Source organism: Epinephelus fuscoguttatus, linkage group LG1 (assembly GCF_011397635.1).
Source record: "Epinephelus fuscoguttatus linkage group LG1, E.fuscoguttatus.final_Chr_v1".
In the NCBI taxonomy this organism is placed as follows: domain Eukaryota; kingdom Metazoa; phylum Chordata; class Actinopteri; order Perciformes; family Serranidae; genus Epinephelus; species Epinephelus fuscoguttatus.
The window spans coordinates 39,818,841-39,890,929 of record NC_064752.1 but is presented as its reverse complement, the minus strand read 5'-3'; the positions used below and the strand labels follow the sequence as shown (position 1 = coordinate 39,890,929).

The 72,089-nt window shown below is 41.0% G+C and overlaps 1 protein-coding gene across 1 annotated transcript; it reads right to left on the bottom strand.

The window, feature by feature from the left end:
- Positions 1-14,409: 14,409 nt before the first annotated feature.
- On the bottom strand, positions 14,410-64,684 carry klhdc8a (kelch domain containing 8A). Its single transcript, XM_049580008.1, has 9 exons — positions 64,304-64,684; positions 60,831-60,892; positions 33,728-34,160; positions 32,888-33,098; positions 30,229-30,393; positions 29,864-30,082; positions 19,614-19,715; positions 19,068-19,216; positions 14,410-15,680 (listed from the first exon to the last, which is right to left on the bottom strand). Exons 3-9 carry the CDS (start codon positions 33,890-33,892, stop codon positions 15,627-15,629), a joined length of 1,065 nt encoding a protein of 354 aa, XP_049435965.1. The 5' UTR covers positions 33,893-34,160; positions 60,831-60,892; positions 64,304-64,684; the 3' UTR covers positions 14,410-15,626.
- Between the last annotated feature and the right edge of the window lie 7,405 nt (positions 64,685-72,089).

Genomic DNA, 72,089 nt, shown 5'->3' with positions numbered 1-72,089 from the left:
TGACGTTTCGTCATGGACTTTCCACGTCCACATACGACGTGCAAGGGACATCTCATCAAGTTCTGCCTGTTACATGCATTGTCTTCTTTGAAACAACACTTCTGTTTTCACAGGAAATTTAACATTTACATACAGTCTCTTTCAAAATAAATGCACTACGTTGGTACAACACCTCAAATTGAAGTTTTTTTCCTTCAACAACAAACACACATGGTTGGATTTGGAAAAAAAGAATAGGGTTTGGCTTAGAATCTCACGGGACATGAACACTGCTCTCTTGGCTGAAAGTCGGTGTTTGTTCTCTTTATCAGTAATATGGCCAGCTGATAACTGATCTCATTAGTGCTGCCATGTAAATAGTGGTCAGTGTTTGTCAGACTACTGCAAAGGAAAGCTTCTCATTGTATTCCAGCTCTGTGCGCCTCTCAAACTGTGCATTTGCAGCAGATATCAACCCAGTCAACCCAGGAGGCTTTGATGCCAATTTCCATAGAAGCCAAACAGTGTAATGACATCCATTACCTGATATATTTTTTGGACTATCAAAACCTCAGAATGATTTGTTGCAGAATTTGAATTTGATCCATTTGGTCCAACAACATTTGGAAAGTCTAGAAGAGCTGCATGATTATATGCATGATATCCCCTCTCAAGTAGAGAGCTAAACTGGAAGTAGCTGACTCTAGTCGCTAGTGCGTCTGCACTATGGGCCACACAATGCAGAAGCTGTGCTGGCTATCCAGGTAGTTTTTTATGCTACAGTTGAACTTTTTTGGCTTTATGTGCCACAGAGCAAATTTCATTGGAATGAAAGGATCCCGTTCTCTTCAGACATCCATGGAACAATCCAACAAATTCCCAATTTCTGTGTGTAAAGGAAGTATGGAGTCACAGCATTTCCTTTTTGTTGAAGTCCATATGGCTGATCAGACAGCAATTATCCAGTGAGAGGGTATGATGTAACATCTTAAATCCCAAAGTTATAGAGTAAGCTGCAGAGTCAGAGACAGTACATGAGATAGCGGGACTCTACTCATTTGGCAACAGGTCAGTGTAACTCTGAAGATGAATAATCTTTCCTTTAGGTTAAGAAATCTACCTGACGACAGCAGTGGATGGATGTTTGCTTAAAGTGGAAAAAAGAAAATGTGCCACTGACTGCCAGTGAGAGCAGGAATAGCTAACTGAATGAAGACCTGTGAACCTTTCCTGAGGTCTGGTTACGTCTGGACGTACAGTGTAGTATGGGGGCCTTCTGGTGGTTAATGATCCTCCAGCCTCCTTTTCCAAACCAGGAAGTGAGGTGAGAACGGAAGACAAAACAGCGCAGGGCCCCAGCAACGCCTCGCCAGAGTGGCTGTCCCTGGCAACGCCGAGGCGGTCTGTGCCAGTTTTGGGCCACTTCTGTCCCGGGGCTTCTTTGAGCCCAGAAGAATGTCAGGGGGAGATTTGGAAACCTTCCCTCAGCTCAGGATGAATGGCTGTCCACCGAACACACTCCCCCGCTCTCCAGCCTCCCTCCCCTACACACAGAGGAGAAGCAGAAAACAGCGACAAGCCTGAGTTTGAGTGTTCACTTCTATCCTTATTCTCCAGAGAGTCGTTACATCCCACAGTGAGAGGGCTGTCATTATCTGATCACATGTGGAGACAAAGTGAAATCACAAAAAGGAAGTCAGACAGAGCAAGAAACACAAACATTCACACAATCAAACAAACCCCCAAAAGTTAGCTAAACTAATTTGGAAGAAAACAATTAAAGCAAACTGTAAAAATATCATCTATAAATCACAGAGGGACCGTTATGATCTGCTAGCTAAGAGTAATGTGCCTGAGGTGCGTAGCAAAGCTAGCATTAGCAGGCCAATCTGCTAATTTCAGTGTTGTCTGGGTACATTTTAGTATTAATTATTCTTTTTAGCATTGTGTCTGAGCTGTGCCCCTTCTGTTTGTGAAAATTTATGAAAACAGAACTGTAATATGGAAAGTGGAAAGTATTTAATTAATGGTTTTCAAAATCTGATTAAGCAGAAGTTGTATAGGCTACATGAATACTCATAACTAGTCCATACCCATACCCATCCATACTGGTAGCTTTGTCACCTTCTACCTATGCCAATCCTCAATGCCAATGTGCAGCTTCACATAGATTGACCACGTCAGTGAGTAGAAAAACGTGGGAGAGACAGAATGACTGACTGACAGAATGACACACTGACAGTTTCCGTGATTATGTTCAGCATACCATACCATGACTTAGTCATACCAAAAATTAGAAAAAAAAAAAACCAAAACATTGGGCCACAGGGGGAGCCACAGCGATTGGTCGCATTTTAGCCATTTCTAAGCATTTTTCTGTTGTTATAGCGCCACCCAGTTGCCAATTAGAGTTAAATTTCTCCAGTCACCTTGAGGCGTCCTGTTCTACATATCTACCAAGTTTAGTAAAAATCGATATGCCAGTTAGGCCTCATAAGAAATTAGCTCTCTAGCGCCCCCATTTTGTTTGATGGGGTCAATAATGGAGGGGTCCCCTCAGATTATGTGTGGTCATATGCCTACAAAGTTGTGTGGTGATGGGTGAAACCCTTGAGATGTTATACACCTTTATGTGATGAGCCACGCCCTCCGCAATATTCATTGCCTTATAGAAGCTCAGTTTTAGTAAGTTTTCCAACTTTTGCCAAGAGGGAACTTTAGATATTGGTCCCTAGATTATGTTCACCGAGTTTCATGCAGATTGGTCAAACTTCCTAGGAAGAGATCGATTTTAAGTGTTTTTCCAAAAATTCAAAATGGCGGAAAATCTATATAACCGAAAGCTATGGGTTCTTGAGGCAAATGTGTTCCTCATGAGGAGAGGCATCTCTGTGCAAAGTTTCATGTATCTACAACATATGGGGCATGAGATATGCCCATTCAAAGTTTGCAATTTCAATCGGTTGCTATTGTGCCCCCCTTTGGCCAACTGATGTAATATTGCTTCATTCACATCCTCCCATGACCCTCTACCACTGTGCCAAATTTCACATGGATTGACCATGTCAGTGAGGAGAAAAACGTGGAACAGACACACAGATAGACACACAGAGTTTTCGTCATTATATAGTAAGATATAGTAAGACGGATGTAATATAATACAGTTTGGAGAGACACTGGCTCACTACAAGTCCTTATTTGGTTTATTTTTGTAATTATAATTTAAATGTTATAGCAATAAAATATTGCTTCAACAGTGCTGTATGTAAGCTAACTCTGCAGAAAGATAGTTAATTGATGAGTCTCATTTTCAGGACATCACAAGACCTTGGGTCTGTAACCAAACCATCAACCCAAAGTGTTGGTATTTGATGACCTGGGAATGAGACTCAACTATCAGTTATCTTCCAGAGTTACATACAGCACTTTGAACTAAACACAACTTTTTGATAAACAAACATTTTAATCTTTACAAGCGAACAACACTCTGCACTCTCAGTATGGAATGCAATCGTCAGAAGTAAAAGGCTAATGTTAAGCTATAAACCAACTACACTACAGCTGCATGGACCTAATGTCACAACCACAACGAGGCTATTTGGTATAATGACGTTCTGTGGTCTCATTTAGCCACCTGTTAGCAACAGCCTTTTTAAAGATACATAACAGCTTCAGAATTTCAGAGAGGGGTATTTTCTGACATAACATAAAGTTTCTAAAGCTTGTGTTAACCACAGACCTTATTTCAGGCATCTAACCAAAAACCTACTGACTTTGAGACAAGGGAACCTTAAGTGCTAAAATGCTAACTCATTTCCTGGAATAAGGACTCATTCCTGCAGCACTCTCTAGAGATAAAAAAAGACCAGCAATAAGGAAAAAGTTCATTTTTCACATTCATTCATTCATTTTCTGTAACCGTTTATTCTGTTAGGGGTCGCGGGGGGGCTGGAGCCTATTCCAGGTGTCATTGGGCAAGAGGTGGAGTACACCCTGGCCAGGTTGCCATACCATCACAGGGCTGACACATAGAGACAGACAACCATTCACACTCACATTCACACCTACGAACAATTTAGAGTCACCAATGAACCTGCATGTCTTTGGACTGTGGGAGGAAGCAAGAGTACCCGGAGAAAACCCACGCTGACACAGGAAGAACATGCAAACATGCAAAGTCATTTTTACAGTCAGAGCTTTTTACCTTTCCCATAGAGCTTTAGGCCTATTGTTTTTTGTCTTGCCATTTCCTTACTGTAGTCTAGTTGTCCTGCGAGGGTGCTGAAAGGTTTAGTGTACCATGCCTTTGTCTGTCTCTGGCATGTGACCCTCACCATGCAGATCATGGGAGACTCCAATCAGACTGAGATGAGAGGGATATTTCATAGCTATGCTAACTTGTGTTCTTAGAGTACTTGCCTACTGGAGCAGAACATGAGCAGTAAAGAAGCTCTTAATACAGAATGTCAAATGTAAAAACAAAACATTTTAAGGGAAATAAATTACTTTGAGTGAGCCAACCTGCCACCAAATTATGACATTGTATACATCATGGGTATTCATGCAACATACCTTCTAGTTAATTCGATTTTAAATACCCCATTTAAGGATCCCTTCAATATGATTCCACTTTCTGTATTCTTTATTTGTGCATTACATTTTGGGATCACAGAGTGCAGATGAAAAGTGACCCGGGCCCTTGTAATGAATGTGACCTTCCAAGGTATGTTGTACTTGCTGCCACCAAAAACAGCATACAGTCAATGTTTCAGGCTTCAAACAGGGAAGAAGCAGTGTGATGATTAAAGAAGTTACTTATTCAGACAGAAACTCTGCAACGTCCAGACCCTGCTAGGCGTTAGAGAATAACAAACAGTCTTATCGATTAACTGCCCTGTCCTTGTATGTGCACTAGTAGGAGTGTTTGTGTGCGTTTGTGTATACGTGCGTACGTGTTATGTGTGTGTGTGTGTGTGTGTGTGTGTGTGTGTGTGTGTGTGAGAGTTTGGGTGGGTGAAGAGTAACCTCCTACAGGCAGCACATGGCTCACCCATTAAACAAAACGGACATCATCCTAACATAATAGAGAGATGGAAAATTGGAAAATGGAGTAAAAATAGTTTGTTGCAGAGAGGAGGCCTTATATTAAAGGACCATTACAGGGTTTTTTCAAGTTTTAGTCTATCGCTACAAATGTTGTACACTTTTCACTACTGTTGCCCTTCTGCCAAAGTCTGCTGCAGTGTTTAGATTTTTATTTTGTACCTTTGAGGATACAACTGGTTTTCATGTATAAGATTACGGTAACAAAATCTATGTGCAAGGACTTCATTGAATGTAGCTTGGTTTATGAAGGTTGGCATGTCGATTTCTGTAGAATATTAAAAATGGTTGCCTGTAATGGAGGAGAGACAAAAAACAACTTGAGACAAAATGGCTGCTGGTAATGTAAATACTGTATGCAAAAGCATTATGATGTTCCTTTATTAACATCAGTAACTGGAGGCTGAAGAATGGGTGGAGGAAAACGTAAACTGCTGCTGGGAATGGGTGTGCACATCCAAGTGATGACTCTTTATTTATTTTGGTACACGTGTGTGTTTTCCTTTAAACTCATCCTTTCTTTTTAAGCAAGACACTGTTTGGAGTCAGACTCGTCAGTCCTGTATGAGAAATTCATTTCATTACTAAACTCTTCATACCCTAAGGGTGGTTATTAACTAAGTATATTTACTCAACTTTATCATACTCATACTTGATTTAAGTATTTCATGCTAGCCTACATCCGTGACGTAAAACAAACGTAGGCAAGGGGTGAAAATGGGAAGGCCAATGGCTCATTCCCTTCTTCCCCACCCCCCTACTTCTGCCCCTCTTAGAAAATTGACCAAAAAGTATCCCCCTTGTCAATCTAGAATCTGTGTGTGCAGGCATGGATGTAATGCTGTCATGTTGTTGATCAGAATCAATTGCTGGGCAGTGCTGCTGTGTGTTAACTATGTTCAGCAAACCAACCAGCAAGAAGCAGAAAACCTTGCAAAGTTTCTTGCAAATAAACCGTGTTAGTGGAGTAATGCTGTTGCATGTAGATAATGTTAGCTAAATGATGACTAATTAATAGATGCCAATATAGCAAGTTAAGCTAGTTAACAAGAACACCAATGTTATTGTTACCTATGTTAAATACCTTGCTAGCTAGTTTCATGCTAGGAATAAACCCACTCCTCCTTAATTTCTGCGCAGAACTTGTGCTCACTATGGCTTTGCACATATTTTTTTAGTCTTTATTGCCACAATATAAAAAGCAGGGTCAGGGAGGAGACAGTGGACCAGAGGCCAGCAAGGATGATCATGGGTCTTCACAGGTGAGGAGAGATTATAACTGGTTGAGAGAAAATATCTATAGCATAAAAGTGACTTTGAGGTTAATTCCACAGCTATGTCACCACTACCATTCCTAATTCTATTTATGAATTTTGCTTTGCACATTTATTATCTATATTATTGCAATAGATAGAAGAGGGACAGGGAGAAACCAGGCAGGTATCAGGACAGGGACCTGACAGCAGCACCAATTATCAGCTCAAGGCTTCACAGGTAAGGAGAAATTATAACTGGCTAAGGAAATGTCTATAGGATAAGAGTGACCCTAAGATTAATTTTCACAGCTATTTCAGAACTACTCTTATTTATACTCTAAAATGTTTTTTGTCTGTATTGCAATAGCAATACTACTGCATTATTTGTGTTTTAAAGGCAGCAGGTATAGGTCATGCCATTTTTCTTTATCTTGATTAATTTTGCACATCTTTGCTGTCATATTTGATGATGTGTGCATACAAAAAAAATCAAAGCTACATGGCATCCCTCTTGTTAAAAATTAAGATACTAACAGTTACTACATATTATTAACATACTAATACTAAATGTTTTGTAAAAGTAATTCATAAAAATTTTCCTAAAGCAAAAAATATGTAAACCCTATGCTCAGTTCATCCAGAGATACAACTGTATTTGTCCACACACACACACACACACACACACACACACACACACACACACACACACACACACACACACACACACACACACAAAGACTCATGAGGTCATGATATTGTTGCAGTAATAATGAAGAGTTTTTTGTATAGAACCTCTCAGTTTACTCAAACAAGCTTTTCAAAATCAAGACTGGAGCCAGGGTTAAGCAACTATCCTAACTATGTCAGCCAGCTCCCCCAAAACTCTTGAAGTGGGCCCAAACATGCTACATCTTATTTGTTCATCAGAATCTGGGGTTTCATGTGGGGGTTATGTGCCAGACTGTATACTATTTTTCTTAGCAGGGCGAGGTCACTTTCAAGAGTCTTCACTGGTTGACCAGCAACCTTATAGTGACAATAAGACCCAAGGAATTGGAACTGTGAGAAGTCTATGGACTGAATCACAATGCCTATTTACAATAACTTCCATGTTGAAAATCCCCATGTCACGTAAAGGGAAATGGCACTGAGCAAACACTGCTTCAGTTAGTTAGATTTTAGCCACCTAAAAAAAAAGACCCCCGTAAAAACATTAATATCCCTTTAAGTGTAGGCTATATTTGGAATATTGTCACCGCTTTGCCTTATACACAAACTGATCAAGGCAGCGGTAGACCAGCATCTCCCGTGTTGAATATTTATTCTTTTAGGTGGCTAAAAACAAATCAGCTGAGTCAGCATTTGGTCAGCACCGTTTAATTGTATGTACATCACATCGGGGTTTTCTGTAAATTATTATAAACAAACACTGTGCTTCAGTCTATTAAGGTTACTATTCTGCAGTCATTGACATGTATACATCATTAAAAAGATATGACATGATAATCTGTGATTGTTAGAGGTGTTGTCCTCTGCGGGCGGAGCCAGGCTCTGTTTCCATCTGTTTCTATTCTTATTACCAAGCTAAGCTAACTGGCTGCTGGCTGTAGCTTCATACTACGCACGCAGACAGAGTGGTATCAATTATCTCATCTAACTCTTAGCAAGAGTATATTTCCCAAAATGTCAATCTGCTGCTTTAATATGTTAGTATTTATAATGTCATACACTCATGTGGGTGGGCCATATCTATGCATAAGACTTTCACTTTTGATGCTTCTTAAAACACTTTGCAGATAAAACTTCTTTTACTTTGGTAAGATTTTAAATGCAAGCCTTTTATTTGAGATGAAGTATTTTATTGCTGCTTTTACTTGAGTTAATTTATGATCACCCTCACCAATATCATATGTACATATGGGACTTGTTTGCTTATGCTGTGCAGCTCCATATGGGCAAGATGTCCTCTACCTGTATGTGTGACAGTTGAGACAGAATCACTGACGTTATGGGCCATACACATTCAAACCTGTGTAGTTTTAAAGGTGTGCAACATAAAGGTTAGATACCAGCATTCACCATGTACTTTGACCAGACTATACCTTACTTGCCCTTACAGCCACCACCATGAACCCGTCCACTACCACCCCCCCACCCCACACACACACATGCACAGTGGACTTTCTTGTGGACTTTTTTTTTTTTTTTGAATGTGCAAATACACTTGTCCCCACATTATGTAACACGTTTGGAAACCTTGTGTTCAGATCAAATATCCCACAACCATGGGATGACACCTGTGTGCTCTGTCAAACTCTCAGTAATGCAAACAGGTGTGTAAAAGATACTCAGAGCTGATAGACTGAGGTATGTGGAGGTGGAAGTGTCCAAGAAAACACAAACCTGTAACATAACAAAAAGCCAGTATTGTCTGCAGGATAACTGACACAAAAGAAACAACTTATTTGAAAGTGAACAGTGAAAGTCAATCTCTTGACTGATTACCTCAATTTCCTCATTGTCCTTTACTGTGTGTCAGGTGCAATGAAGACAGCACTGTGACAAATAGGGACAATATGATTACAAGCCTTCTTATTGAAATGATATGTTGCCTCTCTTTTCAGATTACAATTCATCCTTGATACAAAGACACATAAAAGATGAATTTGTTTTCTTTGTGTAAATGTGAATGTCACGCACTGTACAGTTTATTTCCTCTTACCTGAATGGTTAAGTGGGAGTTACCAGTTCAGGCTAATAACTGACCCCCTCTGTGTGTCTCTGCTGCTTTGCCAGGGCAATTAGTTTGACCGCGTTAATGTGGAAAAAACACAGCGAGGAATACAGCGGCCATAGAGAGCGGTCACAAACACGCAGCCAGCCCCACTTGAATGCAATCAACCCCCCGTTTTAGACTGGATGATGTTTAAAATGGCTGTGTGTGTGTGTGTGTGTGTGTGTGTGTGTGTGTGTGTGTGTGTGTGTGTGTGTGTGTGTGCGTGCGTGTGTGTGTGTGTGTGTGTGTGTGTGTGTGAGTGTTTTGCAGTGAGTCATTTGTGGAGCAAAGTTTGATCCTTAGTGGGCAGCAATAAAAGCATCACAGAGGAAATCGGTGTGGATGTAGAGTAGGCAGTGAATAAGCATTACATCAGGAGCTTACGTACCATCACTAAACCCTGCTGTAACACTGTGAGCGCGGTGGTTATTGCTGTATAACATTATTGTGTATCAATCATTGCTGATTGCCAAGGACCCTTTCCCAATGACTTGCAGCTTTTAAGCATCCCCAGATACTATATCTATATCTATCTATCTATCTATATATATATATATATATCACTGAAATAGGCATGACACAGCAAAATTCAAAATAATTTACAGTTCAGGTTGTGAGCCCAGCAGGCAGTGAAAACACACCTCACTACAATGTTGTGATAGAGTAAAAATATTTTCAGTAAATGGTAGAGGTGGAAATTACAAATCACTTTGCCAATTCAAATCATTTTAATCGGTTTGCATCACCATGCAAATCAACATTGCATCTGTCCTGTGCTGTCTCTGTCTCAAGTTCAGTAGTTAGTTCAGTGTAGTGCAATCCAAGTTCACATCTGTACAAGACAAGACCTTGAAAAGGTCAATAGCTAATGACATCATGGTTGTATCTATGGTATTTGTGGCCTAGTTTCACACTGTGTGTCACGTCTGAGCTGACAGATTTATGTAAACTACTTGACATTTGCAGTAAATAAAGCAACTTGCTGGAAAGCAGTAAAATTACTGTTAAGAGATGATTTTGTGTAAAGATACCCAACATTTTTTATTGTGAGACTCACACTGATAGACATCTTTCAGCTCTAGATAGTTAGCTGCCTAGCTTGCTCACATGCCTTATGAAATTCCAGTAGGTAATGGCAGCTACATTAAGGGCACAGACAAAGAAACAAGTAGCATTACCATGAAATAAATATGCCAACATATTTAGAGTTCATGCTGTTTGCTGACAGGTGCCCCCTCATTCTGGATACTTTAATGTCAAGATGTATGAAAATCAGTGAGTAGGCAAAAAAGCTGCATTTTCACTGCATGGTCCCAACACAGCTCGACTGGACTCACCTGGCTTAGAACTGTTCTCATTTGGTTTCCCATTGGCAAAAGTTGTGGCTAGTGCCTCCCATACAGAAATGTAACATATGCACATATACTGAATTATATACAGCTAGAGATAGAGAGTGAGTGAGCATGCAAGGAGTGAATGGCAGGTGGGGGAAGCAAAATTACAGCCTAAGCTTGAAAAGTATTGCCTTCATAACTGTACTTTTGCTAAAGCTTCTTATGAGTCACATTTGACATTTATGTCTGGCCCATAGAAACATGTATGTTTATGTATGTATATTACATTTATTGCCCATATGCGACGTACATAATCATCTATACATATAACATATATGTATTTACATAAAAGTGTTATATGTAAACTGCACATAAATATACATACATGTACATAGCATCGTGTGCATATATAGATTAAATATATGTTACTTATTTAGCCTATGTACATCTTACTTATTCTTCATCTCAACCAGGATTTGACCCTGTCATTGTCAGAAAAACTGATGTTCTTACTTCCTAAGATATCCAGCTGCTGTGTATATGATTGGCAAACAAAAAATATGTTTTATCTATATTTAACAGGAATAAACATCTGTGTTACAGATATGATTCTTTACTGTAATACAGGTTACAATGCAATATATCTTGCAAGTACACATGGCATGCTTTAAGCCTGAAATGTTCCTCTGAGAGTGCTGAACCATAAATGAAATCCCCAACGTGTACTTTTTTATGTATTCACCTATCATAGACCTAAAAATTCGTCTCTGTAAATTATTTGTTTGCATATATAATAAATGCTTATATTGAAGCCACCATATACCATACCATACATAAGCGGACAGGATTTTTGAATATATATTTTTGTTTTAAACTTGTATTCACAAATAAATATACAGTATATTGTCAACATATCTGGTCACAACACATACTACTTTATAAAAACTGATCATATAGATATTTTTAATACATTTACATACATGATCTATGCTTATATTGTAGACATATATGTTATGAACATAAATATCCATCCCAAAGCATATATGCTAATATCATATAGTCTATGTAAATGTAAAAGATAGACATATTTTAAAAATCAATAAGAAAAACATATAGAACACAGAATTTTTGTATATATATATGTTGTTTTCATAAATTTGCAAATATAAATTAAATATATATCGTTTATATATATAGAAGCAACATATAATAATGTGTAGAATTTCATCATATAGATAAATGTAAGATATGCAAAAAAATCCTCTGCACACTGACTGATTTTTTTTGCATATCTTATGACTCATGTTCCTGCTGCCTACCAGCACCTGACGATCTGTGGCTGTGCAAGGAGATTTCATAGATAAATGTAAATTAAATGTCTGTTTATATACAAATTTTACTATAGGTATTTAATATATGTTATAAACGTATGTCTTCATATATCTAGAGGATGTATGTATGTAATATTAATATGGAGGTAATAAATATGACAACATCAGTCTTGATATGGCAGCATATATGTAATATATTGCATTTCCATATGAAGTTTAAGTACTGGAGATGGCTGACTGGTCAAGATAACTGTCACTAGATCAATAGAGGACATCCTGCACAAACCTGCCACATTTAAATAGCCAACCTACCGTCAATAGCAACTACATTTTTTAAAATTCACTCAACACCGATTTCGTAAAAACAGTCCGCCAAACCACTCAACTGACAAAGTGCAGACGTTTCTCTGTTTGCTTGTTGATGAAAGGATCCAGTGTTATGATGCCATGCCAGTTTCAGTCATATAAGAGTCCCACCTACATTTACCTGGTACTACCTGCATTGGAAAACCACATAGAGAAAATTACTGGTGCTAAAAGTGGGTCGAGTAATGTCGAGTTGAGACAAACCATGGAGTGGAAAAAGAAACTGTGGCAGTATATGATTTTATATGAATTATTTATCAGTGGCAGGCTCATTAAAAAAGAGACCACACATCTGTGATTTGTTTTTCTCTGAAATACAAGTGATGCATTTTGCATCCAAAGCCATCAGTCTGCTCCTCAGTCAGCTGTCACCAAGTCACACACTGAAACACATGACAAACTGCTCACCAAAGTATTGAACAAAGAGCCTGTAACAAGGCTGTTTGTGACGCTGCACGAAGGCTGTAACCCCACTCTATCTCAACATGTACCAGCATTGCCTGTGTTTTTAGTATTTCACCATTAGTTATGTGATTAAAAGCTTTTTAACTGCTAGAGAAAACCTTGGACCTGTCTTCTTTTTTGAACCTGTGATATTCATTTAACAGCCATAAACACACAACATAAGTGTGAGCTGTTAGTGTGCAAAACTTTCCACTACCTACAATCCAGGTGTCTGACCACATCACTACATAGTAATAGCTAATCCATCCATCCACCCATTCTCCATTTTCATCTGCTTATCTGCGGCCAGGTCACCGGAGCAGCAGATCAAGCAAAGCACCCCAGACATCCCTCTCCCCAGCAACGCTTTCCAGCTCCTCCTGGGGGACTTCAAGGTGTTCCCTGGCCAGATGAGATATGTAATCCCTCCAGAGTGTTCTCGGTCTGCCGCCAGTGTTACGTGCCCGGAACACCTCTAGGCTCTAGGCGCCCAGGAGGCATCCTGATCAGAAGCCTGAACCACCTCAAATGACCCCTTTCGATGCGAAGGAGCAGCGGCTCTACTCCGAGGAAACTCATTTCGGCCACTTGCGATCTCATTCTTTTGGTCACTACCCAGAGCTCATGACCATAGGTAAGAGCTGTGACGTAGATGGACCAGAGTCGAAAGCTTTGCCTTCCGGCTCAGCTCCCTCTTCATCACAATGATCTGGCGCAGCGCCTGCATCATTGCAGATTGCCGATCCATCTCACGCTTCATTCTATCCTCACTCGTGAACAAGACCCCGAGATACTTGAACTTCCTCTGCTGAGGCAGTAACTCTCTCCCATGGCAGAGAACCATGATCTCAGATTTGGAGATGCTGACTCTGATCCCGACCACTTAACATTCAACAGCAAACCACCCCAGTGCATGCTGGAGGTCATGGTGTGATGACGCCAACAGAAACACATCATCTGCAAGAAGCAGTGAGATTCTGAGGTCCCCAAAACGGACCCCTTCTTCCCCCTGGCTTCACCTTGTGATCCTGACCATGAAAATCACAAACAGGATCGGTGACAAGGGACAACCTTGGTGGAGGCCAGCACCCACCGAGTATGTGGAGGCAGCTCTCACTTTGGTCATACAGGGACGGGATGGGTCATAGCAGTGAGCCTGGTACCCCGTAATCGTGTAGTACCCCCCACAAGGCTCCCCAAGGGGCACATTCGTAAGCCTTCTCCAAGTCAAGAAAGCATATGTAAACTGGATGGGCAAACTCCCAAGACCCCTCCAGCAGCCTCGTATGGGGAAAGAGCTGGTCCACTATTCCAAGGCCAGGAAGGAATCCACATTGCACAAAAATAACTCTAGTGATGTAAACTGTCTACTGGTAATCTTCTGTCATCATTAGAGCCACTTACTGTATATGAACAAAAGTAAAATATTCAGTGAATGATTATTAATACTTTTTCTCCGTTTTCCCCCATCTCAGTATTGTAATGTACATAATGTACATTCTAAGTTCATGACTTTTTAGACGTAGCTTAAAGTGTCATTTCTATTGAAAAACAATAAAGAAAATGACAACATACCTGTGTATGTACTATGATGATATTTATACTGTTTCAGTCTGGAGAACCAAAGACAGTGGCTGTGTCTGAAATCACTCACTACTCACTGTATAGTTTTCTACATAGAACTCCCTAAATAGTGAGTGGGGGGAGTGAATGAGTGAATGATTTGGGACACAGACAATGTCATGAGTCAGTGAAGGCCTCTTGTGCTGTGTGGATCCATGTGTGTAATCGCTGCCATCTAGTGGAGAAACAAGTGCAGTACAAACTACAGATTTCATTTATTCCACTGAAAGTGACTACTCATATCCTCAATATTACACGACATGATTGGCTGTAAGGCGGATCAGAAATTGATCATGCTGTAGGATGAAATAAAATCACAATGAACACAATGAAATATTACACAGCTTAGTCACCTGTTACACAACAGCCTGAGCCAAAGGGACACAAGTTTGGCTTTGACTACAATGACAACACACGGTAATACCTCTGAAGTCACAAAAACAAATCTGTAACATCACAGCCTGTGTGAGGTGTTAACTGATGATTATTACAGCACAGCACGTGTTGCACTAATGAAACACTGAGTAAAGAAAACTTGTATTGCTGCAGGAATAAAATGTGTACAATTGATCTAATCCATTTCTTTGCCTAAATCAGCTGTCTGGTATTAAAACAAACAACATACTGTCATTTAATACAGTCTCTTTTCATATATGCAATGTATTAAATCATATTTTCATATCCACAAATGTGCACTGTTACAGGGTGATAGTACAGCATTCTCAGTGTAATTATTACAGTACATTACACCAGAAATTATTAATGATAAAATCAACTCTCACTCACTGTTAATTGCTTTAGTGCAAATGTTGTTACAGTACAGTTTAACCAAACATTACCCACTTTCTGGTGAGGCTTTTTTTTTGCTATGTAATATTAAATAATATACAAATATTGCAGTTATGTCACCAAACTGAATTAATAACTTATAAGGAAATCACACTGTCTACATATGCTCACTTGCTAGCAAGCTCACATTAATAAACGCATGAACAGAGACACAAAACAAAACATGAAATGCATATTTGCAATAAAATAGGTCTTCTGTCTACATTACAAGACATATACGCTACAAAATAGTTTCTTCTCCATGTATGCACTGCAACGTACAACACAGAAGTGTCACATACTAAAAGTATCAAGAAACATAAGTCGGTATAAAGAAAGAGCCAGCTCCTCCATTGTGCATGTTTGTGCATACATGTGTGGCTCAGTGTCAGCACGGCCCAGCAGGGGGCAGTGTTGTCTGTTACATTACATCACAAAGTCGGGGGACTATCGCTCACACTCCGTCTCTCTGAGATTCTTAAATGCTTCCTATATATTGCACTACAGTCTGATCAGGAGGGTCGTACAGAGAAGAGGAAGTGGAATCGTTGATCTGCTGCATTCATCTGGTGTCAGTTACGACAGGCTACAGATACTCTTCTTCTTTTACGTACAGGATCTCATGGGCCGAGCTGGGAACCTGAAAGAAATAGAGATTTAAAGAAAAGACTGGTGGCTGAGGGTCGGACATATTTCCATGCTGACATTTTATTTAATATTAATATCTTAAATAAATGAAAAATATTGTGTCTGTCTGGCTGGGAGATGTTTACAAAAACTGCATTTCAGGACACCAGTGCTTCACATAGTTAAAGCTACGGATGATAACTTTCATGAAAATAACTTTTTGTCAAATCTGCTGAAACTGTCACTACATCCACACAGTAGAACATGAGACAGATAATGAGTGAGAAAAACATGTTCTTCCTCGTCATAGTGCTTCTAATGACACCTGCTAGAACCTACTGCAGCTTAAGGAACATGACCAATAAGAGCCAAGGAGTCTCTGACGCGGCTGTCAATCATTGCATATAAACTTCGGTCAAACTTTAAAACTAGGCTGCACTGATCAAATATGAATGAGAGCCATATTTTAGTGTACTGTTTCAGTTTTCAAATGAGGTTTGCTCCAGCTAGTGAGCTGTGTTTTCAATATGGCGGCCAGGTCACGAACTTTCTCATTTTACAGCTAAACAGTACACTAAACACTTCTGGAAACATCTGAGGTGAGAAATAAGGAATGCTGTAACACAGTTTTGATTCATATTGATCAGCGCTGCCTAGTTTGACAGTTTGACCGCAGTTTACCAGCAGTCATGACTGACATGATTGACAGCTGCTTCAGAGAACTCTTGACTCTGATTGGTTGATTTTTTGTTTATCTGCAGCGGATTCTTGCAAATGCCATTTCAAACACTACAAGGAATATGAAGAAACTCTTTTTAACAGATTATCTGTCACATGGACTTCTGTGTGGATATAGTTATAGTTTCAACAAATATGACAAAAAGTTATTTTCATGAAAGTTACCAACTAGAGCTTTCAAAGTACTTTTCAACATTAGTGTGCAAACACTCAAACAAAACTCAGTGGAGACCTGGAAGATTTAACTGAAAAACAAAACAAAATCATTGAGACATATTCTCAGTTTCTTTCCTTTGAAGGAATACATGACACACATATAATGTGACTGGATAAATGAAACTTGAGATTATACTGTAGAAGCTCTGTGAGAGTTTGTAAAATGATGTTTTGGTACAGTTTGGCAGTTGTTAAACACAGTTGCCTATGACTTCAGTTTATCAAGTATTTTCTGCATTTTTTGGATTCTTTGTCTGTGTTGAGGCAGGAAAGAAAAACAGTTTTCTTCACAAATTCAGTGCAACACAGAGTAATTGATATAAAAATAGTTAGTTAAGAAATATTGTACTGGCCATTATTAGATATGAAGCACCTTATAGCATATACTCACTTTTATCAGGCTGCAGATTGTCCACCAGGTGAAGCTGTTCAGTCATTCTCTGATCATTTCCTTTTTAATTTTGTTGCCACCTACTGGTGAGCAAAGTGCCATAACCGCTGCTGCAAGTTCAAAGCTGCAGGATTGTTGTGGCTACTGTTTTCTTTGTGTGTATGTTTCAAGATTTAACATTCAGAATATTTAGCCCTGAAAATGCTCTTGGTATTTTCTCAGTCTGTTTCTCACTATGTGCAACAGGGTCCAACATAAACAGAAACAATTTTCTTCCAAAGTGAGATTTCTCTGTTTTTTGTCTGTGCTCTTCTCACTGTTTTGACTGATGAGAATATGAACATCTGCAGTTTCTTGGCGACTGAGCAAACTCAATCTTCTAATGAGTTTTTAAACAATATGCAACTGATGTCAGGAACAGCCAAGTTTATAGTTCAGATGTTTAAAAGACAGAAGTTAGTCTAGACTATTGTACTCATTTTCTTTAAATTGTTTCATCAAATCTTTTGCTTGTTGAAATGGAATTTCTCCTCACTGCTACTGTTGCTTTTCTTGCCGACAGGTGGTGCAGGTTGAACTTAAACAGCAGGTCCAGAACTGCAGGTCTGACACTGTAGTACTGCTGACACTGCGGCTCTGTCAGTGAATAGTAGTGTTTGGGCCTGGTTTCAAGTGCTTTGCACTAATGACACTGTGTCATTTTTTTCTTCTGTTGAGACACTGTCGCGTACAGTATCACTTACCTGATGTTGTTCATCATAGGCAGCTTTATTTGCATCAGCTGCACTAGTCTTTAAAGCTACAGTTGGTCAGTTCGGTAAAAATATCTTTTTGTCGCATTTGCTGAAAGTGTACACGAGACGGATAATCATATTCCTCTGCCTCCTCATAGTGCTCTTAACTGCATCTCAAGAATCCACTGTCTGACCGAAGACAACCAATCAGAGTCACGGAGTCTCTAACACAGCCATCAATCATGTCTATCACTGCTCGTGTACTGCTGTCAAACTGTCAAACTAGCTGTAAAATGAGGAAGTTTGTGATCCATCCGCCACGTTGAAAACAGTCAAGCCCAAACTCTGCACCACCCACAGGCCGGAGCAAACTTTCTCATTTTACAGCTAAACAGTACACTGAAATATGTTTCTAAAAACATTTGAGGTGAAAAACACGCAATGCAGTTACAGAATCTTGATTCATATTTGACATCACGGGCGGTGATCGACATGACTGACAAGATTGACAGCTATGTTAGAGACTCTTTGGCACTGACTAGTTGCAAATGTCATTAGAAACAACACAAAGAGGAGGGGGAGCCTGATTTTTTTTCACAGATTAACTGTTTCATGAATCACTGTCGGTATATTTTGATAGTTTCGGCAAATACCACAAAAAGTTATTTTTATAAAACTTACCAACTGTAGCTTTAAAGACTGGTGCAGCTGATACAAATAAAGCTATGTGGCTTATGGTGTAAATTAAGTAATTATCACTGTTGCAATGGTGTCTCAACAGGAGAAAACAAGGACACAGTGTCATTAATGCAAAGCACTTGAAACCAGGCCCAAACACTATTATTCAGTGACAGAGCCGCAGTGTCAGCAGTGTCCAGACCTGCAGTTCTGGACCTGCTGTCTCAGTCCAACCTGCACCACCTGTCGGCCAGAAAAGCAACAGTAGCAGAAAGTAGAAACTCTGATTTGTGGTGTCAGCACGCAAAAGATCTGATGAAACAATTAAAAGAAAGTGAGTAGAGTAGCTAAGAGTAGTTTAGTTCTGTCTTTTAAACATCTGAACAATAAACTTGGCTGTTACTGACCTCAACTGTATATTGTTAAAATACTCAACAGGAGAGTTCATACATGGTGACATGGTGTCTGCCATACCTCCTAATCACCCCCTCCAGTTCTCTCTACCTTTGCCACATCGGAATTATATAGCCAATAGCTGGTATCCTTTCCAGGAGACTTTAAGTGGGCTGAGGTTTGGTGCATAGGCAGCCCTGACTGTAATTATACACTGTTACATTTACAGTTGAATTTAGCACAAGTGTACCTGGTTAACTCCTCCCACCACTAGGAGGCGGTCTCTGATGACAATGGAGGAGGTGGAGCATCGGGGAAAGGTCATTGGAGCCAACCTCTCCCACTTCTTCTTCTGAGGATGAAAGGCCTCCACTGTGTCCAGTGCAGACGGCTCATGACCTTGAGAATGTATTCACATTAAGAGGTATCAGACATCAAAGGTAGTCAGGATTCCCTATTGTTTTACTGCTGTATACTGGCATACAGGGAAGTTCTTAGGAGATGTTCATATTTCACAGGAAATCTTAACAACATTAATGCACCAGGATATAAATGACTGATTTTGTCAGAATTTTATTAAAACAATAAATGCAACAGGTTACTTTAATTTTATAAGCATGAGCCTGACAAATATCATGATTTCACTGGATTTTTTCGTTGTCACAGGCATTGAACTTGCTGACAAACACATTGAGTCATATTAAGACTTATAAGTAGGTTATTTTATCCCATAGGATTGTTCGGCCATGAGTTATGTAACATGGATGCAGTAAAATTCACAATGTATCCCTCTCACCAAGTCCTCCTGCGACTATCATCCGTCCACGCAGGAAAGCAGCAGCAAAGTCAGCTCTCTTCGTTTTCATCGCCACCGTCTCCTCTGACTTCAACCAGGCGCCTACGGAAGAAGACACGACAGCTGAAATGAGCAGATGTGTGTGTGTGCACAAGCTTATGAAGTAGCTGAGGGGGGAGGTCAGTGGCACTGTAGTCCTCCTTTGGCCAGACAGGATGCTGCTGAGCTTGTTTTAAGTGTGTGACCTGCACAAACAGGTCACACACAAGCCAGCTGCAGCCAGGACATGTGCAGGACGCACACAGGCATGCCACAAGGACACACAGAGGTTATAACAAACACAAACTACAAACAGAAAGAGAGGGGACAGGAAGGCTGGCGGTGGGGTCAGAATATTACAAGGAAGACAAAGTGTTGATAGTGCTGGCCTTTTAGACGACTTTAATGAAAAACCTGAAACTATTGTGCTGGTCTGGCGATCTGTCCAGGGTGTATCCTGCCTCCTGCCCAGTGTCAGCTGGGATAGGCTCCAGCCCCACAGTGACCCTGAACAGGATAATGAATGAATGAGTGAATAAACAAACCTATAGAGTTTTATGTAGTGTGGACAGAAGTGGGTCACTACACAGGGGACACCAGGTATGCTGGTTATAGTCAGACTGTGAATGCAGTAGTGTGTATGTTGCACTAAATTAAGAACAGGGTAATACAATTTCCTGTAAAATCCTGTGAGGACTCTTTATTTTGACAGCTTTATGTGAACAGTTGCATTAAAATATATAATTTACTTTTCCAATGCCTCCTAAGGTTGTGTGAATGTATATTTATTAGTTATTTATTAGGAGTAAATATGTTTTAATGTTTTAATAATCCAAACAATATTCTTTAAAACAGGAATGTGAATCAATTCCACTAGCTTTATTTCCTCTTATCATTTTGGACTCTCCCTGGGAGGGTTTTGCATGTTTGTTGGTGTAAAGTATGGTAATGTATTGGTATCTTTTATGTTTTGAAGCTTAGGTTTTATCATTTTCGTGCATATATATGTTGTATCATTAGAAGAGCAGTCTGTTTAAGCATGTGTGTGGCTGCTGGTGGAGATCATGCTGTTGCCTGGTGGTGAAAGTCCTAGGAAGTGTGGTCCTTGTTCACTATATGACATAACGCAGAGTTAGACTCACTATGTGATCATGTGATAATCTCATGCAATTATACAGATGGCTGTTAATGTGCTGATAGTTGATAATGCTTGCTTTAATTCAAACATTGTAGGACAATGTCATTTTTAGTTTTGTCCACAGATGAAAACAATTTCTCAGTTGTAGGAACTATTTTCTTTCTACTGAACTACTCCCGCCAGCTGTATCACCACGCAGAAGGAAGTGTGCATCTACTCATGGACAAGAGGCTGATGCTTGTGACAGCAAGAGATGTAAACATTCATGGTGTCCTCCTTTGCTGAGCTGTAGTGGTGCAAGGTGAGCTAACAGTGGGTGCAGTGCCGGCCCGTGGCACAGGCAGCATAGGTGAATGCTAACCCCCAGATTCCACTAGATGCGTGTTGGTTGCATCTCCGCTCCGCAGAGCTGATACGTTTCAATTCTAGTCAATGTGTGTGTTTCCACTGGCTGCGGCTGTGCTGCGTTCCGGCTCCGTCACAGCTGTGGCACTCTGTAGCTCTCTGCAACAGATACGTAGGACTTCTATTTTTGCCGGGAAGTCGTGCACAGAAACACAATAAAACATCCGGTTAATTTTCAAAATAAAATACACAGTGTTCACGGCGGATCATATTTCCCTGCCCTGCACCTTAAAAAAAACATCATAATGGGCAGAGGCAGGCCTGAAGTCAACAGGTCAGAGGTTTTCAGACGTCATTTCACCCCATTGACACCATGGATGAGGAGATGTTAATCATGGAGATGCACCGAGATGTCTTGCTACTACTCCTCTGGTTTTGTGGTTCTGCTTATAGAAACTACATCTTGTTATATCGCGTGATTATGCGTGAATTTGCAAGATCTCCTGGGTCCTCGTGACTCCCGCTGTCCGGCGGAGCTACACCGCTACGCACAGCAAATGCAGCCGGTGGGTGTTGACAGACGGCAGAGCACGCAGCGAATAACCAGCACTGCCATTCTGCAACGGACATGCATCCAGTGGAATTCTGGCGTAAATGGTGCCATCATCCGTAGGGAGTGGCTCAAATGGGGGAAGAAAAAAAACAACTTTATCTTTTACCATATTTTACTAGTACTATGACTGCTATTATTTTGAAATATAACATAAGGCCACAACAACATAACTGTATAACAAAACCTACTACATTATAAAGAGGCCGTTTTTTTCTGGGTTCCTGTTGCCCCCAGGCCCCCCGGTAGAGTTATCCGTTGTCACATGAACCCTGAAACATGCTGTATCGTTATCATGTCAAAACAACAAAAGCTGGGGGGAGGCTTGCCTAAGGCATCTAATGTGTCAGGGCCACCATTGAGTACATGCACATTTCCTTCTGCGCAGTGATACGGTTTGTGGGTGTAGTTTGATAAAAAGAAAATAGTTCCTACATGAAACTGTTCACAACAAGGTCTGTGGATTATCTTGAGTAACCGGTTCATGATTTTTTTAAAGACCCACTGCTGTTGAGTTTGTCAAATGTATTTATTTTGGCACTTTAAGCAGAGTGTGATTTAATTCCATTATTTTCAAGAGAAGGCAAACATCTCTACGGCCGATACCTTATTCTGACACCAAAATAATTGATACGACTGATAAATAGCACTACAGGCTAAAAGAAAAATATCTATCTTATATTTTGGGGTTAAGTGTCCCTTTAACATTGCTACTGTCAATGAGGAAGCCCCCTGCTGGGAATTCAGCCAGGGTACATACAGGTGCAGTGGTGAGCAGGTGGTTTTTCTTATCTACCACAGCCATTGGCATCTTTCATCTCGTAGTGTTGGAAACGATGTAAGAAAACTCTGTCAAGCCAAAGGTGTCGCAGACATTACAAAAGACCTTATGTGGTTGGAGTAGAGGTGACATTTCCTTCACATTCTAAGCTGAAGAACTCCAGATGATAAAAAGTGTACTTGAGAGTGGTGGAAATAAAAACAGCCGTTCTCTTTCCCCGGCAGACTGCAGAAATTTTCTTTTTACTTTAAGGTTTAGTTGCTGCCAAGTCTTGTTTATCAGACAGAAACCCGGAGTGGAGAGAATCGTGACAGAGGAAGAAAGATAACTTCATTAGGGAGCGAGGGAGGGAAGGAGAGAGAGAGAATTAAAAAGAAAGATAGAGACAGAACAAGAGAGAAAAAGTACAAAAATGTCTTACCCTTTATTGTTGTCTAACTTTCTTTTTTTTCAGGATCTATCTTTGTTCTTAGCTTTCCTCTGCTTAGTTTTTCTATTTTCTTTCCTCTATCCACCCTGTCCTCTTCATTCCCTCTCATTGTCTCCTTGTTCTCTTTTCATTCTCTTCCTCTCTTTCTTTTCACCTTGTTATTTCTCCCTCTCTTTTTCATTTGTTCTCAATCTTTTTTCTTAAATAAGAGACAGAGAAAACAAGGTGGAGGAAAACAAATAGAGGTAGAGAGAATGAAAGAGAGATAAGTAGCCAGATGGTGAACCTTCCTGCATGGTGCAGCAGTGTGTAATGAAGAGCTGTGTTTTCCTCTCCAGCCTGGTTACACTGAAGAGAACAGAATAGAGATCACAGCTGGCTGTCCACTCTGCTCTCTTCTCTCCCCAGAGGGAAGCCCTCCTGGTAGATATTTCACACTGCAGGCTGGATGTTCATTTTTTTGCTAAATGAATACAGGGTTGTGTATTTAAACATATTTATATCCTTAAAGGAAGTAAGTAAGGTATCGAAGAGAGTATAGAAACAGTGGAAACGATACCCAACTAGTCAAGCGTCAAGAACAACCCGAAGTAACTCTGTATTATCAGAACTTTATCCGTCAGGTCCAATAAAATAAGGTAAGGTGCGCTTATCATTAAATTACGGGGCGACAACAGGAAGTCAGTTGGCTCAGCCAGACAAAATCTCAAACATGCCTGCTCTCAACTCTAGTCCTTCCTTCAAAACCCCCCCCCCCAAAAAACACACGAGCCTAAGAAAGTTTTTTGGGGTATTTGTACCCAATGATCAGTTTTGCTAGGAATGAATCTGGCAGTATGTCTGAAAATGCTATCAAGCTTTACTTAATGTTGGTTCTGCTTGCGACACTCAGAGCATTTATATAGCAGCAAACCACTCCTTGCTATGTAAAGACATAGAGGAGTAATGACATCCTGAGCAGAGAATGAAGCCATGTTACCTGTGTGTGTTGTAATCCGAGCTTCTCCGTGTTTTGTTGTGGCTATCTCATCAGCGCAGCTTTTGCACTGCACTGCTATCATGGTGTTGTTGTGGAAGCATAGGGCCCACTCTCTGGTTCCCCCCGTTAACACCGTTAGCTTTGTTAGCACTGCTGCTGTTGTTAAGCTCTATTTATGGAGTTAGCACTGCCGGCTCAGCGGCCACCATGTTGAGAACCATAGGCAGACAACTCATATGCATGGGTGCTGGTGAATTTTTTTTTTAGACTGAACCTCTTTTGATGGTGTCCCGGGACCTCCTTTTGTGCAGCGAAGCTGACACAAAAGGAGGTCCCGGGACATGCCCCCCTCTGGTGCTAAATGGTGCGATTTGGTGCACTCTGGTCATGATTTTATTCCTGGAAAAGGCACCAATTTCTGCATGGAAAGTATAAAATAAAACATTTCACCTTGATGAAGTAGTCTAGTAGCAGTCTAATCCTTTTTCATAATGTAACAGGAAAATAGGGATGGTTATCGCTATCATTTTATTGATACTACCACTCCTGCTGATACTCCTTATTGGTTTGGATCTTTATCAATACTCTTATCCATTCTTTTCCGTTACTAAACATTTGCTTTTGTAGCCAAGGGTGAAGAGTTGCATCTATACTTATGAAGGTAACAAAACAAAACACGAAGGCTCCACAGGCCGAACCAAGATAGCAAAAACCCCAGACATACGCACTCACCACTTTGAATGTGCACAATTTGAAGCAAATTTGAAGGAACTATGCATAAAATGTTTTTTTTTGCATTAGTGATAACAATAAATGGACTATGACAGGATACATAATTCAGTGTTGACAGAAATCTGTCTGTAGATGGAGCTCTAATACCAATGCAAATGCTCTGAATTTCACTTAGAGACCCTGTAATCTAACAGTTTTAGGGGCAAAAGATTACACCATGGAAGCAAATTATTATTGGCTGTTTTGTAATTTTGGATATATAGTCTAATTTTTAAAATTAATTTTAAAATATTCCCAGTGTACACTACTTCTAACAACATGGGCTGGCCTTCAACAGGGATGACCCCTGAATCCTACTAACTTTGGTGATCCCCTTTAGCACCCTAATCCCCTTCTCCTCCAGCACCACCAGCAGGTCAACATTGTGGTTTTAAGTTGGTCTTTACAATTATTGGATGGATTGCCAGGAAATGTGTTGCACACATTGAATTCGTTCAATATTTTGGTCTAGGAGCACATACCTGCATGCCTGATGACATTCTCAGCTCACCAGCCTCAGCTGCACTTTGTGTTTAGTCTTCTTAGCAAATGTTGGCATGATAATGTTAATATTCATACCTGCTATACATTATCATTTGTAGTGTCTGCATGTTAGCATGCTGATGTTAGCATTTAGGTCAAAGCAATGCTGCAGACTCTTAGTTGCATTTTTACATGCAAGCAAATGTGTTAAATATTCAAATTGAGCTCCTTGGTAAGGACACGCTGCACACTGCGTTGCATTCTGGTCAATGTAGGCCATTGCTGATTGAGACATTTGAGTATTTGCCTTTACTGCAATGGATTTTTTCTTTTAATGATTATTAGACATTGATATGAGATGGCGGACCTACATGAAAATCTGCACTTTGGTTCTGAAACCAACCTTATGTTCTTTCTTGGATTCTACCTCATACCACAGTAGATACTGGGAACATGCTGTGATGTCATCTCTTTCTAAAATACAACATAAATCTACAAAGTGGACCCAGAACACAAGCCACAACATTAGTAATTCTTTTATAAACAGTGCTTACAGTGTCACTGGCTGGATTTTCCTCTTTAAATTACAGTGTGTGTCAACACATCACACTGCAGACTTATGGTTCAATCCTCTGAGACTGAGTTGCAACTGCAAGCTTTATTCCTATTTGCTTTGGAGGGATTACACAAGTCTTTGCGCCAAGATTTTCTTTGTAGGACTCAGGGAAAACACCAGCATGCATTATTCTAGTCTGGAGGGAGACGGCAGAGGAAAATAAAGAGATGGAGAGACAGAGAAAGAGAGAGAGCGACAATAGAATGAGGGAGATGAGGCGATTCTCTGAAGACTGGGCTTTGTAGTCTGTGTGGTAGTAATTTCGTCCACAGCTCTCCTCTGTAATTGTCCATCGTGATTAACACTAGAAAAGGATGGTGATTGCTTCTCAGCCTTTGATGAATTCTGTCTAGTCTGTCACGTGTGAAATCTCAGACACTGCTGACCACACAGACGATCCTTTTGGACACAATCTCACCATTATGATTCAGTAATTACATATTGGCCCACAGTCATGGCCAAAACAAGAGCATATTTGCTCTATTCTCATTTCTGCTTGATTCCATCTGCTTTGAAGTGTTTTGGGTGGTTTTAACCATCTCAAGCAGGACATAAATCAAATATAGACGATGTGGGAATACATTTAGTTACTAGTTGGCTCCAGGGGGACGGCATCATTTGTGGGTTTTGCTACTGTTGCCTGAGCCCTACATGCCTTGGAGAAGCCTCTGATTAAAATGTGTTTTTGTTGGATACAACAAAGGAAGTAGAATTCATAATTCTAGTTATTATAACAGAGAGCAGCTTTAAAGGGTTAGTCCCCTAAATCAGTTAAAAACTATATTCCCCTATTCAACCACATAGTTCCAGGAGCCCCAGAAACTCACTACTGTTTTTTTTTCTTGTCTAGCATGAAGACTACAGCTGCATTTGGTTGTGCAATCCACTGGTGTAAGGTGACAATAAATGAACCTTGAAATAAAGTCAGGAAATAAATCAAGAACAAACAGTGCCCTTTGTGCGTTCATCTATTAGTTTTCACTCCATCTAAAAAGCCATGAAGTTGAGCTTAAGATGCAATTTTCACACACAGATACTATGACTACAATTTTAGTATCCTGTAACTGAATCAAAGAGCAAATTAAAGGGACAGTTCAGATCTTTTGAAGTGGGGTTGTGTGAGGTACTTATCGATAGCCAGTGTATTACATACAGTTGATGTTAGTCAGCACACTCCCTGTTTGGAGAAGCAGGCTGGAGTCTGACACAGAAGCTAAGCTATCTACTGCTGTGGAGGGGACAGCAACAAAACATATAAAAGGCCCACCTAAAAAAATCATACTCAGTTTAAGTGTTTACTATATGTAGAATATTTTCACAGCTTTACCTCATCATCAGATGCTGATTTTGGTTGGGGAACTTAAACCGTTTCATCACTTTCTGCAAAGCCAGGCTTCATTGAAATAAACAGTGATTTAACATTGCTGAACACAGGAGCTGCTGGTCTATTGCTGCCTCTATCGGTTTGTTTGTTTGTGTATCTTGTAACCTTGGCATTTAGGTTAGTTTGGATTGGGCTGGCATATTATTGGATAAATACACTCGTGTTCAGACAGCCAAAATAACTTCCTCTGGTGGCTGTGACGGGAGCGTAGATGGGGAACTGAGGCCATTGGTACACGCTATCTGTCAATAAGGCAAAGCAGTAAAAAAAAACTCTCAACATAGCGTAAACATAAACTGTTACAGACTTTTTTACGTGGCTAAAATATGTTTTTGCTGCTGCCCCCATCCACAGCAGTACATTGCTCAACTTTCATGTCGGCACTCTAAACTGGGGGTGTGTCGACCAACATCTACTGTATGTAATACACTGACTATGGACCAACCCCACTTTAGGAGATTCGAACTATCCCTTTGTCTTGCTTTTAGACCTGTCAGGAAGTCAAACTATACATAACTTTGTTTTTAATGTCAGTTAAAGGAAAACAGACCCTTGTTACTTTGATTGTAATCCATATAAGGGTCTTGAGTTTTTAAAACAGATCCAAAGTCCCTGGAGAAAGTTGCTGTGGTAGAATCAGGCAGTATCCAGCAAAGCTGCAATTTATTTGTCTGAGTTTTGAGATATCCATTTCTGAGATTACTACCTCCCCCACACAATGTAATAGAGGTTAATGGAATTGTGTTTGTGGTGCTCACTGCATTGAAACCATTGTATTGTTGTTGGGACAAACATTTCAGAGACAGATATGGACACATAAAAAACTGGGAAACAGATCCACAACTCTCTGAAAGGATTGATACCACTTGAGGAAACAGAATTTTTTTTCCCAAGTAATTTGCACCAGCTGACCCTTTGAACAGTTTCGAAATCCGTTGCTATTCTCCGTGTTAATTTTCTTTCACAGCTCCGTTCTTTGCATTTTTGGCCGTACTTGTTGCAGCATGCCCACATTGCCGAAACATCACCTAACAGGCGTGTGTGTCTTAATACCGGCGATATGGAATGGAACAGTAATAGAATATCACTGTGTGACAGCAGATTGCATGACCACGCGTGTGTGTGTGTGGAGAGATATTGCTGCAGATGGATAATAAAGCAATCTGTTTCTGGATCTTGTAATTTAAAGCGCTCCTCATCCCCAGCCCTCCCTCCACAGCTCATCTCCAATCTCATCTCCACCAAAATTAGATTGGAGAAACGGGGTACGGCTGCCTTCCCCGTATGTGTGTGTGTGTGGATATGCATCAGCATATGCACGCCAACGCATGCGTTGGTGGCTTTTGGAAGGCATTTTCTTTCCTTCTTTCTTCCTCTATCTCTCACACACAAGGAAAACTTTCTCCCCATTATCATACATTAACATTATCACTCCCACGTTCTGCTTTATTTGGCTTCCATTCGACCAATCCCAATGTGCGACCGTATATGCAGCTGTCTAAAATGACTTATCGATTCTTGCTCTCCCATTTCTCCTTCCGGTCCCTCCTCAATTTGTTCACCTGTTACTCTGGGGTGTCCTTGCGGGATAGAGGGATAAGTCATTTCACTGTGTTGTGGGACACAGAGTGTGCACAGAATTAAGAGAGGAACGAGCCTGTTTGAGTGGAAAACCATTTCTCTTCATGCTGTGGATGATTTTAATGGATGCTGGGTGTGACAGTAAAATCGAAATGAAGATGAATGCTGTCAGTGAAGGAGATAATGAGACATTTGCTGATACTAAAAAATGAATGTCTGTGTTAACCAACTCTATCATAATGACTTTAATTTTTTGATTACAGGTCTTTTATTCATCTAAAATGTTGAAGAAACAGCTTTGGAAATATATATATTATTATCTCTGACTTTGAGGTGTCTGTGCGTTGAGGTGTGGGATGGAGCTGAAGTCAGGAGGTATTTAACCTATCTTCACAAAAAGACTGAAAGCAGGGAGAAACATATTGCTTTGTTAGCTAATATGGCTGTCACTCTTTATTCGTAATTCAACCGTTTGTTACTTATCGCCGCTAAGATAGCAAGATTTGTATGCAAGGATATGCGGCCCCTTGGTATTGTCTCCTGAGAGGGGTTTCAGAATCCCATGATCGAGCTGGAGCCAAGATATAAAATTTCAAGATCCACCACAATCTCAAAATGCATAGTGCGACTGTATGATACCACACGGGAAAACACATGGGAAATTGCTGTTACCACAGGCAGATGGACATCGCTGGCCACACATTAGACAGTCACAGCTTGCTGTATTTCAGACTCACGGGAACTTGACAGTTATGTTTGGTGTACTAAGAAGCTGAGAAAGCATCGGCAGCATGCTGGATGAATTTGACATCTCCTGTGAAGTGTTTGTACAATGTAGCTGTTGCGAATTAATGGAATAACTGCTGATATTGATGGGGGACTTGGAAGAAAATTTTAAACAACCCTTTGTCATCTGGCATGTGTTGTGTGCATGTGTATGTGTTCTAAATCATGACTTATGTCTCAAATGGGGAGGAGTGGCAGGGTTTAATCTCTTACTCCAAGGCCTTTACATATTAGACCAAATACAGATCTTTTATCAAAAGACTAGCAGCATAAATGGAAACCTGTGAAGGTAAATGTGTTTCTGTACCTTGGTTGGTGTCAAAAATGTTGACGTTCTTGGTGAACTTGGAGCTCTGGTGCCCTCCTCCCTGCCGCAGTCCTCCGAGCAGACACAACCTCCCAGTTGTGTCCCATATCACGCCCCCGTACGAACGTTTACAAGGCATGGCGGGTAGAGTGGTCCAAGATCGCGTCTCTGCGTCGTACACCTCAAAGGCTTTCACTGGTCGCTTACACTGGCGACCGCCTAAAGGTTTGTATAAAAAGAGCACTAATAATTATAATTGTACAAATGCTGATAGAGCGCATATTAGAATATTGAGAAATAATACATGTTGTTAAACACACACACAGTTAAACTATTTTAGTACACCTACACTGGTGTGTTTGTACCTGCCACGTAGAGCTTGTTGCCCAGGAGATGTGTGTTGGCATCGTAGCGTGGGGTCGGCATGGGAGGAAGTAGCGCCCACACGTCCTTTCGAAGGTCATACTGCTGCAGGATGCTACGAGGGAGTAGATCAGCACCCATTCCCCCCACAGCCAGGGCTCGGCCATCTACACACACACACACACGCAGAGAGTGCTTTTATGTACTAATAATTTATCGGATGAACAGGCCACAATTTTCACCAAATGCAAGAATTTTATGGACTTAAGTTTAGTGTGTGAAATATCTGTACATCACAATCTGCCTTAAAATGCTGCTAAAATGAGTCAACAATGCTCAACAATGATCAGCTTGTGAAAGACCAATCCCAGCAGATGGAAACACCTCATTGGCACTTTCTTTTATGAAGTGCTAAAAATCTACAAAACCAGAGAGCTGGCTGAGAAGTTCGTGACGAGGCAGGAGACTGTGGCAGACATGGGAAGGACAGGGAGTACAGCAGCAGAATAATAAAATGCATGAGTCCACGTCTGGCACTTTGGCATGATACCTCTAGCATAAGAATGGAAGTGGGTGTGAGAGTGTTGACATGAGGGAAAACACAGTACATGAGAATAAAGAGAAAGGGAGCTGCAGGGGAAAAGTCTGCATTTCTTATTTCTTTATTGATTGTGTAAGTTTCTTGTGATAAATTATATATATTTACAACAATTTCTAGCCTCTACACATCTACCTTTCATAAATAACAAAGGGAAAAAAGTTTCCCACATACTTTATATTCATTTTGGGGAGTAGAAAAGCTCATTACCTGAAGTTCATTATCTAATATCTGGAAAATAATGATTTTAAAAATGTCATTAAGAACTGCGTTATTTAGTCAAATCGGTGACTGACTATCCCTTCAGATATACCATATTTGTTTTAATTTGGCCCCATTGATCATTTTGTCAGGCTATTTGTCTCCTTTTGAGCTGCTGGGGATGAGTTCGGGGATGAAACTGCGAGCAAAGGCCTGAGGATTGAAGATTGTTCAGGGCGATGAAGAGAGCTGTGCGTACACGGCCAATAAGTCTGTGTGTTTACAGCATCTATCTGTGTTCCAGCAGACACTGACAGATGCACCGCTGGACTGAACACGAACCCAACCAAGGCTGAAGAGATGCTCTCTGAAAAAACTGTTTATTTATATAGACTGCTGGACTGATCCTAAAATGTGAGAATAAATGTGAGTGTCAGACCCCGAAAATTGCTCAATCGACATCAGATAGCAAAACTTACCTTGAACTTTTTGGTTACAGTTAAAGTGTATTCAGGTGTTGTTTGAAGTGCTGTTCATACAATGTGGAGTGTAGTTACTCCAATCACCTTCTCTACACTCACACACAGGTGATGGCACATAAAATTTACTAGTTACATAACTAATAGTTTAGAGAATAGAGAACTCAAGTGATTTAGTATTGCACTTCCATGAAGTTGGGTGACTCACAAGAGACAGATTTAGGAAACAGTGGTCAAACCAAAGCAGCAAAGCAAAAAATAACCTCAATGGGTTATTTTTTTAAATGTTAGAAAGCTCCTCCAGAACCACAGAACATACTTGGGAGTAAGCCTGGAGGGGATCATGCGTTTGGTCATATGTGTGAGTATGTCCACCTGTCTGTTTGCAGCTAAACTCACAAACTACTGGACCAATCAGCCTAGTACGTAGTAAAATAAACTTTACTTACTTACTTTGTGTATACATTTATAGCTGTGTGTTGAAGGACATCTTGCAGTTGCTGTGATTCACAATTGTTGAAAAACCTGTTTGACTGTTTTATATTGACTGGAAAGTCTTTGCTATCTACATTTACCTACCTTCATTATGGTTCGAAAACTGACATCTTGTTTTGAATGAATTTGGTTAATTATACACCTAATTTGTTAAGATCCACTACAGTTAGGTACGGTACGACATGAATCTGTCAACAGTTTTCGTTATCTTCCCTGCCATCTTGACTGTAAGGGAGCCGGGAACCTTATAGAAATAAGTTAAAACCCCTAGAGATACTCAGGTAATATTATACTGGGCTTAAAATGACAACTAATGTGAGCTAATGCTGGATTTTTATGTCCAGTACTCGCTTCCACAGAATGCTTTTATTTCTTATTGCAGTCCTGCTGCATAATGTAGTACATCTGCTGCTGCATCCATGAAATATATTTAGCATAATCAGTAACATATTTTAGGTTTAGGCTTGATTTTTTTCATGCATTAGGAGTGGTTAGAAAAGAGACTTGATGAAATGAGACACTCTCTTGGCAGTGGACACATTTCCTCATTTTAAGTACCTCTGTGATCTTTGTTTGGAGCTGGAGATAAATAAAAGTTTTTATGAAAAGGGATTATTGCAGTGATTTCAAAGTTCAGCAGTTACTGTTTATAGTTCGTGTTTAAGAGAAGTTCTGTTAAACCTGTTCCAGATTCAACCCACACAGCTAATCAACTGTATTTGGTCTTATAAATGGCAGCTTTGCATACACCACCATACTACACTACAGTGACTAGAGGCCTACATGTTTAAGTATCAGAGTGTGATAAGGAGACAACTTTTGGCTTTGAAGTAGTAACACTGTCTTTCAAAATGTTACTACTTATTATGATATACTGGTGTTCCGTACCTTTCACAGTGATGGATACACCCATCAAGGCCTCCCGCAGAGCGCTCCTCTTCCTCCACCTCCCTTCCTCTGTGTTGTATATCTCCACCACCTTCAAAGGGCTCTGGTCCTCTCCCACTCCTCCGACCACCAGGATCTGTTTGCCCAGCACTGCCACGGCTGCCCCAGCACGCGGGGTGGGCATGGCAGGCAAGCTCATCCACCTGTCTCCCTGCAGACAGGGACAATCAGCTGCATTCAGGCAAAGCAGTCACAGACAAACCCACAAACTATGGAGGACAGAGCAGCTGTCAAAACATCTGGTTATGTTTTATAATGCAACTAAGTTACATCTTTGTTTAAAAAAACAGCAACTAGTTTTTACTTTTCTTATCTACTGCACCTGCTCAGTGCTTGGATTTGTTTTATATATAGGGCTACTTATTTTCCCATTTAAATCAATTTATTTGTGACAGGAGGCTTAAATGTATTTCATGTTTAAGTAAAACATGATACATTTGCACAGTGGAAATTGAAATGCAGGTACTGTACAGGAAAACTTTATTAATTATACTGTATATTCTAGCTTCATTTAGTGTATTCCGCACACTGGGGAAATGTAACATTTGAGCAAATGTGTGAATGTGTATATTTACATCTTTTTTCAATTTCATAATAGTGTTTATATATAAATATATATATATATATATATATATATATATATATATATATATATATGTATATATATACATATAGTTCTGACATCACGAGTAGTACAACTTAATCGGTCATGCACTGTCTATTCCTAGTTAGGAAAAAAAATGAAACAGAAACAGTATCCATATTGCATGAGTTTGTTACCTCAGGGGAGTAGAGCTCCAGGGCAGGGCAGGGCCTCCCTGCAGCGTCGCAGCCCCCTAACATGTACATTTGCCCCCCCACCTCAGTCAGAGTGTGGTAGACGCGGCCGCTGGGCAGTCGTGCCAGGCTCTGCCAGTGAAACTCGTGGGCTGAAGGTACCGCCATGGCCTCAGCACCCCAGGGGAGACTCACCGAGGCAGGGAGGGATGACGAAGGAGGAGGCCCAGAGTCAGGGAAGTTTTGGTGGTGGACTGATTAGGGAGAGCTGAGAAGATGGAGGTGTGGGAGAGCTGGGAGACTGGAGTCAGGGCCCTTGGGTGAGGGGGAGGTTCTTTATTGAAAAGGTGAAGCGGAGGTGAGCGGTAGGAGTGTGGGATCAGTAAAAGGCCAGGCTGAACTCTCCTGGGGATGGTCCGCTGCCTCCTGCAGGGCCCTAGAGAAGATTTAGATTTAGAGTGTGAAAAAGTGAACACAATTTTAAGAGCGTCAGTAAAAAGCAGAATACGCAAGAGTGGGCATTTACAGCAGCCTGTAAGATGTTAACACTCAGAGGCATCTACAGTAAAGAAGATAAGATGTTTTAAAGTGTTTGTCATAGGAAGGATCTCATCAGCAGCGGTGCAAATTAACTAAGTACATTTACTCAAATACTCTTTTAAGGTACTTGTGCTTAACTTGAGTATGTCTGTTTTATGCTACTTTAAACTACTGTCTAACTAAATTTTACAGGGAAATGTTATACTTTTAAAGCAGTGATTATCTGGCAGCAATGGTGTAGTGATTAATCAGTAGACAGACAAAAGAAAATTAATTGAAAACTACTTCATCAAGTATTTTTTAAAGTAAAACTGCCAAACATAATGTGGATTAGCTTCTCCAATGTGAGGATTTCCTCCTTCGCTTTGTTTTATAGCACAACAGATCAATGATGAGATTTCACCTTGGAGTCTGGGGAAAATGTGACGGTGCATTCCTCATTATTTTATGACATTTTATAGACCAAAGGATTAATCAATTAATTGAGAAAATAATTAGCAGATTACTGGATAATGAAAATACTCAATCATTGTAGCCCTTTCTGACAGTTACAGTTGCTTTGATAATTAAAATTGCACATGAAAAACATATGATGACCATATAAAACCAGCAAATAATTTATTATATATACAGTACAGGCCAAAAGTTTGGACTCACCTTCTCATTCAATGCGTTTTCTTTATTTTCATGACTATTTACATTGTAGATTCTCACTGAAGGCATCAAAACTATGAATGAACACATGTGGAGTTATGTACTTAACAAAAAAGGTGAAATAACTGAAAACATGTTTTATATTCTAGTTTCTTCAAAATAGCCACCCTTTGCTCTGATTACTGCTTTGCACACTCTTGGCATTCTCTCCATGAGCTTCAAGAGGTAGTCACCTGAAGTGGTTTTCCAACAGTCCTAAAGGAGTTCCCAGAGGTGTTTAGCACTTGTTGGCCCCTTTGCCTTCACTCTGCGGTCCAGCTCACCCCAAACCATCTCCATTGGGTTCAGGTCCGGTGACTGTGGAGGCCAGGTCATCTGCCGCAGCACTCCATCACTCTTTTTCTTGGTCAAATAGCCCTTACACAGCCTGGAGGTGTGTTTGGGGTCATTGTCCTGTTGAAAAATAAATGATCGTCCAACTAAATGCAAACCGGATGGGATGGCATGTCGCTGCAGGATGCTGTGGTAGCCATGCTGGTTCAGTGTGCCTTCAATTTTGAATATATCCCCAACAGTGTCACCAGCAAAACACCTCCACACCATCACACCTCCTCCTCCATGCTTCACAGTGGGAACCAGGCATGTGGAATCCATCCGTTCACCTTTTCTGCGTCTCACAAAGACACGGCGGTTGGAACCAAAGATCTCAAATTTGGACTCATCAGACCAAAGCACAGATTTCCACTGGTCTAATGTCCATTCCTTGTGTTTCTTGGCCCAAACAAATCTCTTCTGCTTGTTGCCTCTCCTTAGCAGTGGTTTCCTAGCAGCTATTTGACCATGAAGGCCTGATTCGCGCAGTCTCCTCTTAACAGTTGTTCTAGAGATGGGTCTGCTGCTAGAACTCTGTGTGGCATTCATCTGGTCTCTGATCTGAGCTGCTGTTAACTTGCGATTTCTGAGGCTGGTGACTCGGATGAACTTATCCTCAGAAGCAGAGGTGACTCTTGGTCTTCCTTTCCTGGGTCGGTCCTCATGTGTGCCAGTTTCGTTGTAGCGCTTGATGGTTTTTGCGACTCCACTTGGGGACACATTTAACGTTTTTGCAATTTTCCGGACTGACTGACCTTCATTTCTTAAAGTAATGATGGCCACTGGTTTTTCTTTAGTTAGCTGATTGGTTCTTGCCATAATATGAATTTTAACAGTTGTCCGATAGGGCTGTCGGCTGTGTATTAACCTGACTTCTGCACAACACAACTGATGGTCCCAACCCCATTGATAAAGCAAGAAATTCCGCTAATTAACCCTGATAAGGCACACCTGTGAAGTGGAAACCATTTCAGGTGACTACCTCTTGAAGCTCATGGAGAGAATGCCAAGAGTGTGCAAAGCAGTAATCAGAGCAAAGGGTGGCTATTTTGAAGAAACTAGAATATAAAACATGTTTTCAGTTATTTCACCTTTTTTGTTAAGTACATAACTCCACATGTGTTCATTCATAGTTTTGATGCCTTCAGTGAGAATCTACAATGTAAATAGTCATGAAAATAAAGAAAACGCATTGAATGAGAAGGTGTGTCCAAACTTTTGGCCTGTACTGTATATATATATATATATATATATATATATATTACACAAAGCCACATGTGTAAAGGAGGAGGCTCTCCAAAGAGGAAACTCCACGTGACTGAACACCTATGGATGAGTTTATGATTAACAAATTGAATGAAATGTTCAAAACTAAACAAATATTTTATTAAAGTGGGATCTTTTTTAGGACCTTCTCATATAGTCCCTCCTTGCACCACTCTCACTCTCTTGAGTTGTTTATCAAATCACCAATGAAACAAGATATGAAACAAGTTAAATGAGATAAGCTATTGCTACTGCAGTGGTTCCTCTGCCTCACTCCCACCGATGTGACTGCTTCATCAGGGAAGAGCAGGCTGCAGCTCTGGAGACGGACATTCAGCTTGACTGTTGCAACTCAAACCCAACATAAACCAAAGCACCAGGGGTCACAGTGGGTGGGTGGCCAGCGGCAGCAATAGAGCTAACCTGTGTAACAGCAGCAACATAAAGTCCTAAACGAAACATTTAGATGGCTTGACAGATATGAAGCTTATAGTGCACCACTTTGTCTTGCTTTTAATCCAAAGAGCAAGAGCATCAGTGTAAACATAGAAACTCACTACAACTAAACTCCCATGATGAGTGGCCTCTCCCCTCCTCTTGCCTGGCCCATATCTACTGCACTGCCCGAGGAGAAAGGGAGAGACCCCGCGCTGATGGCAGAAGAGCTGTGGACCTTGATTACTCTGAAGCATGCATGGTAATGAACTGCAGTATAATATATTCTTCTTTTTTCCCCTAATGGTCTGAATAAGTTCCTAAATAAGGGTCTGAAAAGTCATTAAGCCACGTGAGAAAGTCACTAAGTTGGCAACACTGCGTCCAGGATCAAACCCCCAGTGGTCCTGGGCTTAATCTGGATAAAGTCAAGTTGCTTTAGGGCGCGAACTGAGGGTCTGCGCGCTGAGCGACCCCAAGGTTGAATTCACCACATAAGGTTAGCTAAAGCAGCAGTAAGAGTAGTCGATCCATCTAAAGCTAACCCTAAATCAGCCAGTAAACGTTATGTAAGCTTAAGTTAGTTGTGACTATTGTATTAGACTTACATGAAATGACGTGAATGAATGTGACTAAACGTTATGTGATTAAAACTTTAATTCATTAACTTAACGTAATTTCTGCTTAAGTCAAGTCATAGATTTTTATGGTGGTTCTTTAACAATGTAGACAACATTCTCGGAACTCATCGGCTGTATTCGGCATCTGACTTCCGGCAGACGGCGATACAGCCTCTGGGGGCAGCCCCCCGATTTTTTGGCATTCTGGTTTGATTCTGACTGAGGAGGCGAATTTCATTTTCCGACTTCCGTTTATATATAATGACTGCTGCTGATGTGCTGACGTATTGCAGTAAGCGAGTTGTGTCATTTCCGGTGTTTCTGTGACACCAGTGACTCTGTACTGTTCTGGTGAATTCTACTAGCCTGCTTTCTGCTTTCTCACTTCAGTTGCTTTAACGTCTACTTCAAGTCTTAACCCACACTGGTTCTGTTTAAGCACTTATAGCTCTCCTCCTTTCTACGACTTTCTTGCTAATCTCTTAGCTGTTGTTTGCACGTTACTGGCCTTGGTAGCTACATTAGCTTTACAGTTAGCGATGGCTTCTCCCTCTGCTCTTTCTTGCTCGGTCTGCCAAATGTTCAGCTATGCCTCTGCCTCCTTTAGTGACAGTGGTAATTGTAATAAGTGTAGCTTATTTGCTGTGTTGGAGGCGAGGCTTAATGAATTAGAAGCGCGGCTCCACACCATGGAAAACCATTCAGTAGCTGCAGTAGTTAGCCAGCCCCCTGTAGCTGGTGCGGAGCCACATAGCATAGCCTTAGACTCTGCTAGCGGTCCTCTGGTAATGCCTGTTCAGCCGGGAGGTTGGGTAACCGTTCGCCAGAGGCATAGCTCCAAGCCGAAGCTCACAGCTCACCACCAGCCTGTTCACGTTTCCAACCACTTTTCCCCACTCAGCAACACACCCGCTGAGGATAAAACTCTGGTTATTGGCAGCTCTATTCTGAGGAATGTGAAGTTAGCAACACCAGCGGCCATAGTCAAATGTATCCCTGGGGCCAGAGCGGGCAACATTGAGTCAAATTTAAAACTGCTGGCTAAAGCTAAACGTAGATTCAGTAAGATTGTTATTCATGTTGGTGGCAGTGATACGCGGTTACACCAATCGGAGGTCACTAAAATTAATATTGCCTCGGTGTGTGAATATGCAAAAACGATGTCAGACTCCATAGTTTTCTCTGGCTGCTCTCATTTCTAGGAACCTGGCGAATTTTATTAGTAATTTAAATCCCTGACAACCCAGAGTTGAGATCAGGACTTAGAGTCGCAGTCCTATATGCCTCTCTGAGCTTCTAGTTCAGTTACCCAGCCATAGTTTTAATAGTTTTATACAAACGGTGTCTGTCCCCCGACCACCTAAATTATTTAAATCTAAAATTACACAAAGAGGAGTTGTGCATAACAACCTCATAAAAATTAAAACCTCTTCTGAGACAGAAAGACAAAACAGGAGAATTAAATGCGGACTGTTAAATATCAGGTCTCTATCGTCTAAAACTGTGTTAGCAAACACATTAATATCAGATAATCATATTGATTTACTCAGTCTCACTGAAACCTGGCTGTGTCAAGATGAATATGTTAGTCTAAATGAATTCACTCCTCCCAGTCATAATAATACCCACATTCCTCGAGGCAGCGGCCGAGGAGGGGGAGTTGCAGCCATTTTTAACTCTAGTCTGTTAATTAGCCCTAAACCTAAACTAGATTATAATTCATTTGAAAGCCTCGTTGTTAGTCTTTTACATCCGACCTGGAAAACCTTGCAGCCACTTTTATTTGTTATAGTGTACCGTGCTCCTGGCCCATATTCTGATTTTGTATCTGAATTCTCAGAGTTTTTATCCAGTTTAGTTCTTAAATCAGATAAAGTTATTATTGTAGGTGATTTTAACATTCACGTCGACGTTGATAATGACTCCCTGGCTACCGCGTTTATCTCATTATTAGACTCCACTGGCTTCAGTCAGGGTGTACATGAACCCACTCACTGTTTTAACCATACCCTTGATCTAGTTCTGACATACAGTATGGAATTGAAATTGACAACCTAACAGGCTTTCCACAGAATCCCTCGCTATCGGATCATTATTTGATTACTTTTGATTTCTTTTTACTTGATTACACGCCACTCAGCAACAGTTACTATACTAAATGTTTATCAGATAGTGCTGTCGCAAAATTTAAGGAAATGATTACTCCGTCGTTAAATTCAATACCAAGTCCCTCAGTAACAGAGGTTTCCCGTACCGACTTTAACCTCTCCCGAATTGATCATCTTGTCGATAGCGCCGTAGGCTTGCTGCAAACAACACTCGACTCTGTAGCTCCTCTTAAAAAGAAGTTAACAAAGCAAAGAAAGTTCGCTCCTTGGTATAACTCTCAAACCCGTAAGTTAAAACAAATATCGCAAAACTTTGAAAGGCATTGGCGATTAACCAAACTGGAAGAATCTCGTTTAATCTGGGCAGACAGTCTCAAAACGTATAAGAGGGGCCTCCACAATGCCAGAGCAAACTATTACTCAGCTCTAATAGAAGAAAACAAGAACAACCCCAGGTTTCTTTTCAGCACTGTAGCCAGGCTGACTGAGAGTCAAAGCTCTATTGAGCCTTGTATTCCTTTAGCCTTTAGCAGTAATGATTTTATGAGCTTTTTTAATGACAAAATTCTAACTATTAGAGGCAAAATTCATGACCTCCTGTCCGCAGATAGTACCTATCTAACCTCAAACACAGCTGTAAGACCTAATATATATTTAGATTGCTTCTCCCCAATTTCTCTTCAAGAATTGACCGCAGTGATTTCTTCATCTAAATCATCAACGTGTCTCTTAGATCCCATCCCAACTAGGCTACTTAAGGAGGTCTTACCTTTAGTTAACACTCATATATTAGATATGATCAATATATCCTTATTAACAGGCTATGTACCACAGTCTTTTAAGGTAGCTGTAATTAAACGTCTCCTAAAAAAGCCCACCCTGGATCCAAAGTGTTAGCCAACTATAGACCAATATCTAAGCTTCCCTTTCTGTCAAAGATCCTTGAGAAAGTAGTCGCAGACCAGCTGTGTGATTTTCTCCATGATAATAATTTATTTGAGGAATTTCAGTCAGGATTTAGAGTGCATCATAGCACTGAGACAGCACTAGTTAAAATTACAAATGACCTTCTGACTGCTTCAGACAAAGGACTCGTCTCTGTACTTGTTTTATTAGATCTTAGTGCAGCGTTTGACACTATTGACCATCAAATTCTACTGCAGAGACTGGATCACTTAATTGGCCTAAAAGGTTATGCACTAAGCTGGTTTAAATCTTATTTATCTGATAGTTTTCAGTTTGTTAATGCTCATAATGAATCATGCTTACGTACTAAAGTTTGTTTTGGAGTTCCGCAAGGTTCTGTGCTCGGACCAATCCTATTTACTCTATATATGCTTCCTTTAGGTAACATCATTAGAAATCACTCTATAAATTTCCATTGTTACACGGATGATACACAGTTGTATTTATCGATGAAGCCAGAAGAAAGTAATCAATTAACTAAACTTCATAACTGCCTTAAAGACATAAAAACCTGGATGAGCACCAATTTCCTGATGTTAAATTCAGACAAAACTGAAGTTATTGTTCTTGGCCCCAAACAACTCAGAGACTCTTTATCTGATGACATAGTTTTTCTAGATGGCATTGCTCTGGCCTCTAGCACTACTGTAAGAAACCTCGGAGTAACATTTGATCAAGATTTGTCTTTTAATTCTCATTTAAAACAAACCTCACGGACTGCATTTTTTTCATCTGCGTAATTTTGCAAAAATTAAGCCTATCCTGACCCGAAAAGATGCAGAAAAATTGGTCCACGCTTTTGTTACCTCAGGGCTGGATTACTGTAACTCTCTATTATCAGGTAGCTCTAGTAAGTCCTTAAAAACTCTCCAGCTAATTCAGAATGCAGCAGCACGTGTACTAACAGGAACTAAGAAACGAGATCATATTTCTCCTGTTTTAGCTTCTCTGCACTGGCTCCCTGTAAAATCCAGAACTGAATTAAAAATCCTACTGTTAACTTATAAAGCTCTAAATGGTCAGGCTCCGTCATATCTTAGAGAGCTCATAGTGCCTTATTATCCCACCAGAACACTGCGCTCTGAGAACGCAGGGTTACTCGTGGTCCCTAAAGTCTCCAAAAGTAGATCAGGAGCCAGAGCCTTCAGCTATCAGGCTCCTCTCAGACACCGTCTCCACATTTAAGACTAGACTTAAAGGACAACTGCACACATACACAACATGTGTATGTGTGCGTAGGATTCATGGGTACCACTCGATCTAAAATTGGTTCAGTATTGAGCCGCAAAACAAGCTAAAACGGTAATGGGGGCAAATGCGTCCCGGATAAAAGTGCTTTTTTTCGCCATTGACCGGTTCAGATCGCCAGTGCTATCTCTGTAAATAGCATATGGTAGCGGCCCTGGGGCAGTGGTGAGTGTGAATGAGTGGAGTCAGCTGTCAGTCAGCGTTGGAGCAGAAAGGCGGAAGTTGTCCCCGCTTGGTAATGTAAATGAGTATGTGTGTGTGACGTGTGTGTTACGCTAGAAGAGTCAGAGGACGGAGTCTTTTACGTGCTACCCCCTGGAGTGTAAACGGGCCTTTTTCCCGAACGCAAAAACAGGATGTCGCGCAACACCCCGTACAGCTTTCGTAGGCTGCCTTTGTCGGACGGCGAGATGCTGAAGTTGTGGCTAGTTGTGCTACAAATGGATGCTAACACTCCTCTCCAGACACTGTGCCTTGCAGACCATCGGGTCTGCAGTGCTCACTTCTCCCAAGATGACTACTGCCAGCCGAAGAAGAGAAGACATCCAATCCCGAAGGGAAAGGCTAAATTAGCATGCTATTTACAGAGATAGCACTGGCGATTTGAACCGGTCAGTGGCGAAAAAACACACACTTCACACACACATACTCATTTACAATACCTAGCGGGGACACCTTCCTCCTTTCTGCTCCAACACTGACTGACAGCTGGCCCCAGGGCCCATACAATATGCTATCTACAGAGATAGCACTGGCGATCTGAACCGGTCAGTGGCGAAAAAAAAGCACTTTTATACAGGACGCATTTGCCCCCATTACCGTTTTAGCTCGTTTCGCGGCTCAATACTGAACCAATTTTAGAACGAGTGGTACCCATGAATCATACGCACACATACACATGGGGAATTAGAGCCCAGGTTGAAAAATACCAAAGTTGTCCTTTAAGACTTTCCTCTTTGATAAAGCTTATAGTTAGGGCTGGCTCAGGCTTGCCCTGTACCAGCCCCTAGTTAGGCTGACTTAGGCCTAGTCTGCCGGAGAACCCCCTATAATACACCGGGCACCTTTTCTCCTTCTCTCTCTCTTTCTCTCTCTCTCTCTCTCTCTCTCTCATCCTATTACTGCATCTTGCTAACTCGGCCATTCTGGATGTCACTAACTCGGCTTCTTCTCCGGAGCCTTTGTGCTCCACTGTCTCTCAGATCGCAGCGGTGCCTGGACAGCGTGACGTGTGTGGTTGTGCTGCTGCTGTGGTCCTGCCAGATGCCTCCTGCTGCTGCTGCCATCATTAGTCATAAGTCATACTTCTACCGTTATTATACACATATGATTATTGTCACACATGTATACTGCCAGATATTAATATATACTTTCAACATATTGTACCGCAGTAGCCAGAACTATAACTATAATACTTGACTTTCATTAATGTTGTTGTAAGCTACTGTCATTACCGTCTGTCCTGCATCTCTCGCTGTCTCTCTTTCTGTCTCATTGTGTCGTACGCTAATTTATTATGCTGATCTGTTCTGTACGACATCTATTGCACTTCTGTCCGTCCTGGAAGAGGGATCCCTCCTCAGTTGCTCTTCCTAAGGTTTCTACCGTTTTTTCCCCCCGTCTTTTTGGGGAGTTTTTCCTTATCCGCTGTGAGGGTCCTAAGGACAGAGGGATGTTTGTATGCTGTAAAGCCCTGTGAGGCAAATTGTGATTTGTGATATTGGGCTTTATAAATAACATTGATTGATTGATTGATTGATTGATATAAGTAAATATGCTGAACCATTGCAATGGAGTTTGCAGTGACGGCAATTATGTTCTGCCTCATTAGTTCACTGCACGGATCGTTTAACCTGGCAACAACTGCAGCCAGCTCAAACGTGATTGGTCAATATGACGCGGACTACAAACAGCCTACAACCGGAAACCAGGGCTCTTCCGCTCTTCTTCTGGAGGCAAGATCTCCGGGGTTTGCCTACAGACTCTACATTCACTGAATGTAGAGTCTGTATAGAGACTACGTAGACAACAACTCCCATGATCCCACACTATTTCACAACATCATCAAAGTCTGTCTTTTGTTATTGTTTTGATTGAAACCCTTAGTAGCAAAAATTATGTATTATGCTTTTAATCAAATTCCGAGCTCAAATCAGTAAATATGTCTGATGCATGTTAAAAATGAGGAGAAGAACAAAGCAATACACCCACTGGCCAAACTATCATGTCACTCACTCAAAGTATTGGTTTCATTCATTCAGTTGCCTAAAGATTCCTTAACTTCTAGGAAGAAAATCTCCATCCTTATTAATGTCCGAACCAAATCAGTAGCTCAAAGAAACTTGAGCTCATATTTCCAACATTCTGTGTTAAATAACACCCAACAAGAGTTCACCTGTTATGTCGCTGAAAGTTCTCTTTTTTTGTCAGATTATTTAAGCAGTCATTAAAATGAATCATCCAGGCTTGGAGCTACGACAAGGTCTCATCTTCTAATTTAAAGAAGAATGCTAATTGCTAAGTGAACATACTGGATTGTCTTGTCACACAGTATAATGCATTAAGACTTTTGCAGTATGGTGATCACTGCCAACAAGTTACACTTCACCCACCTTTCCCTTTAACACTACATCACTTTGCCCGTGTGTAACTGTGAATCAAAACATCCTCTTCTTCCCTGCTCTGCTCACATGAGTAGCAGCTGTAGACTAGTGGAACCGAACTGACACGGTGTCTCTCATGTTTAAGTTTCTCTCCTCGTCGCTGTGATGCCTGGCGACGCTGTTGTTTTTTTCCTGTGTCATCCCTCAGGAGCTTTCTGTTTCCTGCGTGTAACCCACTTCTCCTGCCTACGAACGGTTTCCAGCGAGGAACGGGGGAGGAGGATGTCACTGATGTGGGAGGAAGCATCCAGAATAAACCCACGATGCGCTTCAAACCAAATTCTGACTACATCACACACTACATCACCTTAAATGCACCCTGTATCAACCTTATGTGTCATCCAAGGGGTGGTAACACGAGTCATTACTGCCAGAGTTAGGTGTGTGAGGAGGTTTAAGTGAAAATGTACCTGCTGTTAAATGACCAAGCTGTGATTTAACACATTCTCTCAGCAGTTTATCTTTTAAGGCTTCAAATCTCTTTTTAACACATGCACCCCCCTCCTTCCAAACCTCCATCCCTTCTCCCTTTTCTCCCCCTCTGTGTCCGTCTCCCTCTGTTTTACTGCCACGCTTTATCTACCTGTCATACCTTTGATCGTCTCACAGACGGAGGAATAAAGGACGGAGGCTGAATATAAAAAGAGGATCGTCCTTCAAAATAAAATCTCCCCCATTTTAGTGTGTGCCGGTAGGTTGCCATAGCAACAGTTGGGCTTTTCCCGAGAGGCACAGCTTTTGTTTTTTTCATTCCATGTGCACATGATTGCTTATCGCTTGGTTTGCTGTTAATAACGGCTCATGAAAAGGATGAAAAACAAATAAAAGTGGTTGCTCTCCTATAGGCTGACCGTGGCAGGCGCACGCTTGCTAACGAGGCGGGGTAGTTCTCTCCCGACCCGGCTCACAGAGTGCATTAATTGCAATCTGTAACCGATTTGGTTCACCACATCGTTTTTTTTTAATTAACTGCTTGAACAGCTTGAGATCAACAGTAAGCCCACCAGCATCATCTGAAGTCATTTACAATCAGCATGCCTCCAACTTGAAACTTTTAATTAGGTTGCATAGTTCCTCTCCCTCAGCTCCCTCCGTGCAGGGACCGTCTCTAAATGTAAAGCCACAGAACGCTTCATTCATTAAAATGAAGCATAATGAAGTGCACGTTAATTTCATGTCGTGTCTTACCACCGATTAGAGCCTTATCAACCTTCCATCCAAGTCTGAAAGACAATAACCATCATTTATGATAAACAGGTTGCAGTGTAGGAGGAACATCTGAACTCAGTCTGTTAGTTGTTCTGCTCATGGACTTCAGACGCATCAATATGCAAATAGTGAGACTGCAAAAGCTAACCTGCAGCCAAGGCACAAATCCAGCCAGTAATAACATTAGATACAACAAATTGGAATATTTGAGATGACTAAACTGGATCCAACTGCACTGCATGTGAGTTAATCCCTTATTAATCAGACCTGGAAGGAAGAAATCCAGCATTACTTTTCCCCAGGAAAGACTCACATTAGGGAATCAGATATTCATTATTCGTGTTGTTTTCAGATGTATCATGAACAATATTTTCCAAATAAATGTTCTTTAGCTAAAATTTAATTGAATTGATTCAATTAATAGATTAAGAAGGTGAACCTGCTGATAAGTTTCCTTTTCAAATGCTACAAACTGCCTAGCTGGATGGATTTAGGTGGTCATTAGGTGCAGTAACATGGGCCCTAATATTCAGAATAAAAATGCCTCATCTAACAACGTCAATCTGAGGAGACTGGCTCAATTGAAACAAATTTTCAATTATGTTGAGGGGGAACCTTTGACCCCTTTTACATGGACAGTTACAGATGGGAATGTTGCACTGTTATGCTGCCTCTTGTTTCTGTATTAAAAAAAAACATTGAATGAGGGGCCAGAGTCTCACTTTTAGTGGTGGAAGTATCAGTGTTGGTGTCTGTGCAAAAGGGACAGCCGGCAGGACCACACCTCGTGTGGGATGGGTGGGACGTTTTGACGACATGTTATGCATGTGACCCACCATGGAAGATTTTAAAGGCAGCTAGCAGCATTTAGCAGCTAATTCAAAGAAGAACAGCTGTTAAAAATGTCCGCAAAATGGAAAACAATAAGGTCAGGGAGCTCCTTACCCTCTGAGCAGGGGATGACACCAGCTCAGAGTGTGGATACGAGACCCGAGCCTTACAAGACCCGTAGGAACCCGACCGGTCAGGCCAGGTTTGGATAACAAATCAGAGATTTTACTCTGGTTTGGCCCACTTGGCATGCTGCTGTGTTGTGCTATGGCCTATTCAAGTGCTGGAATTTGTTATTTACATGACAACGCCTGAATGCAACACAGGCTCCGCTACAATTGAGTATGTACGTTGCGCTGCTGTGTGTGCAGCGTGTTTGACTGTGCATAACAGCTGCCTTTTGATGGTCATTTACACACTGTCCATGTGTGATCACAGTAAACAGATAAGCTGTAACCATGATAACAAAAACTGTATCAGGTTACAAACTGCTTTGGGCTCAGGTTGGGTTCGGACGAAAAAACAAAAAGTCTGTTGAGGTTGGGCCAGGCTCGGTTATAACCGTCTCGGACTCGGGTCGGGTTTGGTCAGGAAAATGCGGCCCACTCCGGGCTCTACCTCAGCTGCCATATAACAGGGACAGTAAATGATTGTTATTGCCATGTTATGTCATTGTTATTGTTTAGGAAACACTGCTGACGTGTATGTGATAGGTCACACTAGAGGCTGATGCTGTTGTGTTATACATTATGCCCAGCACGCCTCTTTCGCTTCCCTGATGCCGGCATGCTGTCTGAAATCACTCACAGGAGCAGCACGATACCACCATTGTTTGATTCTGTGTAAAAATGCAGAGGAGGCATAAAGAAGGGGCTTCATGTCAGCCCTATAGCATAGCTTTCTGTCTCAAATTTAGATAGTCTGCATGTGAGGTGTTTGTGGGACGTCTGTGATTCGTAGGCACAGAACATAACCTGGGTTATACTTCAGTTACTTACTACTAAATTTACTCAATAAGGTTGGAAAAAATAAACTTCCTCTTCTTCTTCTGTTATAGTATTTCCGACAGATTAAATGCTTTACAGTGGGCAGAACCACTTTGCACAAGTAAACAAAGTTATATTCTGATTAAATGCTTTGGGGCATGTAAACTCACACCTTTATTTGGCGTCAGTGTAAACAGTTAAAGTGGAATTTCTAATCAGAGTGATTTCAATCACACTGAAGGAATATTATTCATGTAAGCAGAGCTATTGTTTAACAACAATGGGAGCCAAAAAGAACTAGGTCTAGTTTAGTTAAAGGGAAATACACTGCATGTAAAAGGCTTTTGGGGATTTCAGAGAGGTCTGTGAGGGCACTACTGCCAACAAAGTCCAAAAAAAAAACAACAAATCACTGCTGTTTGCACTTTTGTTTGCGATAAGAGGTAGTCTACATATCTGGTGCCAAAACAACTGCCAAAATTGCACTGCTCCTGTGCCTGACCTGTATTTACATGTTTGTTTCAGCTTGTTTTTACAGGATAATCTGCAAGTAAAAAATGCTGCAATTGGAAGAAAAACAGTATTTATAGACATCATGGTTTTGAGAACTCACTGAGGTTTGAAAATATGGATGAAGAGGACCTGACTACTGCTTTGACAGCCACATTATAGCTTGAAATACAGCAGCAATCTTGAATCTGCTGTATGGTCTGAATCAAACAACCTCTTTCCCTCAGTCTTCTTTAATCCCTCTTTCAAGTCTGTCTTACAGGTTGGGCTGTGATTTGGGAAAAGGCTTCAATAACCTACACAAGGTATTTTTAGTGCAGTAACCTATTTTTCATTATTTAGAGGTCAGATGAAACGCCTGGTGTGCTTTACTCTGTTCTACAACTGTCCCTCTCTGGACTCTCCCTCTCTCCCTCTGTTGGTGCAGGCAGTTCACCGAGGGATCATTTATTGACTTGTATTTAATTAGTCTGCAGTATTTAAATAGCGCATCTGTGCTGCAGTCTGTAGCTGACCTCAGTACACCGCCAAAGTTGCCAAAATTTGTTAGTGTATGCATGTGCGTGTGTGTGTGCTCTTATTTGTGTGTTTGTGTGTGAGAGAGTATAAAAATGCAAAAGAAGGTACCAGAGCTTTATCAGACAAACAGCATTTCACACTGGCCTGGTTTTAACAATGCTGAATCCGTCCCCCAGAGCTCTAACAGCAGTTCCACCTCCCTGAGTCTGATACAATCAGTACTGTTTTGGCTCAAGCAAGCCTTATCTGGTTAAGTTCAGCACAGGCCAGCCACTTCATGGTAACAACCTGCTATTGAAACAGATCCATTTAACTTTAGGAGCGAGAAAAAGTCTTTGCAAAGTAAAGATAGACACAGGAAAGTGAAAACACAGCAGTTCTTGTTTTTATCACTACAGGTCTCTGAGTAATTATCTGGAACATTTTCATATGAATAAATATGTTTTGTTCACCTCGCTGAGGTCCTGCAGTGAGCTCACCTAAACTCTAATGAGCAAGAGAGATACAGCATTAAAATAAGGGAGAGACAAGTATGTGATGCTTATATTGACACTGCTTATAGTCACATTTATAAATATAGTGAAATGTATCCACGTGCAACCTCAGTTCAACTCTGATGACATCTGGATCTGATGACATTGAAATCGATCCCCTTTTAGTAAACTGTAAAAGTAACTAGCACTACAGTTTACCTGGAGCTGAATTTTCTGCAGAGGTCTCCTACTCTCCACCTTTAACATAAAAAACGTTGTTTTCCCGATGCTCTTGTCGGGGTGGGGCTGCTTACTATGGTGGCTAATGCAAAAATGAGAATGGCCCTATCTCGAGCCAGTGTTTGGTTTGTCCATTCTGGGCTACTATAGAAGCATGGTGGTGCAACATAGCAATCTCTAGATGTGGACACACTGCCTATGTAGATAAAAATGGCTCATTCTAAGGTAGCAAAAACAGGATTCTTATTTTTAGCTCATTATACACTAAAGAAAACATACTTCTAATATTAATCTGCCAAAATATTCCCCTTAATCAGCGGTAAGCTACCTTTTTGTCATGAAGTGTCCGTTTCTTGTGAATCAGTGTGCCATATCAATATAATGTCAATCCCTCTCTCAAAATGCTCAATAAAAACTTTGGCTATGTCCTCCCACATGAAAATTTTGCTTGGGTGGGGTCAAACAAACACAGGACTTTGACTCAGGAGACAGCTATTCGAGTCCTGTGTGAAGCCTAAACATTGATTTACTTTAACAACCTAACATTATGGTATCAGTTTGTTATGTTGTGCCCTTTTTACATTAAAATTACGTTAACATTTTTAAAATTGTGATTATTAACAGTTATGTACAAGCTCTGTCATCTGCCAATAAGGGTGCTAATTTTGGGAAATTTTCCTGTGGGTTGTATTAGGGCACTGTCACACATGCTGTAAATGAACTTTGTTGAATAGCAAAGCAAAGTCACATCTTTGCACTGCGTGGTGCTCAACTGAACTTTACCAGCGAAATTACAGCCTCAACCAACAGCAAAGAAATATGTGTGCAGGAGACATTGATTATTGTCGTGTCTGACCAGCCAGTATTGTATAACACTGGTCATGATAAATACAAACTGCCTCACATGAGAGATGCTGCATGGCTGGCAGTGAGTCAGGAGAAAGGCGTGAAATGTAAGACTTACCTGCATTCTCTCATGTGTGACCGTGCCCTTGGAAATAGACCTCATATAATTACTTTTCACTGTTTCCACAGTATTTTTCTCTCTTTCTGCTCCCTCTCATGTAAAAGAGGCCAAATATTACCGGAACATTATCTCTTTCTGTAAATCTTGCATCATGTCTGAATAAAGCCGTAAGGAACAGTTACAAACAGTAACAGACATATATGTTAGCCAGTAACGTTGCATATCCGTCATGCAGCACGCCATGCCTGAAAAGCTTCTACACATATAGTATTATTCCAAAGAGGTTTCAGGTTGTGCTATCCCAGAGCATGAAAATGGATGTGCTTTTGCTTCTGCCTTTTCTGGAATTAATAGAAGAAGAATTGGCAGTGAGAGCTACCATGGATGAACAGGCAAAGTAAAGAAACCCAAAGAAGCTGAAAACTTTATCTGTGGGAAATGCAAAAAAAGGAAGTGCTACCTACACAGTTTCATTGACAGGTGAAGTCTGGAAAGTGCAGAGCAGAAACACTGCAGCAAAGTGAGTTGAGCACTAAAGATAGAGCCAAAGTAAAGAAGAACTTGTAGATCACTTTTGGATGAGATTTACAGGACAGTATGCTTCATTTTCTCTGCTTTGCTTCAGACCAACACAGTATATTGTACATGACATTTACACCGCCTCTTAGCTGTAATACCTCAAGGCGCGAGAGCTCTTCCTCACCATGTGAACACACAGCACATTTCACCGTCAACACATTCAGGCTCTCTGGCTGACAGATCCACAGCTCAGCTCCTCTCAACCAACTGAATAACCACCTTGTTCCCAGCAGCAGCTGCAGACATCCTGCCGCCGGTCAGCTCCAAGATTAGCTGGAGCTCTGGGTTACCTGGCTGCCCAGCTCCAACCGATCTAATGGCCCAGACAGGATTAGGCGAATGTGCTGCCTTAACAGAGCGGGGCAGGAAGCTAAAGTCTGAAGGTTTGTGGGCTGCAGAGTTGCTCAACCAAGAAGACTCTCAGAGTCTGAGCTGACCTCCGGATCAATAGGCCAGAGGGAGAGACGGCATCCCTCAGCCTCCAGAGAGCAAACGGAGCCAATGGCTGCTCTCGCTGGTAATCTTATCTCTATTGTGCACACAAAAACACATCGTGCGCTATCTGTAATAAATCACCATCAGCAGACAGAGACTCTATGGTAAGAAGGAACAATGCAGCATAATAATGTTGCCACAACCCGGAGCATGAAAATTACCTGCTGCTGTCATTGGAGCTTCTTTTAGCTCTGCTGCTGCGGCTGCTGCTGGCCACCTCACTGTGAATGCTGTCATTTACATATTTTACACAAGATTAAAATGGCAAAATGCTCCAGCCCAGCTGTTCCTATGTCTGTATTGGTACTGATGAAGTGAATTAGCAGGCTAAATCTGGTCCAGGTTCTATAATGAGAGAGCTGAGACTAAATAAGTTATGGCTGATTGTTGGCTGAGGCTGTTGCGGAGCAGTTGGCGTTTCTCTTATCTGCCTTTAAAAGACAAACAACTCACTCTGTTTCTCTCGCTCGCTTGGTGTGGCTGTCCGTATGTGTTTTTGTGTGTCTTTTATTTCTGCATGTATATGCGCATGTGTCTGTGTTCAGCTGACAGATGCTGTAAAAGTGAGTACACTGTCACCGTAGCAACTCAAGTGTGCCATCACGTTTAAGAGGAAAGAATAGAGCGCCCATGTCTTTCTCCTTCTCTGATTTTTATGTCACTATCAGTACAATGCATGAACACCCTTACCATCAGCCTGTGCAAAGAGAGGCTCCATTGGGAAATACACGACAGGCCAAGAATGTGATAGATGGAAAAAAACACTTAATCTAGAGTTACTTGCCAATTTTATGTTAGTCTTAAAGCGTATTCTTTACTTAAACATCTTTATGAGGTAAATATAGAGTTCAAAAGTGGGTCTATATGAGGTACTCATCTATAGCCAGTGTATTATCTATAGTAGATGATGGTAAGTGTGCTCCCTGTTTGGAAGAATAGATGGGACTAGTGCCTCAGAAGCTCAGCTTTGCACTGCTGTGTATTAGGATTAACAGCAAAGCATATTTTAGCCACTGTCAGACAGCCTTTTCCTCTGGTACATTTTCTGAAACATAACTTCCATATTCCTGAGCAAAAATGTCCCACTGTGCTGAGCACTGTTATACACCACAGGTCTGCTGTTCGGGTCAGACAGTACTGTTGCACAAGCCAACTGAAACAAAACTTCCCTGTTCTATAAGTATATAAAATAGTGTGTGCTTGTGTTTTTCCGAGCTGTTCAAACAAAGAAATGAAAAGAGCTGTGGCAAGATACACTGAATAAAGACATCAACACTTCACCTGCAAGACGCCTGAGACACTTGCTGCAGAGTACTGCTGTATGCAGCTTATTAAATAACCAGTATAAGGTTGTGTGTGAAGTGCTGGCATTTTCCGATTTAGAAAGATCATGAGGTTGTTTTGTAACCAAGTCCAGGCAGCTGAAGCTCTCTTGGTTGGTGAGCATGCATTTACAGTTCACAGTGAGCTTCTGCTCTTTCTGGGCCTCAAGTTTAATCTCACTCGCTGTTTTTTGGCTTGTTCTATCTCCCTCCACAAAGGTTCTTCTTCTCTACATACTGGTCCACAAGAATATCCTTTTGTCTCCACAGAGAATGGCATTTCACAGTCGCTGTCAAAATCACTGCGTTTTTTTTCTTCTCGTATATGTTGCCTCTTTCAAAAACCACTGAGAGCGTGACCCGAACACCTGACCTGCAGCATAATATCTTGCATGGCATAGTTGGGTATTTTTGCATAGGAATATGGAAGTTAAACTGCTGCAAAAATGTAGTGCCAAAGGAAGGAGCCGTCTGACAGCAAGTAAAGCCGTGAAAATATTCCCAATATAGCTTCCACTTAGACTAATATTGATTTTTTTTGGCTAAAATACATTTTGCTGAACACCCTAATCCTCTCCGATGCATAGCTGAGCTTCTGAGGTGCTATTCGTGTCTGATCCTCCAAACAGGGAGCGTCCTGGCAGCCAGTCTACCGTACGTAATACACCTACGATAGATAAGTATCTCTTACAGCTCCACTTCAAAACACCCCAACTATACCTTTAATAGAAGTTTTCACATTTTTTCACACCTGCTATCTGAAAGTGTCACATTTTAGTTAACCCTTTGAATCAGAGGCTGTTTTCCCTCAGTCTTCACACTCTGTTTGCTCATGGTACAGTCACATGCCTCTAGCTAGTTATACCACATATTATTTTCAGCACAGAGCAAATATCAAACCTAAATATACAAATATGTGTCAGTGTAACAGAGATATATGTGGATGAGACATTTCATGCCTTAGTAATGTCTGTCTATATTCATGTCAGTCTGTCAAAGAGATCGTGTGGTGCCCTTTTTCTTGTGAAAAGTCATCAAATGCCGTTAAAATGTAAAACACTTCAGCTTCAAAACTGTTCAACAAAAGTCAGTCTAGTTCAAACAGACAGCTAGACATCTTTTCTGGTCTGTGCTGTTATCAGCTGGTAGGCGGTCAGAGGTGACTGAGCAGGAGAAAAATCTAGAAGGACGTTCATCTCATCTCTCCTCTCACTCTATCCTCCTGCCAGTTGACCTGGAAATCGATCTCAGCCCACAGTGTCCGAAATTCAGTTTTTGACTCACCGGCCAAGGGAACTGGTAGATAAAAAAAATCCACCAGCCAGGCATATTTTTTTACCAGTCAAAATAATAAATTGTTTTTGTATATTGTTGAATACAAACTTCAAGTAGAGGCCAGATCAAAATCTTGAGCAAAATTAGATAAATATATTGAACAACTCATCATCACAGCCTCAGCATGTGAGTAAGTTCCCTCTGGTAAGCAGTGATGCAGTGTATATGTCTAGTGAATCTGTAATGTGATGCTGTTGACAATGTGGTAGGTAATTAAGATTTTGCCGTCATTGTTCAGGCAACGAAGCCTTTGTGTTACTATTTGATTACCTTCATAAGTATGGGCACAACTCATAACCTTTACCTACACATTAGCTTAATGGGGCTTTCCGGTCATTTCAACAAGGGAAAGGCAGCAGAGGGAAAGTGATAACACAAATGTAGGGGTAAGAGTTCACTGTACTGAACTTTTGGCGATTGCCGCCGGGTTCAGGCCGATATAATAGCGGGCATCGTAGAGGCAGACAGAGGATAAGATGGAGGAGGTGATAATGTTGGTGTCCGAACACCCAGGATTACGGCACTTGCAACTTGTAAGGACAACCAGAAAAAAAAATGGGCCTTAGACAACATTTCAACCAAATTTCAGAGGACAAAATAAATTGTCCAAAAATGTAGAACTCCTTGGTTATTTCAGAGACTCTCAAAATAGTCTTTTGGTACATGACTAATTTGGCACAAACATACCCGCCATCATGGTGGTTAGCCTCTTGAGGTTCACTTGCCAAATGGAAAATCTATCCGCATTTGGCTATTGGCGGTGGTTAAGTGCACCATCTCAATTCCTAAAAAGCATCTTGAGAAGAGTAGAGGCTTGCTAGAGTACTAGGAGCTAGGATGCACAGGTGTGTCCTTTGTGGACGTCTTTTCAGCATCTGTGACATATGAAAGAGTCGGGACATACAGCTGATGATGCAGCTGTGCCACACGTCGTATCTAGTTGCTTTAAAATGACAGCTCTGAGCAAGGATGGCTCATTTTGTATGATGCCTGTTGCACTGACTTCTCTCTCCTCATGTCTCTTTTAGTGTTGTCAAAAATGACCATTTATCGATTAATAGTGATTCTGAATGTTTAAAACGGTTTCAATAGTCATTTTCTTCTGTATCGATAAACCGGTACCAGCTGTGCTTTCTCACTCTCTCTTGTTGGTAATGTTTAGTACAGTCATTCTGTTGTTCTCTGCAACTAACCAGGAGAAGAAAATTCATCTTTCTCATGATACAGCCTTGCTACTTTCATCTGGTATCAAAAATGTTATGAAATATCTACATTTTTCAAGTTACTGTATCGAAATTAGAAATTCAAGTATTGAGACAACACTAGTCTCTTCCTTGCCTCCTCAGCTCGCAACTCAGGTGGCAGAGACTAAGACATATGGGGAGAAGGTGAGGAAAGGAATCAAGGAGGTACAAATTGAGAATTGAGAAAAGCCTAATCTTTGAACAGAAACAAGGGTTACCATCTCCTGTAACATTCAACCACCTGTTCACATAACCAAAACCCTATACTTAGGTCACATGATGACAACTAAGCCATCAAAGACAGTTGAGTAAACTCCATCTATAGTGAAACTGTGAGATGCACATGTAAAGCTACTAAGTGGACATTGACTAAATTTGTTTACATTTTGGGGGAATCTTAATTAACTCCCTATGCACCATGGAAACTAGCAGTTCTTGTTTACCCTGTTTGTTTTTTGCATGATTAGAACAGCTATAGGAGCATTACCCTGAAAAGACACTAGAGAAACATTTATCTCTTGTTGTGCTTATTTCAGCAGTATTCATAATAAGGGTTTAAGTGAGATAATAGGACAGGATAAATTACTGTTTTTTTTTTCATAAATAGAACTGGATTTCCATGCTATTATTCAGCGTCTTAAGGTCAAAGTTCAACCATCTTTTGAAAAACAACACACAGTATTTAGCTTCGCCACACATACTCGTGCTTTTTAATGCACAGGTGCACAAATGATCTTAATGAGAGAGTGGAAGTGGCTGAGAAGCTAATGATAAGATGCGGCTGCATTGTGCATGTTGCTGCGCCAGGAGCCATGGAGACGAGACGGAAATAGATACAGGCGCTAAGGAAAAGAAGCAAACATTAGCAGAGCTGAGAAAACAAAGCTTGATGTATGCATGGACATGACGTGCCTGCACCACTGAACACGCTTGGTTACATAAGGACAATGTATATTGAGTTTCCACTGTACTGTGTTGTGTCCCTGAAGCACGGCCCCCCTCCCTGGCTCATCCACTCGTACATTCAGGGCATAGTGGTTCTGCTCCCTTTCACTGACTGCTGTGTAGGAGTCAAATTAGAGTGAGCTGATCTAGTGTGGCAGTGCTGTGAAGGCTTGAGTGGAGAAAAGAGCAAAGGAGGGAAAAGCGTAAGGAAAGGAAAGATGGAGGAGAGGCAGAGAGAGGAGGGGGAGTAACGGTGAAGAGTGGGAGAAGTGGGCTAAGTTAATGGATGGAGGATATTACATGGAGGAGATAATGAGAGGGAGGGACAGCTTAATGAGGGGGGTGATAGAGTCTGGGTAGCAAAACTAACGGGTTATATGGAGCACTAGCTCTATTACAGAGGGGAGTTAGGGACATCATAATCCCTGTGGCCTTATAAGTAATTACTATGTGATAGAGAAAGAGAATGGTAAGACCTATCTGCTGTCAGCAGAATTGGAATGAACTCCCTAACGGTTCTTTCATTGCACCATGCTTTTATGTGTGTGAGTGTTGCTGTACTGCTACCCTTTAAAGATTTGAATGGTTGACTTTCAGAGTGAGAGCATTTGTGCATAGTGAGGGCATATTCGCTTCTGTAACAGAGTTAGTTCAGGGGTAAGAGGTGGGTTTATGGGCAGAGGCATCTATAGATAATATAAAGAGTGTGTTTATCTCCTCTCTGTGAGGATCATAAGACAGCAGGAGGTCTGGACAGTGTGTTCTGCTGGCAGGCTCGCTTTTATCCACCAGTTCTACAGCTACACAGTAACCAGGCTGCTCGCCCTCAGTCTGGTGAGCTATAAACACATTCACATTGTGAAGTTAAGCAACAAGAAGACAAACACCAGTGTTATGTGTCCCTGTAGATCACTAGCTCCAGTTCTGTGTGCCAACACTTTAGCAAGCAATGTGTTGAGAAAAAGCAGGCCACCAAGACTATCTAAACTAAGTCAGCTGACCTGAGGAAATCATTTGTTACTGTTTTGTTATAAATTATAGCTGATCTAGGCAGGCCTATTATTGGACCTGCTGAGCAAGCATGAATTCATAAGCCATGCTGTGATTATTAGCTGCACACAGTTTCAAACCTTTCACTGCAGCTCTCTGTACATACACGTAAAGTAGTCCCTGCTTGGAAAAAAACATTATATTTGTATCACAGTTTCAACACATTTTCACTAATCTTTCTATGTGACTATGTCACCTGACAAGCTCAAGCTCAGGTTTAACTTTATTCCAAGCAACTTCTGGGGCTGAAAAATGACGCCCAAGTGGAAGTGCCAAAAACTGCAGTTCCTCGAATGGCCACTTGAGGCTGGCTTCGGAAGCTAGTCAATCCCCACAGACCCCCATTTTAAAATCCCCAACTGTATACCTGAAATAAACATGTTTACAGCCTGGTACAGGCAGATCATTTCCCCATTCATGACAACTGTAGCAGGTGAATTCTTAAATAACTCACTCATTCACATTTTATTAAGGCTTTAAGTTATGCATTATTAAGGGCAGGCCGCTTTGAGTGACTGCCCATTTTGTCCTCAACCTCTCCATCAGATCCACCCCTCTGACCCAAATATGGTCTCTTCTGGCTCCAAATGATGACAGCCAATATGCCAAACTTAAGGCTTCAAAATGTGAGTCCACAAACCAGTGGACAAACAGTAGCTACGTCCATTATTTTTACAGTCTATGGTTTACTATCATCTGGATAGCAACCAAGAATTCATATATTGGAATTCACTTGTGCATTGCCTGTTTAAAATGTGCCTATTGCAGAGTTAAAACAAGGTGGGAAGCTGAGGGGGGCCTGACTATCACACAAGGTGAATGGGAAGAGATACTTAGACAACAATGGAAAATGACAAGCTCTCCATCCTGGAGAGAATTTGGCTGGAAGAATGTCATGCGTTATTTTTGTACTCCTGCCCAGAAAAAATCTTTACAAAACCAAATGGACTGTTGGCGATTGTGTGGGAATTAAGCAGCAAATCACTTCCATATCTTCTGGGGGTGCCTTTTGGTTGCTTCCTTTTGGACTAAAATTCATGGCATTCTTGAAACAACCGAACCAAAATAACTTTTAATTTTGAACTGATGTACCTGATCAGTCTAGAGGAATTCAAATGGAGAAAAAAGGATAAATATCTGCTGAGAATACTATTGGTGGCAGGTAAGAAATCCTTAACCAAGAAATGGCTGAAAAGAAATATGCCTAGTGTTGATGAATGGATTGACTTGGTTCATAATATCTATGTAATGGAGAGATGGACTTTCAGTTTGAGAGCAAGTCGTACTCAGCATGCTGTTTGGCGATGTAGCGGTTAATGGAGTCCTCTTTCAATACACTACACACTACACATAGGGCTGGGCGGTATGACCTAAAATTTATATCACAGTATAAATCGAATCTCTTCACGGTAACAGTATATATCGCGGTATAAATTTAAGTGTAAAAGTTATAATAGAAGTGTTTCTGAATGGGTTTTGTAGTCCCTTAGCAAAGCTAAATTGATAAAAAAAAAACAACAACAAAAGCAAAGATATAATGTATTTTTTAGAGCATTTATTGTGCAGAATGCAGATCTCAACACTCAAAATTAAAACCCAGTACTCTATGGTCCAAAATGTCCCCTGGGATCTATATCAAAAGGTAATTTCCTTCTTTTAGCAAAATCCTAAATGACTGAGTTGTGTTTTTTCCACCTGGACCTTTATGCTCTGCCATTTCTCCTCTAATCATCAGGCTGTAACCTGTGACAGGCTGTTATGATACCACAACTATCACACATTCACATATGGAGTTTTTTGTGGAGCCCCTAGCGTCACATACGTTTACATTACCAAAGGTTTATGACAAACTCTCTTGCCGAAAACCAACTCCCATGTGCGCACGGCGAGAGAGGAGAGGGAGAGACGCTGTGCTGCTGCCAGAGGAGACGCTGAATGAGTTCACTCTGAGCGGTAAGTCGCTAAAAGAGTCTGAGAAGTCCGGGGCTGTTCATAAAGCCTACCGCATATACCGTGCAGCCCTAAATACACAGTATGTACTTAGCATACTACTGATAAATATGTCCGATCTTAAGAACTCACACTCGACACTGCACTTTCTTGGGTCCTTAGTAAAACACCAGCTCAATGTGAAGTTGATCGGATGAATGGTTGTCAAGAAAACTTAGGGACAGTTATACAGTACGTACAGACAGAGGTTAATTCCATTGTAGTTAAATGTACTGAATATCACCGCATATAAATTTAAGAATGTTTTCTCTTAGGGCTGCTATATATTTGATTTTTTTTCATTATTCTAGTGGTTAATTTACCACTACCAGTGGGCTCAAGTGATGTAGCACTCAAGAGCGGTCTTGATCTTAAAACCACCTTTTCAAGGTCTCAGTCTTGTCTCGGAATCTACAGCATTTTTACTCGGTCTTGTCTCAGTCTCAAACAAAAAGGACTCATATATATAGTATTTATTTCAAGACCAGTCAAGACCACAGTTGCGGGATTATCACTAAATTCCCTGTGTAAAATAGGGTTTTTGAATAAGGATGGTACATTGATTTCAGCTTCTTAGTGCTTGTCTTTGTTGACTCATAACAAAGGAAAATTTCCTACACATAAAATTCACCTCTGCCTTTTGAATATTTTATAAAAACATCTTTCACACTTATACTACACACATATATATAGTATATGGCAGTAAAAATAGGTGAATGGAGAGTAATTTTCAGTTGTTTTTTGGGGTGTTTTTATGGGAATGTGTATTTCACAGATCAATTTGAGGAGGCCTGTGGTTTTCATGTTGCACATTTTATCGCAAGTGTGTCATGCAGTGTGGGACTTGCACTGGTCTGGTCTTGACTTGGTCTCAACCCCTCAAAAGTGTGGTCTTGTGTTGGTCTAGATTCACTCTGGATTTGGTCCGGACTCTCAGTTTAGGTGGTCTCGACAATGCCACTAAGCAAACAGCATATACCAATGGAGAGTGTATACATTCTGTTAATGTAAGCAGTACACTCTGCTCAGCAAGTATACAATAAATTCATGCAAGTTACTGTTTTGTACTAAAAATATATGATATAAAGTGTGTGCCACCAGTCATCAATCAAATCATGATTTTGGAGCAACGCTGCCAATGCAAAATTTGAAAATGTCACTCACCTTGTCAGAGAGAGATGGCCTGTCATCCCAAGAGCAATGTTTGACAGACATACGTTATATCACTTTTTAACTTCCTCCTAACTTTGACAGGAAGGAGCTCCATCCTGTTTGTCTTACGAGAAAAATGAGCAGGCTAACGTTACACTGAGGCCGGCATCGAACCCCATCGATTTAACGTAACGCTGCACACTGCACACAGCAACTGGCTTAAATGGTATTTATGAGTGTGTATGTGTAGAAGAAAGTAATCAATGCTTGCGGAATGAGAAAGGATGAGGGCAGGAAGTAGAAAGTGAGGAGGGGGGAGTGAAAAGGAAAGCATGGGGAGAGGAGGTGAGGCTCCTCAACCAGAAGAAAATCAATGACACTACTGTACCGTCAGGTCGGAATCTCAGACAGGAAAGCCTCGATGATTTCTCAGCACTGCGATTGAGTTATCTGTGAAGTGAAGAAGATGACACTATAAACTCTACATCACAGAGGATTATCACATACCAACACTGCAAGCATTTCAGCTTTACAGTGCAAATATAATGTATGGTTATTTCATAATAGGGATAGGCATAAGTACTTGAATAATCGACTGGGACAACGTATAGAGTAATCACTTCCTTGCTCTGCAGCTTTAAAATAGAAAACTGCACTTGTGCCCTTCTTGCACAGGACTAGCATTACCTTGTGACCTTTAGTAATATTTGCGCCTGTGATCTTAATCCTGTGTGACTCTGCCATGTCCGTCATTTGTCATACCCTCCATGTTTTACCAAACGTGGAGGTTGTGTGATAATATTAGTCCTGTGTGAATCAGCATTTCGGTGATGTGGGACCAGTTTCAGGTTTTTGTTTTCCCCTCGGCATGTTTGTGCCTCTTTTCTGGTCAAGAATTACGGAGGCTGTGTTGGCAGTTATAAAGGAAAGTTTGGGCAGTATTTATGTGTCCAGCAGGCTCACAGCATGGAGACCTGTTTGCAGAAAAAGCAAGCTCAAATCCATCAGAGGAGCGATATCCTGAGAGATGATGAGATGGGTAACATGTGACCATTTATGGCAGAATCAGTTCTGTTTGTTTAAGCCCCATTTAAAAGAAAAAAAGGAGGTTAACACTGTGCATCACCACTAGTAATGCTGTGAAGTGTTTCTGTGTTGTGTAGAGATACAGATGACTATGTGCATCATAGTGGGGGGATAATGTCATTAAATTTGAGTAAAATACAGACTTCACTTATCCTGTGCATCCCCAGGTACTACTAGTCCCATGCGGTATGGTTTTAGTTGCTCAGATTCTGTAAATAATTAACTAACTTTATCAAATATTATTGACAGAATAGTTTTACAGTTGAAAAAGTAGTTGAAATTTAGCAAAGTCGGTGCCCACGTCCCTCCCCCCTGGAGTTTCTGATGGGGACTGCTTGAGTATAAAGAATAGAGCTTCCAACTTTGGAGCAAAGTATGACAGTAGAGGAGAGTGACAATCTCCCTGGGGGAGAAAGGAAGACAAAGAAATGTCATTCTTCCTCCTGTACATCTGCGCTCAGCCTGAACCTAGACAGACTGAAGACAGACAAGTGTGGTGAATATTGAGTAAGTGACCTTTCAGATAAGGCCTGGATGGTCTTTATATTCACTGTCATCACTGGCATGAGGGCTGTAACAATAGATCCATCATCATCAATCATCGTTTCATGAGCTGGGTAAGGAGTTTAAAAAACGTGAACGATGACAAATGATGTAAATAATCCAATAATATTCAAACAGGGACTTCGACTCATTTTCCAGTTTATGAGGTTCAGCTAAAACTTATGCAATCTAATACAGCAGCCCTGCGGTAAATCCTGACTAAGTGAAGATTATAATGTTTCAAGTTTTTTAATATTTTCTCCACCCGTTATATAAGCGAGAATTTCACAATAAAGCAGGACATCTCTGCCTGCCTATCTGTATGTGTGTGTGTGTGTGTGTGTGTGTGTGTGTGTGTGTGTGTCCTTCACATATCTCAAGAACCTTCCACCTAATCTACTTCCCACTTGGCGGGTGTATTGCCAGGGAGCCAAGGATGTGCAGTGTCCAATTTAATGTGATTTGGACATGCGACACGTTCAATGTTAATAAACTTAGAAGGGACAAGTGAACAGCACTCTGTGGCTCTGTGCAGCAGCAGGGGCGGGACTTCCAGGCTCTTCAAAGTCGAGTATGTCCGCTGTGTGTTTGTGACCGCCAAGTGGCTACAATCTTGTGTTTTTCTCTACCATACTAACTTATAACACTAATAATGTTACCGCCTGCAAAATAACTCCGCTAATTAAATCCATGCTCTACTTAATAACACCCCTATTTGGAAATTAACACATCTTCTAAGAGTATTTCACCCATGTTTCTGACCATGAGTAGCTGTGATTTGGGTGTTTTTTAGGGGTGGATTTAGGCAAACGGAGTCTTGCTTTACTTTCACCCTTTCTTTAACTGGCAATGTTGGTATTGGTAGTGATACAAGACATGCTCAACACTTTATTTTGTTTCTGAAGTAAAACTTTTAACTATTAATAGTAAAACTACGAATACTGCATAGTAAATGTCTTGCCTTCTTACTTGAAGTGAAGGGTGAATCAATGTACCTACAGTTCACTTATTTAACGTCTGTTTATAGTGGAACTTTCAATTCTAATATAAATATATGAGTAATAATGCATCATGTTTTAATTGTTAGATTTTGTGAACAAAATCTGAAACTGCAACATAACCAGTAACATTTATATGTCAGATATAGTAGTATGACTTCCTCTAAAGTAGAAGCAGAAGCCCACAGCAGGTAAGAAGTATGTGAGCTGCACATTTTGCAAGTGCTTCGGGGCCTTTTGTGCACCATTTCGAGGTACAATGAGTTAGAATAGCAACAGAATTCAACATTTTTCCTATCTCAACAACATAATAAATCTATAGCTGTTTGGGGCCCAGGTGTATTGCTCAGGACCCATGGTTGCGCAGTGTTCTGTGGGAAGTTTTTTGTGCAAGCTGCAGCAATACCACAGGCCGAGCAATCAGGTATGTGTAAGCAAGCACTAGAAACACCTCTAAAACAAAATTAAACGAAACAGTGGAGCTTTCATGAGGCCAGGATTTTTGCAGGAGTGTTGTAGTTTTAACTAGGTGTGCCTAATAAACTGACAAGTGAGTGTTTACTGTATGATGGATCTGCTCTGACCTTTCAGCACTTTGTTCTCTTTTGTCATGGCCCCCTATGTTATCACTCAAATACTCCGTGCCTGTGACACTAATGGTGTGTGTCACTTACTGGCACTTTGTGATAATACTTGGTTTCATATCACTAATATTCCTCATGTATTTATCTCCATCACTCTACAGTGTGTTTTTTACATTACCATATGGCCCTGGTCTTCACATAACATCTGTAATAGAGGCTTGTAAGCAGCTTATCAGCACAGTGTCACACAAAACCACTGACACATGAACTCACAGGAGTGTCTGGTGTCATAAAGGCTTAGCTTGTGTGAAATATTAAGTTTAGTTTAATTTTAACAACAAAGCAATGTGTTAAAGCAAGAAAGTGTGTCCTTCTTGTAGAGTAGTTGTAATATTAGCCTGCAATAACCTTTTCGCATCGCTAGCTTAGCATTGTCTCGCCAACTAACCGAAGTTGCAGCAGGAAACGTTAACTTCCTCGATATTTCCCGAGTACCGTGTAGTCAAATGTAACGAGTAACGAAATACTGCTCGCTAAAGTACTACCATTACTTTTCAACTCAGCTGGGAGTCACGTCAAAGCCCTCAAGTGGCTCACCTCTCAGGTAGACCGACTACGTTTCCATTCATATCCGCTTTCGAGCTACTTACTTTGTCCGTTTCCGTCGCCGTTGTCTCGGTGTGTGCCGCTGCTCCTTTCCCCTCCGCTCCTCTCTGTGTGGAGGCGAGATGGAGAGAGGAGTCGGATCCAGGCAGAGGAAGATGGGAGGCGAGGCGCGCCGCTAATAGCTCCCGCCGCACCGGGAGCGCACAGCGGAGGAGCGGGCTGGAGCACAAAGAGGTCCGCTTACCGAGCCTGAGATATTAAGTGGGTCAGAGATGAAGTATTCATCTCGAGCTTTTATCGCACAAGTTAAAATTCATCCCTTCGATGGTACAATCCGGAGAGAGAGGGAGAGAGCCTGTGTGTTGTGATAACCTATATTTGGTAAAGGGGAGTCTACTGACACAGTTTCATGTGTTTGAAATCAGAGAGATATGTTTGTGGGCGTTTACTGCTCTGTCAATTGATTTGAGGTTATAGTGTAAATATTTAATAGATGAAATAAATACAAAGGCATAGGGTTAAATGGAACTGCATAACATAGTTCTTATAAACCTGGTGACAAAGCAGGAAGCTGTTCCCACATCATCAGGTGACCTCCCCTGTAGTTCAATACACTGCTAACCAGTCTGCACATTATTTTGGTGACCCAGGCCAGACATAGGTCCACACTGATACATGGACAGCATTTGTCCTGTAACATTTTAGAACTATTAAAAGTATTATTATCATCGAGGGATTTTTAGTTTAATTCAACTTCACTCAACCTCCAGTGGTGCCCCCAGGAGGGGGCCCGGGGAGGCCATGGCTGCCCTAATACAATTGCTGACTTGCCCCCTACTGGCCTTCCCTGGCAAAAATAGATGGAGGCTGACATTACTGTCTTAAGTAGGCTGTGGACTCAGACAAGTTTATTAATCCCACCAAGGGCAATTTGTTTGTTTGTGGTACACTCATTTTAGCCTTGTTTTGACCAAGCAGTATGGTATGGTACAGATCAGTATGTTTTTTTTTTCTGTTTCCACTGCAAAAAGTTGTGAATGGTACTGATGGAACCGTTTCGTACAGTTACTATTTTTGTGCTTTGCCAAGCACAGAGATCTGGTACTAAAAGGTGGAGCTGTGGACACTGCAGTCCGTTGACTGGTCAATAGCAGATGGTCACTCTGCTCAGGGCTGAGTTGTGGCTGGTTTTGAGGCTCATGTAACCACTGTTCATACCGTGGAGAGTTTTGCATAGTAAACCATAACTATAATATGAAAGGATGTTTTGCTGCCTCGCAGCAGCTGTAGTCGGAGAAAAAAATAACTTAATTCAATGGGCCAAATGCAGGCAATTTTTAAGGTGGAATGTTTACTTGTAATGTTACTCGATGCATGAGTTGACGACATGAATCCATCAACAAACCTTAAATTTCAATATGACAACTTTGACCATTCCATTAGTTTTTATTGTCTGTCTTGGATGACATACACTTTTTGTAATAAGTTGATCTTCAAGTGTTTAAAAATATATATTAATTTCAACCAGATTATAAACTGCATATATTCTAGTCCTCACTTGAAGAAAAAAAGCATCATGGAGCATCGCTCCTGTGGGCTCTGGCAACGCTAAACCCCTGCACTTGCCTGAGAAGGACTAAATGCACAAATCCGCTTTTTGTAAATATCCCATGGAGAGGGACTGTCAGTCTGCTTGTTCTTTTTTGTTCTGAAAATGACGGCGTGCAGCCCTGTTCCCTGGATGATAAATGAGGTGCAGACTTCCCTCTGTGTCACCAGTGATGAGGAAATACAGTGAGTGCTGGATGGAGCAATGAGTGACAACACCCCCACCCACATTTAAAAGTACCTAGTGTTTAGGTACCATGTCTCAAGGGTTACTCTTGATTACAAAGGTATCATACCGAAAGTGTTTGGTGGAAATGGGGCTTTGTGGATAATGAAGATAGTGGGATCTTATGAAACCATAACCTAGGGCATCCATTGGTACCAAGCATGTCATACTAGCTTGTCTGAAATGCGATTTTTAAAGGGGTCCCTTGAACTCTCACCTCAAGATATTTTAATGAAAATGGGTTCAATGGGTGCCCATTAGTCTCTCCTAAACTTGAGAAAGCTTGGTCCCAGTAAATGTTTTGTTCCTTACAAAGTTCTCCTTCAAATTAAAGCTGCGTATTTGTCTTTTTAAGGTGAACGACAACCAGCCTATTTGAAGAACAAAGAACTCATTTTTAACTAGCCTATACACTTCATCACCATTGTGAATCCTTGAAATTCAGTTATGGCTTTTGGTTTTGGTGTGCCATCTTGAGATTTTCAGTGGCCCCATCTGGCCACCCCTCTGAAAAATGTCTGGAGGCACCATTGTCAACCTCTGGTCTATGTCATCAACAACACAGTCTGTAGACCAGTACAGACATTTTGACATGTCAAAGCAGGAAAGCACAGGTGTCATTAAAATGTATGAGGCTGTATTCCATTTAGATGAGCCAGGTCCAGGTAGAAAAGCTTCATGATTCATACACAGCTGTGTAAGCATGGAAGTGAGTGACAAAGAGTGTCAGCTCTCATATGTCCCCTTAGAGAGGCGGCCTGCAGACTCAGCTCAGCATTATTGTATGGTCCAGTGTGTAAACAGTGTTTTTCTTGATAAGTAAAACACTACCTGGACATTTATGTTAAATGGCTGAAATTGAAATTCACCAATATGTCCTCCTGTGTGGTGCCCCACCTTGTGTCATGTACCTTATTGATCTTGGACAGGTTCGTACTCTGCCTATAAACACAAAGCAGAAGGACACAGTGTATTTTGCATTAGCTGATCATGTGTTGTTGCAATATTTGATTTTGATTATTGTCAGTGTATCTATTTATTTTATTTTATATATTTATTCTTAATTTTTAAAGAATAGTTACAAGTTCCATTCTGTGTCTAACAGGTTGGAAGTAGTAAAGTTCAATCAATGCTGGTAAGTCTCACACTCGTGTCTGCTTTCAACACAGTTTGAATTTCACTCTTTTCATTTCCAATCTATAATTTTTTCAGGCTTTGCATTCACATTTGACATATTAAAATAGTTTCTCTAAATTATTCATATTATTCTGATTGTAATAATTAATGGAAAATACATTTGAAAGATGCTTTATAATTTCATTAGCTTTCATTAGAGCTTGTAGTTGAATTAGACTTTGGTTTCTAAATAGATAAATTTTTATTAACAGCTAATTTACAACATGATTGACAAATGTACAAAGAAAACCAATTTCATTACAAACTTTACAAATTTGCAGTGTTGAGTTACAAACTACCACCATGTACCTCATTATTCTGTTCTACAAAGCCACAATGCTACGCGTTTTATTACTGACTTTCTGACATGTCTTTTAACATATAAGAACACAATGCTATAGACATGTGTCACTTTGAGAAAGGAAAAAAAACGTGTTGAAATTTGATCTGGATCTCTGTGAAAATGAATGTATTAAAATAGACACTGCATTTCCCTGCACCATTTAAATTGTTCAGTACCTAAATGTTTATTTAGATTCCATGTTAAGTTTATGACAATGATTAATAAGCAGCCTCAAAAGATATAGTTAAGGTTTTACAATGTATGTAATTAGTAAACAATATCGGAACCCATCGGTTATGTGTCTGACAACGATAAACCTCTGGAGGCAACAGCCAATATTTCAGAAGATCGTGAAGACAGCAGATATCTGGGCCAAGGCCTCCTCTTTGTGTGTTACTCATTTTGGCTAATCCCTATGAACAGATATTTGCAAATGAATACAGATACATTTTTATAAAAGCATGTATAAAGCTAACTCGTTGTCAATTGCCATTGGCAGTCCAACTCTTATACTCTCCACATGGACTGCTGAACTGCTGCTCAAACATGATAGGTCAATACTATTCGAACTACAAACAGAAACCATAGTGCTTCTGATACCAAAATATTGTATCGTTACCCACAGATTCTGCATACATATGCCGATATCTGTTTCTAGAGATTACATACAGTATGTTACACAGTTTGGCTGAGATTGGAGGTACAGTATACTTGCTGCACCGTGAACCAGAGCATGTGAGCGGAGCGGGTGAAAATTTCCGCTCCTTGCTCGCAGACTTGTCAATTTGCACCGCTCGTCCACTCCGCTTGGTTCTGCGCATTCTTCGCTCTGCTCCACTCCATCATAAATTTTATCCCGCTCTACTCGCTCACCACTCCTCTCAAAAAAACTGCGTCGTACTACCCTAACCTGTAATCTATTCACAAATAAAACATGAGCTTGGTAGATTCTCCGGGGAAGCCCTCTCCCCTCTCCCCGCAGTTTGGGACCGTTCTCCAAGGTACCGCTGCTTCTCTTCTCAGTTTCTTTTCTGAAGTACACAGTAAACTCCATAGTTTTGAAAGAAAATAGTGTGGGTGTGCGCAGGTGCAAAGATGCATTCTGCGTGGGGCATGAGCGACCGGAGTGAAATTGGAGTGAGAGATAAGGCTCCGCTCCACCTTTTAAAAAAAATAGCCGCTCTTTGCTCAACACAAAATCCTTCCACTCCCCACTCCGCTCCGCTCACATGCTCTGCCGTGAACAGAATTGTTTACATACGTGCCGATGCACTAAACATTTTACTGGAAGTTTCCACTAGAGAGCACACCAGAGAACTTAGACAGTATAGAAGTTCCGGATTTGTATAATGTAAACAGTAAACATGATGACAGTCGAGGAGGTTACTATGGGTGAGTTTCTGTCACCTAGTACTTCCCTGCAAAGTGGACAGCACAGGGTAATCAGCCATGTTTAGTAAGATTCCAAACCACAGGTAGCAAAAAAGGTTCAGTTTAAAGGGAACTTTGAACACTTGAAAAATGTTTGATGTCCATTATTAAACATCAACGTGCACAACATTAACAGTAAAGTTGCTTTCATATCTCCAAGGGGGTTTCCCCAAAAAACAGCTGCTGCCGCTACGGTCTGCAGCTGTGACATCAGGTAGGTACCTTGGTAAGAACGGGCAGATGCGCAAGCTAGCATGTAGGTGCATACTGTAGCAAGACAGGGAAATCACTGAAATTACCAAAGATTTCTACATATTTGGACAATTTACCATTTAGGTCATCTGAAGTTTGGTGGAAACGTCATCCCAGGCCCAGTTTTTCTTCTGGCTCTTCTCATAAGTTGCAAGCACTGCAACTCCAGGAAGTCAGACACCAACATTATCAGCTCCTCCATCTTGTCTTCTTTCTGCTAGAGTGATGCCCAAGTTTGATCGGCTAAAGCCAGACGACAACTGCCGGAAGTTTAACATGGTAGATTCAGTGCAGCACAGCAGAATCTATGTGTGTGCAAGCTGGCGGCAACCACTCCATACCCCTACAAACTTACTGTTCCCCTCTGCCACCATCCCCTCATTGAAATTGACTGTAGGTAACGAGTTATTAAGCAGTGGTGTGAAGGCAGTTTAAAAGTGATGAAATTTGCACTTGTATTGCATTTTTGTTCATTTCTATTTGTGTGTTAATGCTCTAAATAAAATGTAATAGTTTTGCTCAATAACTTTGCCATAAATAATAATAAACTCTGGGTAAAACCATAGTAGGCCATGACACTGTATATCCTGTAGATTATTAAAAATATATCTATTCCCAATTTACAAACAATCCAATAGAATAAGTCTTATAGTGGTATGTCTTTGTTTCAATATTTCAGTATTATATTTCAGTGGTTTGAATTTTTCTAGTAGCAGTAACGGGTATGTGAGGTGTGAGTGTTACCAGGGTAACGCATGGAGGAAGTGATGTCTGGTATGTTGATATTGCTGGGGGTTGTGATTGGAGGAATTTTAACAAGGGAAGTCCCCTTAATCAACATTCCTTGGACAGGCAGCAGGGAGTACTGCTTGTGTACACTGTGAAACAGAATGCAGATAATGTTGTTCAATTCTGAGATCACAGCAGACAAAAGCAACGGCAGTGCCATTGTAGATGGTATGTAAGGCCCCTAAATCAAGAACGTCTTGAGCGTGGTGAGTATGTCCACACTGCCCCTACCATTCATGCGCTCACTGCTTCTTGTGGACGCATAGTGTTAATCTCTGAGAACATGCACAACCAGCGCTCCAAACGGACGAAGGGTTTTTAAGGCAGTCCTCATACGCATGTGAATGCGTGGTTAAAAGCAAGGATATCTTAAGGCTTGATGCTTAAGAGCTATCCAACTTCAAATTCTAAACTTTGCTGTTTCTGTAATTACTGCTCTCTGCCTTTGTAAGGCAGTAATGGCCACTACCATCCCTGAACACATCATCCCAAGCCCAGAATCTACACTGTGTCAATTAGGCTTTGTGATTTAGTCTGATAGACAGTCCAGCTTTTGTGTTGCTGTCATTGCCTCTAGAAAATCAAGCCCCCCCCCCCTTATTTTCTCAGCCCGGGTCATTTTTTTGCCTCCTGTCTGTGCCTCAACATTCTCTGCCCCCCTGCTATTTTTTAAGAGCCAGACAGAGGGAGCGTGGCCCAGAAATCCTGCTCTGAAGATGAGTACCAACTCGCTGTCAGCACTGCTGTCTGCCCTCCTGGGACCTAGCCTGATTACAGCACCATCATTCTCTCTCTTTTAGTTCTGGACACACACAGAAACACACTCACACACACACCCACACGCACTGTTCTTGATGCACATCTGTACTTTACAGCTCATTGAATATGCCTTTTCAACTGTATTATTATTTTCTAAGAGCCTTGAATCTGTGTGGTCTCCTGTCATTGTATTTGCAGGCTCTCTGATGTCTCAGAGTCTGAGACAGAGATGACTGTAGAGATATTGTTGCCGATGACAGCTGGCCAGTCACATAATTGGCTTGTCGACATGTCACTCTCAGTCTCTGATGTTTCCATTGGAGCAGAACACTGGTCTGGGAGAAAGGAATCCACTTCTACATCTATAATTCAGCTGAGACTCAAACTGTCTACAGCCAGCAGTTTTTACTTGGCAAAACTTACAGCTTATAGTACTTGGCACAGGTATGAGGGTTGCCAGAATATGCTACTCTGGGTTTGTTTCATAGCAGTTTAGCAGGAGCGGTAATTGGGTCAAGGTGGGATTTTTGCACTGTGCAAACCAATTGCTAAATCAGAGGAACACAGAGGAAATGCTCTATTGGTCAACTCAAATTATGAGATCTCATGAACCACAATGACCCATCTGTTCCTGGCACATCACTCGCTCCACTGCTGTCACTTCAGCAAACACTATATTGTGTCAGTTTGTTCCAGATGAACTGTCTACATCAGCATTTCCAGGTTCCATCTTCATGGACTCTCTGTTACTGGATCAAACCCGCTCCAGCATTACAACTGGTGTCTGTGGTTGCTTGGAGTAATGTCACAGAAGTGTCCCAGAAGCTACGAAAAATATGCGCCTATTTTTTAAAAAAGTTGCAGCACATTGCAAAGAGCAGATCAAGGTTTTTTGCTAGCAGATAATGTATGTTAAATATAGATACAATATAATATATGAATGTAATGTTAATAAATAAAACACAGCCACAAATCTTTGATCCATATCATTTATAACCAGACTTTTAACAGTATTAACTTAGTAGGCTACAGCCAGAAATGGGCAAAAATACATCAAAATGTATTTTGATACAAAATAGAAAATACCCCTCAAATAAATGTATCAAAATAAAGTACAAAATACCGGTGCCAGAAAATGTATCAAAATAAAATACATGTATTTTGTATTTTAAAATACAGAAAATGCTTTTTTTCTTTTACTTTTAAGCAGCAACCCGCAGCTCTATAGGTCACTCTGTTGGTCGGT

What these genes read in the sequence shown, in the direction of transcription:
- klhdc8a (XM_049580008.1), bottom strand. Translation starts at nt 33,892, where the DNA reads ATGGCGGTACCTTCAGCCCACGAGTTTCACTGGCAGAGCCTGGCACGA. An exon ending in CATTTTTGACACCAACCAAG is followed by an intron (nt 19,716 to 29,863) that starts GTACAGAAACAC and finishes CTTCTTCCGTAG; the next exon opens with GCGCCTGGTTGAAGTCAGAG. An exon ending in TGGTGGGAGGAGTTAACCAG is followed by an intron (nt 15,681 to 19,067) that starts GTACACTTGTGC and finishes TATTTCTTTCAG; the next exon opens with GTTCCCAGCTCGGCCCATGA.